The 70,182-nt window shown below is 38.7% G+C and overlaps 7 protein-coding genes, 1 long non-coding RNA gene and 1 pseudogene across 12 annotated transcripts in view; 6 read left to right on the top strand and 3 right to left on the bottom strand.

Annotated features, from left to right (window-relative positions):
- The window catches only part of LOC103405867 (plant cysteine oxidase 4-like), a 4,809-nt gene extending 523 nt beyond the window's left edge, over nucleotides 1-4,286 (bottom strand). The window contains exons 1-5 of one of the 3 annotated variants that reach the window (XM_008344883.4): nucleotides 4,145-4,286; nucleotides 3,470-3,807; nucleotides 1,993-2,138; nucleotides 1,359-1,506; nucleotides 1-180 (exon numbers count right to left, since the gene is read on the bottom strand). The exon at nucleotides 1-180 is cut by the window's left edge and continues 24 nt beyond it. In XM_008344883.4, the coding sequence (XP_008343105.1) occupies nucleotides 1-180; nucleotides 1,359-1,506; nucleotides 1,993-2,138; nucleotides 3,470-3,572 (577 nt within the window). In that variant the 5' untranslated portion in view covers nucleotides 3,573-3,807; nucleotides 4,145-4,286. Of the gene's footprint in view, nucleotides 181-1,358; nucleotides 1,507-1,992; nucleotides 2,139-3,469; nucleotides 3,808-3,927 lie in introns of all 3 variants that reach the window. The other 2 variants (XM_017323818.3, XM_008344884.4) reach the window with 2 other exon arrangements.
- Nucleotides 4,287-11,004: 6,718 nt separating this feature from the next.
- LOC103405868 (LRR receptor-like serine/threonine-protein kinase IOS1) lies at nucleotides 11,005-15,234 on the top strand. The gene is made up of 13 exons (XM_070817286.1): nucleotides 11,005-11,125; nucleotides 11,224-11,767; nucleotides 11,852-12,318; nucleotides 12,456-12,588; nucleotides 12,675-12,746; nucleotides 12,829-12,900; nucleotides 12,988-13,068; nucleotides 13,206-13,384; nucleotides 13,516-13,742; nucleotides 13,823-13,949; nucleotides 14,058-14,126; nucleotides 14,227-14,416; nucleotides 14,643-15,234. The coding sequence occupies exons 1-13, from the start codon at nucleotides 11,041-11,043 to the stop codon at nucleotides 15,049-15,051; spliced, it is 2,655 nt and encodes an 884-aa protein (XP_070673387.1). The 5' UTR covers nucleotides 11,005-11,040; the 3' UTR covers nucleotides 15,052-15,234.
- Nucleotides 15,235-29,614: 14,380 nt separating this feature from the next.
- On the top strand, nucleotides 29,615-32,315 carry LOC103417441 (multiprotein-bridging factor 1a). Its single transcript, XM_029096979.2, has 4 exons — nucleotides 29,615-29,910; nucleotides 30,535-30,618; nucleotides 31,798-31,880; nucleotides 31,984-32,315. Exons 1-4 carry the CDS (start codon nucleotides 29,772-29,774, stop codon nucleotides 32,101-32,103), a joined length of 426 nt encoding a protein of 141 aa, XP_028952812.1. The 5' UTR covers nucleotides 29,615-29,771; the 3' UTR covers nucleotides 32,104-32,315.
- Nucleotides 32,316-33,755: 1,440 nt separating this feature from the next.
- Nucleotides 33,756-36,162, top strand: LOC103426208 (multiprotein-bridging factor 1a-like). The gene is made up of 4 exons (XM_008364302.4): nucleotides 33,756-34,022; nucleotides 34,504-34,587; nucleotides 35,656-35,738; nucleotides 35,843-36,162. Exons 1-4 carry the CDS (start codon nucleotides 33,884-33,886, stop codon nucleotides 35,960-35,962), a joined length of 426 nt encoding a protein of 141 aa, XP_008362524.1. The 5' UTR covers nucleotides 33,756-33,883; the 3' UTR covers nucleotides 35,963-36,162.
- Nucleotides 36,163-36,677: 515 nt separating this feature from the next.
- On the bottom strand, nucleotides 36,678-38,603 carry LOC103426209 (phospholipase A1-IIdelta-like). The gene has a single exon (XM_008364303.4). It carries the CDS (start codon nucleotides 38,209-38,211, stop codon nucleotides 36,886-36,888), a length of 1,326 nt encoding a protein of 441 aa, XP_008362525.2. The 5' UTR covers nucleotides 38,212-38,603; the 3' UTR covers nucleotides 36,678-36,885.
- Nucleotides 38,604-42,882: 4,279 nt separating this feature from the next.
- Nucleotides 42,883-43,432, top strand: LOC139193737 (uncharacterized). Its single transcript, XR_011578191.1, has 2 exons — nucleotides 42,883-42,966; nucleotides 43,401-43,432. It is a non-coding gene; the product is annotated as an uncharacterized lncRNA (long non-coding RNA).
- A 1,560-nt stretch (nucleotides 43,433-44,992) lies between these two features.
- LOC103417438 (phospholipase A1-IIdelta-like) lies at nucleotides 44,993-46,668 on the bottom strand. Its single transcript, XM_070817333.1, has one exon. The coding sequence runs from the start codon at nucleotides 46,616-46,618 to the stop codon at nucleotides 45,305-45,307; it is 1,314 nt and encodes a 437-aa protein (XP_070673434.1). The 5' UTR covers nucleotides 46,619-46,668; the 3' UTR covers nucleotides 44,993-45,304.
- A 9,652-nt stretch (nucleotides 46,669-56,320) lies between these two features.
- Nucleotides 56,321-64,105, top strand: LOC103417489 (phospholipase A1-IIdelta-like; annotated as a pseudogene).
- A 1,478-nt stretch (nucleotides 64,106-65,583) lies between these two features.
- On the top strand, nucleotides 65,584-69,853 carry LOC108172347 (uncharacterized). 3 transcript variants are annotated; one of them, XM_017329785.3, is made up of 11 exons: nucleotides 65,584-66,304; nucleotides 66,774-66,845; nucleotides 67,597-67,638; nucleotides 67,719-67,821; nucleotides 68,047-68,111; nucleotides 68,194-68,238; nucleotides 68,323-68,430; nucleotides 68,521-68,608; nucleotides 69,204-69,250; nucleotides 69,380-69,498; nucleotides 69,712-69,853. In XM_017329785.3, exons 1-10 carry the CDS (start codon nucleotides 65,666-65,668, stop codon nucleotides 69,458-69,460), a joined length of 1,290 nt encoding a protein of 429 aa, XP_017185274.2. In that variant the 5' UTR covers nucleotides 65,584-65,665; the 3' UTR covers nucleotides 69,461-69,498; nucleotides 69,712-69,853. The 3 variants fall into 3 exon arrangements, with proteins under 3 accessions (XP_017185274.2, XP_017185273.2, XP_017185272.2); XM_017329784.3 differs by having other exon boundaries at nucleotides 69,588-69,853; XM_017329783.3 differs by having other exon boundaries at nucleotides 69,380-69,853.
- Nucleotides 69,854-70,182: the final 329 nt, after the last annotated feature.

Below are 70,182 nucleotides of genomic sequence, written 5' to 3'. Positions count from 1 at the left end.
TCCGGTAATAACTGCAGTGTCGTCCTTCTTCAGAAGAGTAAGGCGGAGCTAGGATGTCAAAGATGGCGCAGGGAGTTATAGCTCTAAAGCTATGGATATTGCCTCCAGTTGTGGGGTAAAGAACTGTTGGTGGACAGGGCGCGGTCATGTCAGTGTCTTTGACCAGCTTTGCAGGTCTCGCTGCAAAAACCCAGATTTCCAAAATATGAATAGATCGTGAACTAAACAAAGTCGTTCATCCCTCAACATTTCTTAGGTGAGATCTCTCCTCTAAAAAATTAAAACATAAAATTATATAAAATTTAAAACAGATTACATCCAACACCAAGCTTCCAAGCTAACAATTCACATCTCCCCAGTTAACAATATGACGTATCCGCCTCACTCACAATCACAAGAGAAACATTCCCAACTTTTGAAACATGGATGTTGAAATAGGTAAGAGAGACAAAGTAATTCAGCAAGCTCATTCCCATCTTTCCATAATTGCATTTGGAACAGTCAAAAACTAACTAAAAGAAATCCAAATAAAATATAATGATATATTACTGAATGCCAAAAAGAGCTCAAATAGAATCCTTAAACCTCACTCTAAAGTTCTTCCACAGCAAAAAACACGTTGGAAGAAGATTTTCATCCCCAGCATTGGCGCCCAGGTGCCCATCAAGACAAGACCCTCAAGTTATCTGGTCTATCTGGGGCTACAATGCACACCCCTTCCCAAATGGATGAGGGCAGTTAATAAAATCACAGATCATATTGGAGATTGCATGGCCCTGTTGCTGGAAAGCAGCATAGCAGCAGCAGTCAACCAATCCTTAGGATACCACCCCTTACCAAATCCTTAGCCTTGCTAAACTTGCAACCAACAGTATAACAAAAATCGCGAAACTTTGGACTCATTTCATCATAACGAAAAAATTGACCGCACATGTTCACCAACCACCCTTAATGCAAACCGTGACATGTCTCAAGTAGGTTACAGACAGCATACACCATGATAAGTTCATACTTATCTGCATGCTGAGACTAGGTCAATATCAAGCTGGGGGAATGCGTAATTTCCTCAACTTGCAAAATGAAGCATTTTGCGTCCCTCTTTTACTACCTAAGGCTAATAAGAGTGAAATATTGAAGATCTAACCATAAGAAAGAATCTTTGCCACTCCCGCACAATCAACCAGCAAAAAACAGTTAAGAGAATACCAAAAAATGTGAAAGCATAGAACAAGCTAGATACGAACACTCACAAACAGGATGCTGTTTAATTTTTGAAATCATGCAAATGAGGTATCAGGTAAAGGAAACAGTACATTAACCAACATTGTAAAGTAGACGAGAGACATTGAAAATCACACCTTCTGATGGATCGGCAGGGCCAGGAAAATCAACCCAGTCATATGAATTAACACGTAATGTACCATATAGAAGCTTGCTCAACACAGTCATTCCAGGATGATTATGAAGAGGTATGATAGAGGAAGGCGGCATGCAAAAAATTCCTATCTGCCAAAAGTAAAAGCAATTGCTCAATACCAGTAAATCAGTTTTGTAGTCTTCTGACACTTAGATTTCTAATTCTAAGTGAGCATTGATTGTGCGGACTTATGAGATTATATAATAGTTAAAACTCTAATGTTGGTTGAGGAGATTTATAAATATGGTCTTGCAGTTAATAATAGGTTTATTATTCCTATAAAAATAAAAATAAAAAGCTTATTTTTGTTAGGAAAATGTACAAATACTAAGTGCAACGTATTTGAAACAACTAGACTTAACATAATATTATAAATTTGAAATCAATGAATCATTTGAAATCCATGCATATCTATTTCATCCCACATAAAAACAAACTTTTATGTATTGGTAATAATTATTCTCACGAAATTTAACTTTGAATAAACTAAAATCTCTAAATTTGAAATCTCACAATCGAAATGGAACCCAAACAAGTTTTAATCAATAACTGATGATTTGTAGTCCTGTACTCACAGAAAAGCTACCACACTCATGTAAATGCAAGTATTTGATTGGTGGAAGTGACTGCTGAATCCCATTATGCTCAGGCATAGCACCTGACCAATTACGCACCACTTGTGCCTCCTGTTCGAGACCTACATCTGCAGGCTTAATTTTCTCTGAAATAAAAAACATAAGCAGGGTTAAATTTGAAAAACAGAACAAAAGAGGGGTTCACAATAAGATTTCACACTACTCTGTGGATAGAAAGAAAAATGAGGTGCCTTAGAAGACCCCTTTATGGAAAAGCTTGCCAAATGAGGTGCCTGAGAAATGGTAAAACTAGAACCATTAAGGCTTGTGCAAAAAGCTTTCCAGCATGTGAAGAAGCTTGAGACAATATCAAAGATGAACGTAAGGATTAAACTAGTGTACTTAGGTGTCTAAAGATATCCAATACTAGTTTAAATGTCTTAAGCTCTTATAATATTCATTTTTTTTGAGAAGACGCTCTCATAATATTCATAAGCATCTATTTCTAGTAAAACGTAACCCTTCATCACAAGGGAAACATGTTACTTATAAAGAGATTTGTAGTTCTAATGGCTCAAGATTTCCACATAGGCCTTTGGCACCAAATAATTTTTTTTAATGCCTCAGTGGGCTGGTTAAATGAGTTCAGGCAGCTGATGGCCAATAAGCCCAAGAAAATCAATCAAGTGCAAGTTAAAACAATTTCAGACTCTAATCCACAAGAAAATCAATCAAGTGCAAGCAACAAGAAACCAATAAAATACAAATCAAGTCATGGAGTAATCAAGGAATGAGTATGATGTATGCGAATGGATGATCCAATCTACTAAACTCCCAGCAAGCATTAGCAGTAGCATCTGACATAGTACTATATGGAATCCAACCAACTTATAGATCAAATCTATTACGAATTTCACAGCAGCAGGGTGTAAAATTGACAAGGGATTGTTAAAGCAAAATAAGTATCAATCTTATTATTATATATGTTCGAAAGTGCTTTCATCTTTTGCCCCGTTAGCTTCTGAGTGTGAACTTGGGATTACTTTAAACTTGAAAGAAGTTTAAATCTCAAATATTTACATTTTCTCTATGTTTAGCTAACGATTCATGTGTTTTGACGTTCATTTCTGACTTGTAGTCTTCGGTTTCCTAAATAGCTAGATTAGCAAGTTAACTAAACTAATCGATAACTGCTTTCCAGTTTATGACTTAGTGGGGAGCACTTCAATTGGCGGGTAGAACAGAAACTCCAAAACTGTCCCGGAACCTAGTATATTTGTTTCTTTAAGGTTTTCAAATCAATATTTCTTGCTGAAAATAAACAATTTGCTTTAAAACAGGATTGATCTTTGTCTCAAACATTCCAACTAGGCATGGCATATAATTAGCACAGCACAACACGAAGTAGCAGAAAAGGCAAGCAAAATTTGAAAATGTTTGGATTATTATAAAAAAAAAAAAAATTAAAGGATCATACCTAGTTTGACACGAACTCTTTCCAGGGCTTCTTCTGACAAAGGTCCGGTCGGCGTATATGAAGATTTGCATACATTATAGAGTCTCTGAATATAATATGGCATGATGCAAAGACGGTACCAACTTAACTGAACGGATTAGAGCCCCAAAATCAGTAAGCTGATAACGCCTTCGCAAAGAAATTTATTGATTGCAATGCCAATCCAAATCCCAGTTTGGAAAAACCTTATTGCCTTTAATTCAGCGTATCAAAACTTCTCATTTTGCAACCCAAGAAACAATAATGAAACTCCATGGCAGCAATTCGATTCCGTCTCAGCTAATCCTATCTATGAACACCTACCCAACAACAAAAACAACACATATGAAGCAAGTGTTAGTAAAGTTCAATGCTTTGATCAATTCTCAGAAACCCAACAAATGGGCAAAGTGCAAACATACAAAAATTCATACACGTACAAGTAAGACCCATTTCTCAACTAATTCAAAAGTAAATTAGATGAAATTAGCCAATGAAATCAGGTAGCTGTACGTAACACTAGCAGATGGGGGAGAATTTATAATTTAGGACAATCTGAAAAAATAAATAAGAACCCACGTTGGATCCAACCCGGAAAAGCCATAACTGAGATCTAAAAGGGAGGAGAGAGAGAGAGATGGATTGAAGGTACGGTACCTGAAGTGGGACAGAGAAATTGTGAAAAGAGTTAAAGGTAGACGATGACAGAGAGAGAGTAGGGGGAGGGGGGAGGGATCGCTCCTGTAGCAGTCGCATAAGCGAAGAAAAAGAGAAAGAAGTCGAAAAAAGATCTTCACCCACGTCATTTCATTACCTTTTACGGCCCTTTTAGGGGTTTCGTTTGTCTCTCTCTTCTCTCTACCATTTTAGCCTCCATTTTGCAAATATTCACAAAAGCACCGTCCTTAATTACAATTATAACCTTTAATACATAACTGAAAAAAATGTGAGAAACGAAAAATATGGGACATTAAAGTAATTTCGAACAAACAACTTTTTACTTTTTTTTTGTATATCTCACACCCGTGTCATCCTATTGTTACACTGTAAACTCACATTCTATCACAATCGTGTCATCCTATTATTACCCTGTAAACTCACACTCTCTCTTTCTCTTTCTCTCTCCATAAGAACATCTCCCATGGTTATGTGGTATTAAACTGTGATGGGTCGGTTAGTTTGGATCGTTATGCAGCTACTTTTGTTCTTAGAAATGAGGAAGGGCAACCTGTTGGTGTTGGAGCATTGAACCTTGATGACGCCATCATTTTGGTTGCGGAGGCAGTTGCTTTAAAGAAATGGCTTTTGTTGGCTAGGCACAAAGTTGTGAAGAAGCTGATGGTGGAAGGGGATTCTAAGCTTGTCATCTAGGTGGTGCAAGATGTTTGGATGTCCCCTTGACATCATAAACCTATCATAGAGGACATCAAATGGTTGGCTTATGAATTTCAGCATATCAGTTGGAAGCATATTTATAGGAAGGCTAATTTCGTGGCGGACGCATTAGCTCATGTGGGCTTCACTGTTACAAACCCACATTTTTGGGATTTTTGTCTTCTGATTTCGGCTATGGAGGCATTTAATTTTGATTGTATGGAAAGCGGTTGTATTAAAGGTTTTAAGCTTTAATAAATTTCTTCTTCATAAAAAAAAAAAAAAACTTTTCTCCTCCAACACTTATAGCTTAAAATTTTACACCGAAACTATTAAATAATTATTTTAGCTTTTTTTTTCGGAAACTTTTTCAAAAATAAATTTATGTAGATTATCCTAATTTTTTTATGAACATTTTAATATAAATATTTAAATTCCGATAAGTAATTAAAAATCATACAAATACATAGGTATTATAAAGTTTTAAGTTAAATTTGATTTAAACAATTTTCTTAATTATTTTAGCCATTAGATTTAATTTTGGGCTGTCAAATCTTTTTTTCTTTTACCATTAGATTTGATCTCAACCATAGGTTCTATCTTGTACATCCTTATACAAGGATATGACTGATGAAAACGGTGAAAGGTATAGAATAACGAAGCAGGAGGCGAAGAAAGATGTGAGAGAAGCTAAGCTAGCGGCTTATGACGATATGTATAAGTGACTAGATACCAAATAAGGAGAGTTGGATATCTATAAACTAGCTAGAGCAAAGGCAAAGAAGACAAGGGATCTAAACCAAGTGAGGTGCATCAAGGATGAGAATGGAAAAGTTCTTGCTACAGAGAACGCGGTCAAAGGTAAATGGAGAGGTTATTTTCATAATCTTTTCAATGAAGGACATGAAATGAGTACTTCTTTGAGGGGGTTGAGTAACTCAGAAAAGTGTAGCGCCGAATTAGGAAGGAAGAAGTGGTTGTAGCTTTAGAAAGATGAAGCATAGAAAGGCAGTGGGCCCAGATGATATACCGATCGAAGTGTGGAAGGTATTGGGAGAGACAGGTATAGCATGGCTCACAGACCTTTTCAATAGGATTTTGAAAATGAAGAAGATGCCAAATGAGTGGTGAAAGAGCACTTTGGTGCCTATCTACAAGAATAAGGGCGACATACAAAATTGCATGAACTATATGGGTATTAAGCTAATGAGTCATACAATGAAGCTATGGGAGAGAGTCATTGAGCATAGACTGAGGCAAGAAACATGGGTCTCGGACAACCAATTCGGGTTCATGCCAGGGCGCTTAACCATGGAGGCAATCTATCTCTTACGAAGATTGATGGAAATATATAGAGATATGAAAAAGGATTTACACATGGTCTTTTTAGATTTGGAAAAAACGTATGATAGGGTCCCAAGAGACATTCTTTGGAGGATTTTAGAGAAGAAAGGAGTACGAGTAGCATATATCCAAGCTATAAGGATATGTATGATGGACCAAAGATTGTCGTAAGAACTCATGAAGGACAAGCCGAAAGCTTCCCCATAACTGTAGGGTTACATCAAGGCTCATTTTTAAGTCCTTACCTTTTTGCATTGGTAATGGATGAGTTAACGGGACATATTCAAGATGATATTCCTTGGTGTATGCTTTTCGCAGACGATATAGTGTTGATAGATGAAATTCAAGAAGGGGTAAATGCGAAGCTTAACCTTGGGAGAAAAGTGTTGGAATCTAAAGGTCTTTGCCTAAGTCAATCAAAGACAGAATATATGGAGTGCAAGTTCAGTGCAAATGGAGGAGGATCAGAGACCAAGAAGTACCAAAGAGCGACCGCTTTCGCTACTTAGGATCTATCTTGCAAAAGAACGAAGAGTTAGATGGAGACCTCAACCATAGAATACAAGCTGGATTGATGAAGTGGAAGAGTGCATCCGGCGTGTTATGTGACCGTCGTATGCCACTAAAGCTCAAGGGAAAATTTTATAGGACGACAATAAGGTCGGCGATGTTGTATGGCACGAAATGTTAGGCGGTGAAGCATCAACACGTACATAAAATGGGTGTAGCGGAGATGATGATGTTTCGTTGGATGTGTGGGCACACGAGAAATGATAAGATTAGGAATGAGGATATCTGAGGTAAAGGAGAAGTAGCCGAAATTGAAGGAGATGGTCCTAGCACCACAAGAGGAGATGATCCTAGCACCTCAAATTGGTTGGGTGATGATTTTCCATTCACGAGGGACTAGGGAATTTGTTTTTAATCGGAGCCCATTTTCCAATCACTTTGGGTTGTAATTTCTTATTTATTGAATAGAGTACTTTATGTTGTTTCCAATTTATTGAATTTAGTACTTTATTTAAACTAAGAGTATATTTATTTAATTTGGTAATTTATTTAAACTAAGAGAATCTTTATTCAAAGGACATAAACACACCAAATAAAATTACAAACACACCAAATAAAAAAAAAACTCACTAAATGAACTTAAAAAACACACCAAATAAAATTAAATAAACACACCAAATAAAAACAAACACACTAAATGAGCTTAAGTTTCTTGAGCTTGTTTCAGTTCCCACTGGTGCTCTATCAAGTCAATTTTCCGGGCATTGTGCATATATGGGTCATGAAGTGAAGTATATCATTGAATGAGCCTTTCATTGTAACATCCATCCCTTTGTAATGGCTCGTGTTGCAAGGATTCTTCGGTGGCTCATGAGCACAATATATTTGTGTTATAGAATTGTTCATCGTCTCTGGCTCATATTCATTAATGACATCATAATTGTACTCATCTTCCACAATCATATTATGAAGAATGATGTATGTCATCATGATGGATCGAAGAGACTCTAAATCAAACATTCTGGCAGCACCCCTGACAATCGCCCAACGAGCTTGGAGGATACCAAAATAACGCTCCACATCATTCCTACACCCCTCTTGACAGCTTGCAAAGTGTTTTTCCTTTGCACTTCGCGGACATGGCACTGTTTTGACAAACGATGACCACCTTGGGTAAATGCCGTCTGCTAGGTAGTATGGCCCGTGATACTTATGTCTGTTGACCTAGTACGTGACTCTTGGTGCTTTTCCTTGCAGGACATCGTTGAACACTGGGGATTTGACAAGGACATTGAGGTCATTTTGTGCTCCCGGAACACCAAAAAAGCGTGCCAAATCCATGTATCAAATGATGCCACCGCCTCCAAAATGATACTTTTTGCTCATTTTTTGTCCCCATAAGCTCCTTACCATGTATTTGGACAGTTTTTCCAGGTCCAGTGCATACAGTCGATGCTTCCAATCATCCCAGGAAAACCTCGCATCTAGCCCAAGCCTTTGCAAGTCCATCTCAGTAGGTCTCCGGAGGTACTGTGTGGTGTAGATAGATTCGATTGTGGAGCAAAACCTCATCAGGGACTCAAGAATGGTTGATTTCCGCATCCTCGCTATCTCATCCACTTGGTCTGCAAATGCTCCATATGCAAGTACCCATAAGGCAGCAATAATTTTTTGCTCAGGAAGGAGACCCATAACACCAAAAGCATCATTCTTTTGCACAAAGTAAGAATCATGATTGCAAACAGTAATCATGATTTTGTTGAACAAATGTCGTTCCATTCTGAAACGACGTCTAAAGTACGTATCAAGGAATGCACTGTTACGGACAAAATAATCGTCCAAGAGATCCGTACCTCATCGTTGCCCACTTCTATCAATGTTTGCGGGACGGCTGTGCCTAGAGATCTAAGCCACAACTTGGATGACTCGACGGGAATGTGAGGCTCTTCGGCTTCTTGCTTCGTCATCTCTCATTCTACGCTCCTCATCCTCTTCCATCTCATTTTCGCCCACCTGAAGATTGAACATTTCTTCCCCTTGCTTAAACAATTCTTTCTCTTGCTCATCGATTTCCCACAACATCCTTGAAGAAGACTTTGTAAGAAGGAAGCATAAACTATGAATAATGATAAAGATTTTGATTTCTTAGGATGGATGGTGGGTTATATGGAGGAAAAAGAAGGGATTAGGTTGCAGATAATGCCACGTGGCATGCCGTCATTCGTTAAAAATCTGATCAAAATCTATCCTCAATGATTGTAAACAGATTGTGACACGTGGCGCAACGTGATTAGTTAAAAATCTTATTGGAAATCTATCCTCAACGATTATGAAAAGGTAACGACACGTGGCACGACGACATTGGATAAAAATCTTATCGAAATCTATTACCAAAAATTGTCTTTTTCGGATAATGACACGTGGCGTAACGACAACGATTAAAAATCTTATCTGAAATTGCAAACAAAATTATTTTGTATTATTTTATAAAATAAAAAAATACTAATATTTTATTGCGCCATAGCTATTCAGTTGGGGGTGGAAATGCAAAAGACATTTACTGTTCATTAAAGGCAGTTATTGTTTACTGGGGGGATTCAATAGTAACTTTCCGTATGGGGCCTTCCTCACGCTGGAGTTGCTCTTAATGCATGTTCTTTTGTTCTAGTTGGTTACATTACTAATTTTGTGAGTGAAATTATTAGGTAGCTGTCTCAAAGTGCGGGCGACACGGCATCAATTGACTTGAAAACATACATTTTATAAGTCAGCAATTTGAATTGGAGTAATGTAAGAGAGACCAAATTTATAGACTAAATTAGTAAACCAAATGAGGTGTCACCAATAAAAAATGTACACGTTTATCAATGATTAAGTGATAATCCAATCACCAACTTCTATGTCATTTAATTTACAAAATTTGGTCTCCCTATCATTACTCTTTGATTTGAGAATTTTTGCATTAGCTTATACAGTTGTGTATATAATTTGTAATAGCAGACATGAAATTGGCCACCTACCACCTCATTGGTTGAAATTACAAACCTCATAAAATTAGGGGGGAAAATTTCATATTGGGAAAAACAAGGTGCGAAAATGATTTGGACAATTGGCCATCTCAAAAGGTTAATCAGTCTTGCTTGAATCATAGGCATTAGGCACCATCTTATAAGGAACTGACCAAGTCCACAAAATATTATTCTGAATTATATTAATCGATATAATTTTAAATGATCTACCACAAATATTCTTCTTCTTTGTTCTTTTCTATCCTAATTAATAATATGCTCGTTATTGTTTATATCTTTTTCTGAAGTTGTACTTTTCTAGCAATTGGTTAGCCATTGACTTAGACTTACTCTCTAACGTGTTGAGCTTTAAGTCAAACTGAAGGTAAATGTGGTTTGGAGTACTCTAAATACGTATGTGAGGTTAAGGTGCGTGCGTTTATTTATATAAAGAATAAGAGTTGGACACCAAGTAGGGGGGAAAATTATATGGTATTGGGGTATACCATCGCGCGACATTCTGTCTCAATAAAATAAGAATATGTGATAAAAAAACTTACATATGTCTTTATTTCATTGGCACGAAAAACCACTGTAACAGTATACCTATGTTATATATAGGTTATTCTCATCACAAAGATGTGCCGGTAAATACTCTACCACATGATACACAAATTTTATGAGTTGTTTTGCTATGACTGGATGACGAAAAAAAAAAAAAAACAGGAACAAAAACTTATATGAATTGTTAATGACTTCAAAAAAGTCTAGGAAAATTTGCTCTTTGAACAGTGCAAGGTAACTTTTTAGAGTGAGAATTACTACTTAGGACTTACGCAAACTTGGAAATTTTGGATTCCCTTTTAAGTGTGATATACAGCAAGTGAACGTTTAAGTGTCCTCGTTCATTTGCATGGTTATGTAATGTCGAAGTCAAGGTAAACCCAGATAGGTGACTTGCATGCAAGCGTGCATAAATGAAGTGCCGATCACGGCAGGAGCTTTGAATTTTCTAGTTCTGTGTACGCACCAATTACGGTTAGACAAAGAAAATAGACCAAGTCTCTAATTCTTATTATATTTCTCATTTCACTTCTTTGGCTGTATATATATGCACACTGCAAGTCGATTTCCATGAAAATTCTTCACGCGCAAAAGATTCTTTTTTCGAACACAAACAAATTTGACTACTTATCCAATAATCTCTCTTTTTTTTCTTTTTTTTTTCCTTTTTTTACAATTATTGTACTATTTTGGCACTATATAATGCAAGACTATATTCATGGAGAACATGCTTGAAGCTCAACTTAGAGAGAAATGGGAATGCTGAAAAACCTTCGATTTGTATTCCTTTGTTGTTTTTCTCTTATACTTCTAGTTCATGCACAAGATGATCAATCAGGTAAAACATTTGATCATCTAGAACTTGAAAATTATTAATTTTGTTCAATACTGTCCACCAGTCTTGTTGTTGCTAACTTACCGTCTCCGATCACTCAGGTTTCATCAGCTTGGACTGTGGACGTCCATCAAATTCTAACAACTCCGAGTCACCAACCGGCGTCGACTACATTTCAGATGCAGCCTTCATAAGCACTGGTGTCAGCAAAAGCGTCGCACCTGCATACAAAGCTACTTATCCGCTGCAGGCAGCTTATGTCAGGAGCTTTCCTCAGGGGGTCAAGAACTGTTACAAAGTAAACATCACAAAGAACACCAAGTATTTAATCCGAGCGGTTTTCCTGTATGGTAATTATGACGGCCTAAATAAGCTGCCGAAGTTTGATCTTGCCATCGGAGCTAGTTACTGGGATTCAGTGGCATTTACTGATGATGCATCTTTAAGTACGTTCAATGAAGTTGTTCACATTCCCACGTTAGACTACATAAATGTGTGCTTACTCAACGAGGGAACCGGAACACCATTCATTTCATCACTGGAATTAAGGCCTTTGAAAAACACTACTTATGTGACTCCAACGGGTTCCTTGGCACTCTTCTTTCGATATGATGTCGGTTCAACAGTTGATGATCAAACATACAGGTAAGGTCATTTCAGTAGTACTGGTTTTAATTATATTCTATTTGCTCCGATACTGATAATAAGTAGTACTTTTACTTAATTAAGGTATCCCGATGATGCTTTGGATCGGTTTTGGGAACCCTTCAACTTCAATAAGTGGACGCAGTTAGATACCCCGTTTACCGTTGATGGTCAAAACAATGATTACCAAGTACCATCTATCGTAATGAGATCTGCCAGCACGCCTCTATATGATACGATGGGCTTCGATTGGAATGCCCCGGATCCAAGTACACAATACTATATCTTCAGTCACTTTGCTGAACTCCAGCTGCTTGAAGCCGACCAATTTAGATCATTCGATATCACGCTGAATGGAGATTATTTGTATGGACCTGTTGTCCCGGCTTACTTGTCCACAACCACTGTGCTTAGCAACCCATCCTTAACCGGAGGCAATTACAGTTTCTTACTTGTTCAAACGGAGGATTCAAATCTCCCACCAATTCTCAATGCCATTGAGGTCTACAGATTGATAGATTTATCACAACCTGAAACCGACACAGATGATGGTACATCAATCATTTCAACACCTTCTTCTCAATTTCGTTCACTAAAATTCATGTATTTGCTTTATTAAATTGACTGCTTTCTTGTATTTGCTTTATTAATTTGACTGCTACATGAACATGCTTGTCAAAAATGCTAGTGTCTGCCATCACAAACGTAAAGTCAACATATGGAGTGGACAAAGATTGGCAAGGAGACCCATGTACTCCTGAAGGCTACATGTGGGAAGGTCTAAATTGTACCTTCAACGGTTCCCCCAGAATTATATCCTTGTAAGTTTAAGCAGGTCTTTCCTGTTTTAGAAACCATTGTTTTTTTATCATAACTTCGTTAACAAAATTATCGAACTTTTATCTAGGGACCTGTCCTCGAGTGGATTGACCGGGGAGATAACTTCATATATATCTGACCTCGCCGTGTTACAATCTTTGTAAGTATCACATCATCACAAGCTCAATGGTTGATATCTTTATCATAATGGGTACTAAAAGTGTGAATCTTTCTTAACTCAGGGATTTATCACACAACAGCTTAAAGGGATCAATACCTGAATTTCTGTCTAGAATGCGAAATCTGAAAGTCCTGTATGTACCTTAGATTTGAATTGTTACTCCAAATTCCGTGGTTAAGTAGAAAATCAGGTGATCAATAACTTTGCTCTTCCTTTGCAGCAACCTAGAAGGAAACAAGCTCAACGGTTCAGTTCCAGCCGACCTCATTGAAAGATCGAAAAGTGGTTCTCTATCATTGAGGTTTGTTTCTGGCCAAAACCATTTTTCTAGTATATTGCCTTAATATTTCGTTTTCCTCTTCTTTTCATTACAATTTTCAATGCTTCGATAAACGCTGGTGATACTGACTGTATATTCATCAATCTTGTCAATGCTAGTGTTGGAGAAAATGCAGACCTATGTGTAGAAAATTCATGCAAAAAGGAGGAGACAAAGAAAAAGAAGAAGAAGAACATAATTGTTCCAATCGTAGCAGCAATTGGTGGATTTTTTATTCTTGTGGTGGTACTTGTAGTGGCTATATTCATGTGGCTAAAAAGAGGAAGGAAGCAAGAAGGTAAATCAAGTATAAGTTTAAGTTAAGACTAAGAGATTGAAAAATCGATAATCCAGAATACATGTTCTGAAGTAAATAGAGCGAACACATGTTCTGATGCTTATGAAACTTTTGATGATCTATTTAAACAGTTGTAACAGCAGTTTCACATCAACCCAACAATCAAGTTGATTCATTCGAGTCCAAAAAACGACAGTTTACATACTCGGACGTCCTGAAGATTACAAACAACTTTCAGACAATTATTGGCAGAGGTGGATTCGGAAACGTTTACCATGGTTTTGTCGATGATACTCAAGTAGCTGTGAAGATGCTTTCTCCAACATCAGGTCAAGGATACCAACAGTTTCAAGCAGAGGCATGTACCAAGAACCGATACAGAAACTTTAATGAACTAATTTCTAGGAACAAAATATGACTTTAAAGCTTAAATTTCAGGTCAAACTTCTAATCAGAGTTCATCACAGAAACTTGACTAGTCTTGTGGGATACTGCAACGAAGGAACCAACATGGCGCTCATCTATGAATTTATGGCCTACGGAAGTTTGGACTCGCATCTTCTAGGTATGGTAGAAACTTGACAATGCAAACACATTAAAGTTTGAAATTTTACCTAGTTTTATTGAAACATTTAACCAATATAAATTGGTTATTTTCAATACTATTGTACAGGTGAGAATAGTAATGCAAATGTTTTGACTTGGGAAGGTAGACTCCAAATAGCAACAGATGCAGCACAAGGTTAGCCAGTAAACTTGGGCAAAATCCAAAATTCCAAACTTATTCAACGCTTTCCTATTTTGTTTCCAGTAACAAATTAAAGAGCGAATTTGAAATGTAGGATTGGAGTACCTTCACAATGGTTGCAAGCCACCCATAGTCCACAGAGATGTGAAGACAACAAATATTTTGCTAGCCGAAAATTTCCAAGCAAAATTAGCTGATTTTGGTCTGTCCAGAATTTTCCCAACCGATGGAGGCACTCATATGTCTACTGCTGTAGCTGGAACCCCGGGATACCTTGATCCCGAGTAAGTCTCTATTTCATTTTGTCAATATCGATTTTCATACTCTAGTTTTTTATGATTGCAGTCCTCCCTTTGTTTTTATGCTTTGATTATTCTCCTTATTTCTTTTCACTCGATTACCAAAGCACAAAAATAAGAGAAGCAAATAGATATGATAAAATGGGAGTGTGCACCTTGTATGCACGCTTTCTAAATGATACACTTGAGTAACATTGGTCTGGATTTGCAGGTACCACAAAACAGGTTGGCTCAATGAGAAGAGCGATGTTTATAGCTTTGGAGTTGTTCTGTTGGAGATCATCACTGGCCGCCCTGCGATATCAAGAACACATGAGAAGATTCCTGTAAGTCAATGGGTTAGCTCCATGCTTGCTAGAGGGGATATCAAAACTATTCTAGATGCGAGATTACTTGGAGATTACGATATCAACTCTGCCTGGAAGGCTGTTGAACTAGCAATGAATTGTGTGTCGCATACATCCAACAAAAGGCCAAACATGAGTGAGGTAGTGAGAGGGCTTAAGGATTGTTTGGAAGCTGAGTTGGCTCGAACGAACTTCAACCGTGTGACTGAATCAACGGATTCAGTTATTTGCTCTATGAATGTGAATACGGAATTTAGTCCTTTGGTAAGGTAGTTCTTTGTTCAGAAGATGAATTTCCCAATGCTTTGTATTTCAATCTTTTTTTAGTTTTGTATTGAAGCTTACATCTACTAAATTGTTAAAAAAATGGATTACCAGAGTTTGTATGTGTAACATGATATAACATCATGAATTGGCTATCATTTCCTTTTTCAATTAAGAGATGACTTTTATAAACCCTAGAATTGTGCAATTTGGATGAACCAAGTTCTCGCCACTTGGTCAAGATCGAATAGTTTTGGAGCAAACTCCGTAATCACGGATAATCTGTGTAGTTACTTTTATCAAACTCGTGAACATACATCACCTTTTGTTAATGCAAAGGACGCCTCTCAGCTACCTGAGAGGATGGCTCAACAAATTAAATAAACACCTACCAACAGGTATGCATTAACTCAGGTTGGTATTGATCTGAAAGTTACTCTATACCCAAAACATAAACCAAATCGAATACACGTATCCAAAAACGAGTCTGGAGCTGCCGAGCTTTGCTAGAATTTTTGTTTGGATCTGGGTTCTACTTGGGTTCAAGTGCTTCAACCATTTGGTGAAAGTCAAATGGGGGTTTAAACAGGGGCCGTCCGTGGGATATATTCTCCAAATATCAAGCAATTACGACATCCCTGCAATGGCTCAGGTGGAGGTAGAAGATCTGGTGGTACAGTTGGAGGAATCTTTGGAACTATCCAACATGGAGGAAGGTGTGAAACTAATAGGTGAGGCTCTGACAAAAAAAATCCTAAACAAATAGGGGATAAGAAACATTCTAAGAGGGCGCCTGGAGGGAGTATGGAGATATCAACATCAATTGGGTCCAGGATAACATGTTCATCATAATTGTGAAGGATGAATGTATGGCTGACCGTATTGTGGATCGAGTCCCCGGGCTGTCATGAATCAGAATTTTTCTGTCAAGAGGTGGCCCTATGATCTATCACTGGAAGAAGTCAAATTACACTCGGTCTCATTCTGGATTCAAATGAGAGGTATCCCCTTGAACTTAAATTCCGAGGGAAGCAACGAAGGCGGGGGAATTTTTGGAGGTGGAGAACTTGGCTTACGCCAGGGGTTTCCTTAGGGCCAGAACCCTGGTGAATACCATGAAGCCTCTGATGACTGGTTGTTGGCTACAAAGGGCAGGTGATATTGAGTCTTGGATTGAGTTTCGTTATGAAAGGCTTCAGGATTTATGCTATAAATGTGGGCGAATTGGGCATGTCAACAATGAGTGCTCTTTCCCACAGAATCTAGGAGGAGCTACTGGGTATGGCGATTGGACCAAGACAAAGAAACCCAGAGACATTCGGGATGAGAACCTCCCACCTATGGTGGCTTCTTATGGTAAGTGTCGGCATGCCAGAGCAACCCGTGAGCGTCGAAAGGGAGATCCTATGCAGAGCACGGACCATGAGCGTGGGACAAGAAGTGGTGGGTCTCAACAGTCTGACACGGGTCTTGGGGGAAAAGAGGGGACACTTTGCACGAGGCTCTCGGAACCTAGAACCCTATTTGTTGGCAACAACAACAAAAGGGAACATAACAGATATTTCCGCGTAAGCATTGGTGGACCTATACCCTCGAATCTGAAACATGTTAGGGGAGAGAGCGTTAACCTAGTTGATGACCATGTGGAGTTGTTTGGGCCTCCTCACCAAGCCTATGGAAGTGGGGTTATTATTCGGGAAATTGGTGACATTATCAATTAGAGTAGATCATCTCTTTCTTTGTGGCCTAATAAGGAGGTTGGTGCTCAGCTTAGGATGAAAGCCCATGAATTAACAATTACCAATGTCAATACTCCTATCAGGTGGTCCATTCCAGAGCAACCACTAAAGAATATGTTTGTACCATACTTAGGGCCTCCGTATTTAGATCTCGTATAAATACTCGGAGGACTCAAATGTAATTATGTAATAAATAAAGGGGCAAATATGTAATAAGTGAGGAACCCTTATTCTATAAAAGGACTCCTCACCCTCCTCATTTGGGAGAGGCCAAGTTTTAGGCCAAGGCTAGAGAGCACACAGAAAATAGGTTAGAGAGCACACTGCCTCTAGCCTTCTTGTATATTCACCATTCAGAGAAACAATATCAACATCAGTGTGGACGTAGCCCAAACATTGGGTGAACCATGATACATCTTGTGTTCTTTACTTTCTTGCAGATTCATGGTCGGATTTACGTTGTTCCAAGACCCCTCAGGTTTTGTGCATCAACATTTGGCGCCGTCTGTGGGAATCAACACGAAAAGTTATGTCGGTTCTCTTTCATTTTTTCATCTCACCACCGTGAGACCTCACCACACTGTCCACCGTGAATCTGCAGAAATCCAAGCTGTTTAAAGTGCTTAATTACACTCACCGGAACCTCACCGCAACAGTTCCCGGCAGATGGATCAGTGCGGGCATATGATCATTGCCATGTGATTATTAATTTCGACCCAAGACCTGCGAAAGGAAAAAAGATCTTCCCCTTTGAAGTTTTCTGGCTGGAGGAGGAGGGATGTAGAGAAATTATAGAAAAATGTTGGAGTATCCAATGTGGGGGTGGATCATTATGGAAATGGCAGAGGAAAATTGATGCATGCAGAGACAACTTAGTGAATTGGAGTAGGAAAAGATTCAAGGAAGGCATGATAGAGAGTGATGACATGATTAATAAGTTGGGTTGCATGCAGGAAAACTGGGAGGAAAAACATGAACAGATTTCAGCGCTAATTAGGCTGATTGATCGGCTGGAGGAGAATGATGAAAAATATTAGCAACATAAAGTGAGGTTAACAAGGCTGCAGAATAGGGATTCGAATACTAATTTTTTTCATCAGACGGTTATTCAACGTCGCCGTTTTAATCAGATTGGCAAACTACGTGACAGTCGGGGGGAGTGGACGGAAAGCCCGAATAACATTCGGTATGTAGTTCATGACCATTTCTCTTTGCTTTTTACCTCATGTGGGCATTGAGATTGGGGTTCATTAAGAAGAGATGAGAGAAAGAAAGCCCATTAACATTGAGCGTAATCCCCTCTAAGAAGCCCGATCAGTTGCCTCTTTCAAAAGTCTAGCAAGCACTTCACTAACAAGAATGAATAAATAAGGCAATAGAAGGTCATCTTGTCTCTAGCCCCGGGACGGTTTGAACTTCCTCCCTGGTTGGCCATTGATTAGGACTGAAAAATCAACTGTAGTAACACATCCCATCACCATATTTATCCACCATTGACTGAATCCCATTTGAACCATTACCACCTCCAAGAAATCTCACTCAATGAGATCGTAGGCTTTATTCATGTCGATCTTCATGGCAAATTCAAAATTATTTTTCACCTTTCTAAGCTTCAAGAAGTGGAAAACCTCGTGAGCAATGACAATGTTATCTTGGATTTGTATGCCACCCACAAAAGCATTATGTGTCGGGGAATTAATATTTTGTAGCCAAGGTTTTAAGCGATTCGTCAGAATTTTCGAGAAAACATTGTAGGAGAAGTTGCATAAGCTGATAGGACGAAACTACCTAATTGACTCCAGGCTTGGAGTCTTCGGAATGAGGACAATATGGGTGAAGTTAAGATTTCGAGGACTCACATCGCCACTCATAAATTCCTGGACAAAACCCTTGATATCATCCGCAATGATATCTTAGTAAGAGTGGAAAAATACTCCAAGAAAACCGTCTGGTCTAGGGGCCTTAGAACCCCTCATGCTATATTTGGGTATCCTTACAATTTGGGGAAGATATAAAAAAAATGCACTTGCTTTCATTAAAGAAAGGGTCTTGGCTAAAATACAGGGGTGGAAACAGTTATTTCTATCTCAAGCATGTCGGGAAGTGTTGATTAAAGTGGTAGTCCAAGCTATTCCAGCCTATCTAATGAACTTGTTCCGGTTCTCGGATACACTTTGTCGGGAAATTGATTTGGTTGTTGCTCGTTTCTGGTGGGGCCAAAAAGAGGAGGAACGAAAAATTCATTGTGTGAACTAAGAGACTTTAGGGGTGGCAAAGTGTAGGGGTGGAATGGGGTTTCAGAATCTCAATGAATTTAACTTGGCTCTTCTAGTGAAGCAGTGCTGGCTACTAATAAACAAACCCAACTCTTCTTGGGCTCATGTTATCAAAGGGCGGTATTTCCCTAACTGCTCGTTCATGGAGACGAAGCATGGAAGTAGGGCCTCTTGGGCTTGGTCGAGCCTTTTGGCTGGAAGAGAAGTGATTGCAGCAGGTTCACATTGGCAAATCATGGATAGGGGTCAGACTATGTTGTGGAGGGATCGTTGGATTCCGTCATTAATTTAGGGATAACCAACCCCTCTCCATGGCGTAACCACTGATTCTAATAAATTGGTTTCCTCCATAATCTACCAAATGTCACGCCCCAATCCCGACATACGTCCAGAATCGATATGTGACGCTACCAAATACCCTAATATCTAACATACCATGCCTCCCGAATATATACAAAGTATCAATAAAAAACCAGATGCACAATAATTTTTCGTAAGCTTTATGGCTGCATCTAACCACTTCGTTAGACTGCCTACGTACCCTCATTAGGGATCAAGCCATTCATAGTTCAACACTCACAAAAACAAATATTCATCACACTCAATTCAAGCACAAAAGTATAGCATTCCTCCATCATTTATTATAACCCGATAACATGAAATTCCTGGACTCATGCTACATAACAAACCCCCATGAAATTCATGATTTCTCTTTCATCCAACATATAATTCATTATGTCTCATCACATCGCCATTCACAACATACGTCATGTTTAAGAACCGACGAAGCACATAACCATTCTCTAGCAACATTAAATAATTAATCTGATCAAAATAATATCAATCATTCCTATATTTTCTAAATTCATACTTGATGAAATCATAATCGAATCGTAGAGAATCCTGAAAGAGTTACCCAGACGTCCAACATCTTTTCTAACTCAATTCACAAGATTCTCAAAACCATTGTCACAAATATATATAACTAAGGCTAGAGTGACACCCTTAGGCCAAGCCTACTTCTCTGAAATAGGGATTTCAGACCTCTCAACGGAACCAAGATACCAAAGGGGATTCCGGACCATCACCCAATAGAATCCAATCCAGGATACGATTCCAGACCATCACTCAATAGAATCCAATCCAGGATACGATTCCGGACCATCACTCAACAGAATCGCGGAGCACAATGCATAACAAGCACTAAATGAAACCCAAGTTAGAAATGATTCTGGAACATCACTCAACGGAATCGCGGAGTAGAAGGGATTCCGGACCATCACTCAACGGAATCCAAACAAGCATATGATTTCGGAACATCACTCAACGGAATCACAGAATAGAAGGGATTCCGGAACATCTCTCAACGGAATCTAAACAACCATATGATTCCAGAACATCACTCAACGGAATCACAGAATAGAAGGGATTCCGGAACATCTCTCAACGGAATCCAAACAAGCATATGATTCATACCAAATGTACTAGGTATATCTAAACCTCATCATCTCCATAATTACAACATAGTCACCTACCATATTCACTGCTCGTGGCCACCAACTAATACGTTCCACCAGCATATAAGTTCCACATAATACTTCTAATAGGATTCTAAGATCACATGGTCATAACATTTATCATACTTATCATTCACATTACTAGAAATAATTAAACATCCATATATCACCATTATCATCAGTACACAAGCCAAATCATGTTTAATAAACATAAGTCTATGGCTAAATATATGAAAATCACATTTCAATAGAAACCATATTTATAAGACCAATTCATATTCATAAATAATTTTAACATAAACAATTAAAGTAATAACCATATCACAAATATTCAAGTCACTCTCCAACCAATGTAGGCCCACTAGACTTCACTTACGTCTCTCGTAGTACTAAATTTAGTATTAAGAACGTTTGGAGACATGTTGACTAAAAGTCAACTCTCGGTCAAATGTAGGGTCCACACATTGGATTTCAGATCCGTAACTTTCTAAAGTCCACATTATTCTCAAATAACAACATACTAAAATCTCAACACGATCCGATGGTCGGATCTCCGCCAATTTCAAAATTCAAGTGGCGGTCGATATTTAATTTTACAAACTTAGAAATCCAATTAGTGAAGATCCGTAAATTAGATTCCCGATCCGTAAGTTTCTATGATCCTCAAATATTATGTTCTATCACGCATTAAGGTTTGGTGACGATCCAACGGTCGGATCGTCGATTCATATTTTGATCCAATAAGGTATCGTAATGAAACTAAGTCCAACAATCCAATTACGTCATACAGATATCAATTATGAAATCAAGGCATCTAAATGAACTTAAAAGTACATCGTCGGCCCACTGGCCAGGCCGCCGCCGCACGCACCGCCGCGGTTGGCGGTCGGCCACCCCGACTTGCCGGAAAAATTCAACTATTTTTAAAAATTACCAAATTTTACAGGCAAGTAGATCTCAGTGAGGAGAGAAGTTTTTATACCTGTGGCCAAGTCCAATTCGTCCGGGAAGCATCCCAATTTTATCCAAACCAGCCGGAAACCCTAGAAATGGGTGTTCTTCAATTCATCACCAAAACGAACTTCGACGTTTCATCCAAGCCTTGGGACTTGCTCCAGGGGTTGAGAGGAGTCTTTTGGTGGTGGTCATCGACAGTAACACTCGTCGGAATCACCGAAAACAGATTAAACCTATCAAAAAACTTTTGGGTTTTGTAGCTTCGAAATGGAAAAATGGAAAATAAATGGGGAAATCTAACAATACAGATATGTAGTTCTTGTCAAGGGCTTTCCATGGACACCAAGATCACCCAAAACAGAGTTCGTATGAAGGAGATATGGCCGGGTCTAATTTGAGGGTTCACGAGTCGAAAACGACCTAACTCGGGTCTTTCTCCTTTCCCCTCATTTCTCCCCCTTCTGATTGGGCTGCTCCCCTCCTTTTCTCTCCCGCACTCCCTCATCTTCTTCTCTCTCCCGCTGCCACCTGGCAGCATCCAGCCCCTCATTTCATTTTTTTTTTCTAACCAAAACATCTCTAATTTCTTCGTTAGAGATCTGTTTCACGAACGGTTTGCACCTACGCGTTCGTGAGGTCGAGCTCTATCCAAAGATATAAATTGCGACCTCGAACGGTCTACGAATTTTAAATAATTAAATTCCAAACTTCAACTTCGTAACTAGTTTAATTAAAATCAAATTCAAATAAATTAATATAAATTCTCAAAAATAATATAAAATCTCAATCATACAAATACGTAGATTATAACAGTGAAATCCGGAAATGGGATTTCACACCAAATGTCCCGTTGTTGGCAGATTAATGCAATTAATGATGACATTTTGGTGGGTGACCAAGCAATCTTTGACACTATTATTGATGATAGGAAGAGGCAAGATATGCTCATTTGGCATGCGGATCGACAAGGAAGGTATAAAGTAAAATCGGGGTGCTACTAGGTACATAATCAAGCACGCCACAACCAGTCTCATCGGCCATCTTCGTTAATGTCTATCAACACCTCTGTGTGGAAAGCCATTTGGAGGTTGGACGTCCCACCGAAAATAAAAAATTTCCTTTAAAGAGTTCTCAATAATGCAACTGCCACCAAACTCGAATTATTTCGAAAACGTTGTAGCTCTTCTCCGCTATGTCCTTTTTGTAATCTCTAGGAGGAATCGATTGAACATGTATTGTTATTATGCCCATGGGTGGATGGTGTTTGGTTTGGTGGTTTGTTGGGTTACTGAGTTCAGAGAAATTCCTTAACCACGGTCTATGTTTGGTTTGAGCACTTGCTGAATGGGGTCGTTGGAAGCACTGATATGAATGAATGCAATCCTTGGTCCACGTTACGTTCACGTGCTGGAATATTTGGAAGTCTCGGTGCAATGCTATCTTTAATCATAAGCTTCCATCTCCTTACCAAACCTTACATGCTACCTCTTGTGCTATTGCTTCTTTCTTGAGGGCATAAGTTCTGAGACTTGGGGGAAACTTGGGGTTATTACTGATAATGCTCCTGATAATATGTGGTCCATCCACCTAGTGACATGGTAAAGATAAATGTGGACGCAAGTTGGAAAGCTAATGGTAATCTGGGGTTTATTGGAGTGGTGGTGCAAGATTCTAATTCTAGATGTTTGGCTGTTTGGAGAAGGGCGATCATGGTGATAAGTTGTGCAGCGGCGGAAGCTTTCGACATGTTGGAGGGGTGCCTCCTAGCCCAACAACACGGGTTCACAAATGTGGTTGTGGAATCTGATTCGAATGAGGTAATCTCGTGGTTGAACATGTATATCGAGAATGATTGTTGGGAGGCTTTCCCTTATCTGTGCAAGATTCGACAGTTGGGGGAGTCCTTCCATGCATATATTTGGTCTTGGGTCCCAAGATCAAAAAATGAAGCGGTGGATTATGTAATGTCACACTTTGGCGCGGAAATGTGCGACTTGGTTTGGGTCGATCAGCCCTTATCTTCATTCGTGAGAATTTTGAATAAGGACGGTCTCTCTTGTCCTCTTAGTTAGTTTTATTTTTATTTTTTATTTTTATTATTTTTTATTTTTTATGGTTATAAGGCGTTGGCGTTGTCTATTTCAATGCCTTTCCTACTTCCCTTATTTCCATTTACGTTTCCTTATTGCTTGCCTTGAGTGGCTTTCTTTGTTCTCCTAGCTTCGGCTATGGCAATAACATTTCCAGTTCTCAAAAACTCGTGAAGATACGTTGACCAATAACTATGAAGAGAAAATGGTAAGGCAATCTACAATCCAAAATCTACATTGAGCATTTACCAACTTGTTCCAAAATTCTGTTTAGAATGTATAGAAAATGACCATGTAGATGTCCTAAGCGAAATGATGTAGAAAACAAGTCCAAGCATGAAAAATAGCTCAGCTTCATTCCGTAAACAAAAGGTTGCAACCATGAGATATTTTTGCAAACATAAGCATGCAGATCCAACTCATGTGGACTAGCTCAAGCCCCAAAGTAAATATTGAAAACTTCTACTTTAACTAATTTAAATTCGCAGAGCTCCGGCTAGCTAAGGGATAAGAAGAATAAATTGATATCGGACTCCACATTTCTGAAAGTTAGTGCTAAGACATTTCATTAGACCATAATACTAAGTGAGTATTAAATGATAACTTAAGGCTCTTTTTGTTTCGATGCCTCTTTAAATTGACTTTAATCTTAATTCCTCGTTTGAAACTAAAATTCATCCCTTAACTCTTAGAACTCAACTTTTGTTCTACATTACTTAGACTTTGTAATATGCATTACCTTTGCTTCGGTGGCAACATAATATAGGTGCTTCATCTTTGAGAATAAGGATAATATAGGTATTTAATTGAGATTCACGACTGATTAGTCTAATTTATTGTTGAAGGGGAAGATTTTGGTGGTAATAAGGCCATGCCCTCGCCTAAAAAAGATTGGGTATTAGGCAGTGGCTGCTCTGGAGTTTGGGCATAGGTGTTTCAGTTTAATAGTGGCTTTTAGGCATAGATGTTGAAGGTCTTATTGATAATTATCAAGGATTTAAAGGCACTAGACTTTAATCAGGTAGCGGATTGAAAAGAAAAAAATAATATTTGTATTGGGATAATATCCATGATCCCCAAGCACGTCAGGCTACCCCTAAGCGGATATCTACACGGACCCCTCCTAATGCGCATTGTGGTTTCGTTGGCGTGGTCATCAGGGATGCAAATGGGTTAATCGTTGCTGCTCAATGATCAAAGATTTCGGTCTCGTGAGTCGAGGTGGCTGAAGAGATTTTTCAGTGTGACCGGCACACGAGGTGGTATACCACATGTCACTATATAAATGATGGGATACGTGTGTTAAAAAGTTAATAACTTAAAAAATAAAATTTTCCACCATTTACATAAAAACACGTGGTGTACCACCCATATTCCCGTCACAATGAAAAATTTCTCAGATGGCTGAGGCTCTGGCGGCTCGCAAGGGCTGCATTCTTGCTACTTAGGTTGGGCTTTGCAAAATTATTATGGAGTCGGATTCCATGGTGACTCTTCTTCGTCTTTAAAATTTTCCTTTTTCTGGTAGATGGGACGCTTTCCCAGTCCTTCAAAAAGTTCTAAAATGTGGATAAGCTTTCTAGCTCTGTTGCTGGTTGTGGGTTCCCAAGTCAGCAAACAAGGTTGAAGATTAGTTAGCATCCTTAAAAAAATCAAGGATGAGCGTTTCTAAGAGTGTCGATAGACCTCCATCTTCGATGGTCCACATTTTGAACAAGGATGGCTTACCATGTCTACCTTAAGTCGGTACTGGTGGGGTGTTGGGAAGCATCGTTGCTGGTTGGTTAGTAGTGTCTTGCTCATTGTATCTTGCCAACATTTTTTTTGTTGCTGTTATGTTATGTTATGTTGGTCCCTTATTGGGCTTTCCTTTGTATTTGTTGGCTTGTGCACTAGTAATGATATTTCCAGTTAAAAAGAAATGAAAATTATCTATTTTCTATCTAAATAAGAGTTGCAACCTAGGCAGGTCTAGGCGGTGATAGGATTAAAAGCACACCACAAAGTAGCACACAAATGTCCTATTGATTTTCCTTATTAATAATAAGATTTGTCAATTGTAGCATATGAAAATAAGGGTCTTTCCCGCAGAAGATTGTTTTATCTAACTACTTAAAATGTCACAAAAACTGGTTGCTGTCCCTATTGACCAGCCATCAAAAAATAATTATTAGACCGACTTACACTTATCTAAATTCTACGAAATTTTATATGCAAACACTAGACACATAGAGCTACACTTCTACAAATATTTGGGATTTTTAGATTAGATTTGATATTTAAATTAAATCAAACAAAAACAGGACAGAAATATATTTTAAGTAGTTCACATATTAAGAAAAACGAGTTAGGGGAATTGCTATCCACCACCAAATAATCATGCAAACATGTTATGTTTAATTCAAATTCCTTTTATTTCTGGATGAAGATGCTCAAGTTGGCTCAATGTTAGAACTCAACCTATTACTCTTTCTTAGGTAGTATGTTAAGAGAATGACGTTTTCAACTTAACTTAGTCCCTAGCATGCAATCTAGAATGGCGTGTTCATAGATTTAACAAGTAGGAATCATTAAGAACGAAAAGAGTTTGAGTCATCACAAGGCATCGTAAGTACTGGCGTTGTCTTACTTATCCTAGAAATTGGTTCACATGTTAATCGCAATTAACAAGTACTACTCTAGAACATATGTAGGTCTTCATTCAACAAGGGCAGGCACACACATATTCATAGTGTTAGAATCCTAGATATGCTTACTACGTATGCATCCATATAAAACAAATAAAGAATTCATCAATGAGACAAGTAGTGAACCAATTTTCATCCATTCATAAAAGTAATTCAATGAAATGTCATAACAAACTTGCAATCATATTCGGGGCTTCAAAACAGCCCCTAACTACTAAAAAAATTAATTACACACAATCCTTAAGTTAAAACAAAAGATAGACATGAGTTTGAGAAGATAGAACCAAAAGAAATCGACTGAGGCCTCCTCCTCCTTTCTTTCCCTCCTTCCCCAATGTTGTTTTTAAACCAATTCTTGCTGCATCATTTTCTTCTCCTTAACTCACCCACTAATAGCCATTTAGTGATGACAATAAGTGAGAGGAAATGTGGTAAAACAATTGTAACTCTTTAGGTAGCCTTTATGCCAATTACTCCCTCTTAATTCTCATCCTTATTTCCATTCCCTTTTATATTTGAATAAGTTTCAGCTGACTTGTTCTAGGCTGCATTAGTTTTGGCTGCTAGATTTATTGGGTTTATTGCTTCCATTGCAATTACAAACTGCTCAGCCTCTTGGGAACCTTTCAGTGTTAAAACGGCCATAACTTTTGCTAGAAAAATGATATTAACAATCCGAGAAATGCTCCAGAAAATAGACATCCATAGTTTCCAAGCATATAAGGCTCATTCTCTAATTCATTCTGAGCTATTCGCAACTTGCTTCCAAAGTCAGCTGATCTGCACAGGCAGTTTTGACGAATTTGTTACTAAAAATCCTACTTGTGCTATTTTTCTTTTCTTTGCTTGACAAATCCTACAAAACACAAAAACAAAATAAATATCTAAAAAATATAAGGAACTAACTAAGAAAAGACAAGTGAATTTGATGTAAAATATATATAAATATGAGCTTATTAGGCGGGCACCTAGTCAGGTTTAGGCGCCATTTAATTTTCAAACGTGTAGAGATTAATTAAAACGGTGGCCAGCTACTTAGCACATAGGCAGTGTCTAGCTACTTCGCACCTAGGTGGTAGCCTAGGCGGCATTATACTAAGATCTTTAGAACAAGGCTTTTTAGCCAAAATGGTTCATAAGATTTGCATAACTCCTCATTTTGGTCCCTAAGATTTCAAATCAATAGAAGTGGTCTCTGAGATTGTCCAACATCCATCATTTTGGTCATTTCGTTAAAAACTCCGTTAAGTGTCCCGGAGCTCTTGGCTGGAAGTTTGGGCAATTTTCAAAACTTCGTAACTCAATCGTTTCTTAACCAAATTCGACCCATAATATATCAAAATGAAGATAAGAAAGTGTAGAATAATATTATACCTATTTGGAAGCCCAATGGTTACCGGAGATTGTCGGAAAATAGCCTCAAAGTTGACTGGTCTGAGGGAAAACTGAAAAACTCTCCGGAAACTGGGTAAATTTTAAACGTTCATAACTTCTTCAATACTCAACGAAATCAAGTGATTCAAAAATGAAAATCATACTTATCGATGATATGAAGAGAATGGTATCTTTTTCAATGGCTAACTCGTCGTGATTTGGTCAGAAAATGGCTCGAAAGTGTCTATCTTGGTCTTGAGTTAGCCACTTTCGAGCCGTTTTTTGGCCAAACCACGGAGAGTTAGCCTTCAAGAAATGTACCATTCTCTTCGTCTCGTCGAGAAGTATGATTTTCGTTTTTGAATCACTTGATTTCGTTGAGTATTGAAGAAGTTGTGAATGTTTAAAGTTTACCCAGTTTCCGGCGAGTTTTCCAGTTTTCCTTCTGACCAGTCAACTTTGAGGCTATTTTCCGACCATCTCCGGCAACTATTGGGCTTCCAAATAGGTATAATCATATTCTACATTTTCCTATCTTCATTTTGATATATTATGAGTCGAATTTGGTTAAGAAACGACTGAGTTACGAAGTTTTGAAAATTGCCCAAACTTCCGGCCAAGAGCTCCGGGACACTTAGGAGTTTTTAACGGAAGGACCAAAATGATGGATGATGGACAATCTCAGGGACCACTTCTATTGATTTGAAATCTCAGGAACCAAAGTGAGAAGTTATGCAAATCTCAGGGACCATTTTGGCTAAAAAGCCTTAGAATAATGATAATTATTACTATGTGGAGACAAGTTTCTTAAGATGAAATTTAGAAATTTTTTAACTTATTACATGTGGAACCCAGTCGTGTCATTTTATTACTACCCTGTAAACTCACCCTCTCTCTCCTTCTCTCTTTCTCTCTCCATAACTGCCAAACACTTTTTTTTCCTGATGCCTGCATAACTCTTACCAAAAAAATTAAAAAAACAATATTGGAGACAAATAAAAATAAAAATTATATTTCTCACACATGGAGTGTGTGACCTTTGCTAATATTTAAAGAAAACAAAAGAGTATATTCAATTAGAATTTTAAATAATCTTAAAAGAGTTTACAAAATATTTTAAATGAATACTATTTAATTAATATTTTAAAAGGTAAAGTTCTAAAGAAATCAAGTGTATTCATTTTGTATTTAAAGTGGTTGATAAAACTCTTATTCAATTAGAATTTGATTTTAAATTATTTCAAAAAATGAAGAATTTTAATGGATTTGGAGGGATTTTAATTTTATAGTTTTTTTTTATAGGAAATCAGTCCTCTCCTTTTAAGATTTCTAATGATTTCACCTAAAATTTACATGGCATGTATGAAACTTCATGGATTTATTCAATACACTCTCGTAGTATAGAATTTGTCATCTATGATAGTCGAACCTAATTATTCCTGTAATAAAAATATCTATAGACGATAATACTATGCGGCAAAATAGAGAATTGCTTTTCACTGTTGATACTAGATGGAGCCTACGCACTCTGTGTGTAATATAAAAAGTTTTGAAAAGAAAAAAATATATAATATGAAAGAGAGAAGTTAGAGAAAAATGTGAGAGAGAAGGCAAAAGAGAAAAAACGTGGGGGTTTTTATTTTTTCTAAATTAGGAACATGCTTTGATAACAGGCAAGTGAAGAAATAAAAGAAATAGTAAAATTCTTGTTACGTGAAATTATCTTAATTCTTATATTATTTCTTTAATATTTTAATTAATTATGAGAATTTTTTTTATTATTTCACTATTTTTGAGTTGTTTTTTTTTTTTTTTGGAGAAAAAAATTTAAAAAAAGGTCGTACCCAGTGCATAAGGTTCCCGCTTTACGCAGGGTCGGGAGAAAAAAGTTTCTACAGTCGAATTTTATCTTACGAAATGCTAAAAACCGACACCGACAATTTTGACGCCAGGCGGTAAATACTAAATAGAAACCAGGCGTGCAGCCTTAGCCATTTTAGACGCCTCAGAATAGCAAGTTAGCAACCAAAACCAACATCCTCCCTAGAAAACCCAGAAATCCCCAACACCCCTCCCTTAGCCGATCGCCATGTCAGGAGGACCCATCACGCAGGACTGGGAGCCCGTCGTCATCCGGAAGAAGGCACCCAACGCCGCCGCCAAGAAGGATGAGAAAGCCGTCAACGCCGCTCGCCGCTCCGGAGCTGAGATCGAAACCCTCAAGAAAGGTTTTGTATCGTCCTTCCTTCTTCCTCACTTTCCCCTTCTCTGTCTCTTTCATTCTTTGGTCTTCAATTTGTTTTGTTCTGTTATTGGTTAAGCGGAAAACAAAATGGAACCCACGAAATGATTTCAAAAATCTCATAGGGGTTAAAATTAGAGAAAATCAAATTTTAGAATTTGAAAGTAGAATGCTTTACTCGTAATTTTTGGGTTGGATTTTTGCACTCGTTAAAGTTGTAATTTGCTGTTTTTGATTGGAAAAGCATAGAAAACAAGGTAGCAAATTTTTGCCATTTGGGTAAGCTGCTGATTCGTTGTTCTGGCTCGATTGTCTGGTTTGATTTATATTACCTTGTAGCTAATGGGGTTTTTCTCATGTGTTTGTGCGAATGATTTGCACCATTTGCATTGGTTTTAGTAATCATTTTCGGGCTCGATAATCTTAATGTTCTTCCATTTGTAATGGCATTTTCGTTGTCGATTTGTTTAGTGTTGGACTTTTAGTTTCTTTCCAGCTTGGTGTGCCATAAGATTGGGTATAAAAGTTAGTTTATTGTGTGGGTTTTCATGCTGCATATTATAACTTTCGAAGTTGCAACTCTAAATGGTTGCGTTGTTAATCTTTGCAGCAACTGCTGGGACCAATAAAGCTGCCTCCAGCAGCACTACTTTGAACACGAGGAAGCTTGATGATGAAACAGAGAACCTTGCTCGTGAGTTTTTCTCTTTCTTGTACTATGTATATACAAAATTCTTGTTTTTCGTTTCTAGGATTGATATATCTTTCTTGAATGAGCTAAATAATCTCTTCTTGACATCATTATAATTGTTTCTTAGTTTGCAACTGTTGTGAAACTGTTTGGGTTGGCTTAAGGAAGTAAATAGATCCTCTTACATATTAGCTTCTTGTTTGCTTCTGAGAGATGAACCTTGGTGCAATTGTATGGTTTGTTCCGTTGCAAACTGAGGTCACGGGTTTGAAATGGGAAACAACCTCTTTACAAGTTGGTTTGAGGCTGTGTAAGTTTGTACTCCGAAGATCCTGCAATTGTGGGTGCACTAGGCTGCGCCATCTTGCCTAGTGTTTCTTTTGCCAAGTTGGTTGCATGGTTCAGTTCTTCATACATATAATGTGTTTATGTACTGCTCCTTGAATCATCTTTATTTCAATGTGAACTCGAACTTTGGAGTTGAACGCCCTGGGGACCTTCTTTTGGGGACCTTCTTTATCTCCTCTTTCTTCCCAATAATATTGCTATCTTGACATGAGCACTGCATTGAGGAATGGGGGTGGGAGAAGAGTTCATGGCATGGCATGGTGCCAGGATGCTTTTCAGTGGTTCATTGGACCTAACGGGCTATAGACTAACGTAGAGACTAAACGAATAAAGTTAAAGTCCCTTGCTTCACTGAACCTTTTTGCTTATTGTTGTATATGTTGCTGTGGTAATTTATTTATTTATTTTTTTGTTTCTCTCATATGCACTAGTGGTATTCCAAGATTCTCTTCGTTGTATGTTTGCTTTCTCTGAAGTTTCCGTTACTTTTGCCCTCACCATAGCATGTGTGGTTTAGACATATGGTATGAGTTGTTTTGGTGGCAATAGAAAAGTTTGTAGACCTTTACATCTCTATTTTAATTATAAATGTGTACTTATAGTTCTATTAACATACATGTGTGCTTGCCCTTGCATACTCTTCCCTCCACAATTCCATCCAGAACTTGGGCTCCTCAATCTGGTTTAATATATATTCTTTGAACATTTGGTCTGATTCTTTTCCAGCTGAAATATATTGAAGCAATCCAGAAAAGTTATTTGTTGTTTGCCTCGATGTTTTTTACTCTCGTCTACTTTGGTTTCGTGCTTTAATGTCATCTGATTTTGAAATAGATGAACGTGTGCCAAGTGAGCTGAAGAAGGCTATCATGCAAGCTCGAACTGATAAGAAGCTTACCCAGGCTCAACTTGCTCAAGTATCCATCTCTCTCTCCCAATCTCTCCCTCTCTCTCTCTCCCCCCCCTCTCACACACATATGTGTACACAATTACTGATGACAATCTCGGGGTTATTTGCAGATCATCAATGAGAAGCCTCAAGTGATCCAAGAGTATGAATCTGGGAAGGCGATTCCAAATCAGCAGGTGATTACCAAGTTGGAGAGAGCTCTTGGAGCGAAACTGCGTGGAAAGAAGTAAGGGAGCCTGGAAAGAAAAAGAAGCCGAGCTGCGATATGAATTTAAGTTTGAACAGATCTGCCGCGCTGCGATCTGTAGTTAAAGTTTGAATTAATGCGCTGCGCCTCATTAAGTAGTTATCTTTCAAAGGTCGTGTGTTTGATGTAGAAAGTACCGTTGTATTTCCTAATAATATTTCTTCAAATGACGAGTTTGCAAACAATTTCAGCCAAGTATCTACATGCTCCTACCGTTACCATAGCACTGGGTATTGCTGCCCCTCATCCGCCTCATCACATTTGGTACTCGCTCGGCAATGTGCCGTCCAAATGTCAACTCAATGCTTGTAGGGGGCAAGGAAGTCATGCCTTGCTATTTCAGTAGCTCTGTTTCGAAATTTTCAATGGTTAAATGCAATATCTTTGTTGGTGGTGTCTTGCCCAAAATCCGATTCAGCCCGGACAGTTGAGCTGTGTTGGTTCGAGCCAAATCTCTCGCCTAGCTCATCGAGTTCGAGTTCGAGTTCGCCATCGTCCCTTCCAACCAATCGATCACGATACACAATAGCCTCTCCTCGCCAAAACCCTACACAATGTGGAAGGCACATGGTCAAGACTCTGATACACAATGTTTTTATTTATTTTTCCTTCTAAAAAGAGGGACAATTGGTGGCAAGTCATTGTTATCCATTCCTTCCAGGGTTGGAGAGGCTACGAAGAATTTCACATTGCCCGTGATCATAGTTAAATAGACCCACTAGCTATAAGAGTATCTAACCCGGAATCTCTTTCAATTTTTTTTGTTTATTGGGAGCCGCAATTTTTTTTTTTTTAACAAACGATATTGTCTACGTTAAGTGAAGGGGTGAGTTTAGTCTCGCAATTGACTAGCAATAATGTGGTTTAAATTCGTCTTTAGCGAGAATCGAATCTAAGACCTCTCATTTACAAATGAAAAAGAATATCATTATACTGTAATACTAAATGACAACTGCAACTCTTAATACAATAGATATTTACACCAATGGTTTTTAGTTTTTGTGGAACCTTATCTGTAGTGGAATTTTTTCGTGCAGACAAAGAAAAGAGATATTGATGAATATTTCAGCTTCGATTACAAAATGCTACAAACCGACATCGACAATTTTGACCCACAGGGCAAAAGAGGCTCAGAGATAAACAAATATCAATGATATCGAAAATATCGATAGTCCAAAAACACGAAAATTTCAATGGAAATATCGGGATATTATAGGTATCGATAAAAATTGAATAAAAACCATGGAAATTGTAAGAAAAACTTGGAAATTTTTATTGAAACTTTGATGTTTATTTAGTCAATTATCTATTAGTTTATCATAAAAAATTGGAAGGAAATGCATTGCATGATAGATATAATTGATTTAAGTTGATTATATAACGAGCTGACAAACATTGTGAGTGTAGAAAATATGTAGTAATTAATGAAAGAAGTTTAAACATACTATAATCATTTATATATAATGAATTAGTACAATATTTTAGACTTTATACATTGCATGGTAAGATACATGAGTGACTTAGTAAGGTCTAAAATATCAATGATATTGGAAATATTGGTAGCCCAAACAAATATTAGTAGTCAAAAAGTACGAAAATTTCGATAAAAAGATATTATTGATATTTTAGACAATGGAGATAAATACAACCCCAACCCTGGCGTGCAGCCTAAAGCCATTTTGCACGCCTCCAGAGCAACCAAACCAGCATCATCCCTAGAAAACCCGGAAATCCCCAACACCCCCCTCCCTCACCCGATCGCCATGTCAGGAGGACCCATCTCGCAGGACTGGGAGCCCGTCGTCATCAGGAAGAAGGCACCCAACGCCGCCGCCAAGAAAGATGAGAAAGCAGTCAACGCCGCTCGCCGCTCCGGAGCTGAGATCGAAACCCTCAAGAAAGGTTTTGTGTCGTCCTTCCTTGTTCCTTGCTTTCCCCTTCTCCGTCTCTTTTATTCTTTGGTATTGATTTCTTTTTGTTGTTGATTAAGCGAAAATAAATTGGAACCCTCGAAATGATTTCAAAATCTATCAACATAAATGATTTCAAAATCTCAAAGGGGTTTAAAATTAAGGAAAATCAAATTTTAAAAATTGAAACTTGAATGCGTTACCTTTAATTTTTGGGTTGGATTTTTGCACTCGTTGAAGTTTTAATTTGCTATTCTTTTATGTATCTTATCCGTTATATATAGCCGTATAGAGCATGGTTCCTGTTTGTAAAAGCATAGAAAACAAGGTAGCAAATTTTTGGCATATGGGGCAGCTGCTGATTCACTGTTCCGGCTCGGTGAATCATAAAGTTACTTTATTGTGTTGGTTGGATATTGCATTTTATAATTTCGAAGTTGCAATTCTAATAGCTACTTTGTTAATCTTTGCAGCTACTGCTGGGACAAATAAAGCTGCCTCCAGCAGCACTACTTTGAACACGAGGAAGCTTGACGAGGAAACAGAGAACCTTGCTCGTGAGTTTCTATCGTTATAATTGTTTCTTAGTTTGCAACTGTTGTGAAACTGTTTGGGTTGGCTTAAGGAAGTAAATAGATCCTTTTACACATTAGTCGGTTTTTTCTTCTAAGAGGGTGAACCTTGGCGCAATTGTATGGTTTGTTCCATTGCAAATTGAGGTCATGGGTTTGAAATGGGAAACAACCTCTTTACAAGTGTGTTGTGGCTGTATGCCGTTTGTACTCCAAAGATCCTGCAATTGTGGGAGCACTAGGATGCGCCATCTGGCCTATTGTTTCTTTTGCCAAGCTAGTTGCATGGTTCATTCCATCATATGTATAATGTGTTTATGTACTGCTCCTTGAATCCTCTTTATTTTGATGTGAAATCGGACTTTGGAGTTGAACCCCCCAGGGTCCCTCTTCTCTATCCTTTTTTCCTCCAATAATATTGCTATCTTGATATGAGTGTTGCATCGAGGAATGGGGATGGGAGGATGAGAGTTCATGGCAGGGTGCCCGGATGCTTTTCAGTGGTTCATTGGAGCTAACGGGCTATAGCCAAACTTAGAGTCTAAAACAATAAAGTCCTTTGCTTCACAGATCCCTTTTGCTTATTGCTGTATATGTTGCTCTGATTTTTCAACATCGGTTGTCCTTTCTAGTAGCCAACATTTAGTTCATGTGTTTATTGTTGTATGTCTTGCTGAGATTTTTTTCTTTTCTTTTTCTCATATGTACTAGTGGTTTTCCAAGATTCTCTTCGTTGTATGTTTGCTTTCTCTGAAGTTTTCCTTACTCTTGCCCTCGCCCACCTTAACATGTGTGGTTTGGACATATGCTATGTAGTTATATTAACGTACATGTGTGCTTGTCCTTGCATACTCTTCCCTCCACAATTCCAGCCAGCACTTGGGCCCCTCAATCTGATTTAATATATATTCTTTGAATCTTATGTTCCGGTTCTTTTCCAGCTGAAATATATTGAAGCAACCTTGCAAAATTATTTATTTGTTGTTTGCCTGGATGTTTTTGCTCTTTCTATTATTTGGTCTCGTGCTTTAATATCATCTGATTTTGAAATAGATGACCGGGTGCCAAGTGAGCTGAAAAAAGCGATCATGCAAGCTCGAACTGATAAGAAGCTTACCCAGGCTCAACTTGCTCAGGTATCTATATATACACACTCTCTCTCTCTCTCTCACTCACACACACACACACACACACACACACGTACACAATGTACTGGTGACGATCTCGGGGTTATTTGCAGATCATCAATGAGAAGCCTCAAGTGATCCAAGAGTATGAATCTGGGAAGGCGATCCCAAATCAGCAGGTGATTACCAAGTTGGAGAGAGCTCTTGGAGCGAAGCTGCGCGGAAAAAAGTAAGGAAGCCTGGAAAGAAAAGGAAAGCCGAGCGAGCGATATGAATTTAAGTTTGAACTGATCTGTTGCACTGCAATCTGTAGTTGAAGTTTGGGCTAATGCGCTGCACCTCATTTTGTAATCTTTCAAAGGTCGTGTTTCTGGTGTAGAAAGTACCTTGTGTTTTCTAAAAATAATTCCTCAAATGACGAGTCTGCAAACAATGTGCGGTCCAAATGTGTTCAACTCAATGCTAACTCACACTCAAGATCGTTATCTATATTTAGAACTCGTTTGATAGAGAGAACTACTATATTAAAGGCATTTTGGGTAACTTTCAAATCTCTATTTTTTGGGGATTAGTAAGGATATATTTTCTTTGAGTAACTTTTAATTTGGACAAAATATGAAAATTTTCTTTCATTTCTTCCTTCAAAATGCCTTCAATGTCGTGAATAATTGTATCCAAATTAGTCATTCCTATTCGACTAGGCCTTAATATCTTAATCAATCAATTCGTATGTATAAAGAGTAAAGACTGATAACCGCCAGATACAAGCAGTCACAATTAATAATAACCACTGGCTTTACCTCTCTCTTCTATGGATTAATTAAATCCATTAAATCCAAACTCAAAAGTGCATACAACACTGATAAATATAATTTTTTTTAATTTCTTGCGTCTCTTTCTTGTTTTATTTATTCAATCTGATAACTGAATTTTTAAATAGATGTGAAAAACTTAAAATAGTGTAAAAATTAGCTCACTGTATGAAACACCATGAAAATGACCAACATTAAACAAAAGAGACCTGCACAAACAACTTAAACAAGACAAATAACATTACAGTACTGGATATGGAACCATTGACTTGACCCTATGAAGGCGGAACCCACCACTTCTTCTTTGTCCCGCCGCCATCAACCACCACCACCACCACTACCTGTCAAAACTCAGGGGCCGGTAGATCCTCATCAGACGGCGGAGACAACACCCACTCTCCGCTGCTCTTATCAAGCACCATGCCTCTGTTCTTCTCCACCCACCACACCGCCGGCACATGACACTCCTCCTTGAGAAAATCACAAGACTTGTTCACCAACGCCACGCTCCTCTTCACCCTCAGATCAAACTCCCCTTCCTCCCCGTTCCACCCCGCCACCACATGCAGAATCCCCTCCAAGTTATGCCAGTCGCTCGGATTCTTCGACTCCTTCAAGAACGGTGACTTCCTCGTATCAATCAAAAGCTCCGTCCCGACCTTCCGGTACCCCATTACATGGACCGGATAGTGCGGAATGACATCAATGGTGTTCTTAATATGCAGTATCTTCAGATTCGGGTGCGTCTCAATCCGTCTTTTCAGTGCCTTGTTTCCGATATGTGGACAACCAAATACAAAAACCGCAATTGGGATATCGGATACCCCATTTTCGGCCAAATCGAAAGCGCTCAAAACCGACAAACTCGCACCGAGACTGTGTCCTGTCATGGTTATGCTCAGCTTCTCGTCCTTGTACTTGTTCCTCAGCTCGTTTATTTTTGTCACAAGTTGGACTCTGGCGCTTGTTTTCGTAAACGGGGACTTCGGGTCGTTGGAAATGTACATTGTAAGCCAACCCCTCATGACTTTCGGCACTTTTTCGTCATCTTCATCGTCATCCTTGTCATCGTGATTTTGATGACCATTCGCTAGGCTGGCATGAGAAGAACCTAAAATGATCTCCGCGGACTCTAGCTCAGCTCCCATCACATTAATCCACTCGTAGTTTCTAATCGTGCCGCGCCATGCGACGTAGATTTCACGTCGACCGATGACTTTGCTGACTTCATCGGTGGTGACGGCGATGTAGCCGATCCAGTTAGACTCCCGATCCCACGACTCGCGGGACTTGGATTTGAGAAGCAAGGCTTCGGGGACGCTGACTTGGGCGGTGGCGTAGAGGAAGCAAGAGACTTGGTAGTTGGCGGCGTCTTGGAGCATGACCTTGTCGAAGAAGGAGTGTTTGCCATAGCGGCTGGATCCGCAGTACTTGGAGTTTTGGTCGTTGTTGAAGGCGTCGTAGGTGGCCTGGCAGAAGTTGCCGCAGCGGAGGATGAGGGTTCGGAGATTGAGGTCTAGAGGGTCCAAGAGGCAATCCCAGTTGTTTGAGCCTAGAAGCTCTGACCATGCAGCAGCTGCTGGATGATCAGCTGTTTGGTAAGTGGCCATGGACGTCGTAGGGAGAGTATGGCTTGTGGTTTTTGTATGTTTAGCATTATTGTTGCCCATCTTTCATGTGTGGAAATCTAGCCGATCGAGTGGTATTATATCATATATCAAGAATCCATGAGAGCAGCAAATGTACGTACCTAGACAATACTACTTAGAAATTATTATTTTTACTGAGTCTAAGGTACCAACTGGTAATTAAAAACTAAAGTAAGTACAAGTTGTAATATAAGTCAAAAGTCACCTCCCTCAGGAGGGCTGCAATTCACCTTCGTCGACCCTTCCTACTAGTCAAGCCCATTGGAAAGGAAGTTTTGATGAACCAAATGTTGGATTTGGGATAACCTACCCGTGGCTTTTGCAAGTGGGAAGAAGACCCTTGTTAGTCAAGAAAATGACTTTAACGTCACAATTAAATATGGTTGGATGCTGCATGCCAATTCTTGAACGGCCTTAAGTGAGGTTTTTATAAGTTGAAATTTTGAAATCTAAGTAATGGACAGACAAAAATAAGGTGGTAGCAAATTTTTTCCATTCGGGTAGCTGTTGGTTCACTGTTCCAGCTCAATTATCTTGTTTGATTTATATTAGCTTGTAGCTAATGGGGTTTATCTAATGATTAATGTTAGGGAAACTAAATTTGTAGACAAAATTTTGAAAATTAAAGGACACAAAAGTTAATGATTGATTTATTACTAAAACGTTAATAAACGTGCTCATTTATATTGGTGACGCATCATTTAATTTGCAAATTTTATCTTTAAATTTAGTCTCTCTAACGTTACCCTTTTCTAATTTGTTTGTGCGAATGATTCTCACCATGTGCATTGGTTCTCGTAGTCATTGTCGGGCTCGATAATCTTAATGTTCTTCCTTTTCTAATGGCATTTCGGTTGTCGATGTGTATGTGTTTGGGCCCAAAATAATATTATTGGGCCAAGCGAAGGTTTATGTTCGGTCCAAAGTTTTTCCAAGAGTACTATGGGCTACCTAGTCAGGTTGGTCGAGTCCTATTGCAAGAAGGATTGATCTAGATAAGAGTGAATGGGCCAAGTTCTAGTATGATAAGGAGTATTATTGGAATGAGGATGCCGGGATTTGAGAAGTGAATGTGGCCGGATAAAGAGCTTGGTTTAGGGTCCTAGTGGAGGTAAGATTGGCCGAGACTTGGTTAGATTAGGATAAAGAATCCTAATCCGAGTATAGTCCTGGTTCGGCCATGATGAGATTGGCTGCTATAAATAAGAAAGGGGTGCATCATTCTAAGCCTCTCCAACTTAGCAGACAAACTGCCTTGTGCAAACTCTTGCTCTATGTGAAACCTCTCAACAATCTTGAGATTTTTATTTTCTTTTTCGCCAACACATCTTCAGTTTGGATAAACAGCAATGTGAAGGCAATCGGCGAACACCTTCAGTTTGGATAAACGACATTGTTGCCGTAGAATCAATCTATCGCGAAGCACCTTCAATTTGGATAAACAGCACTACGTCAAGGCCGACTGATTATCTATCCAAGTCTCGGTCGAGAAGGATTTTGAATCCTTATTGGCAGAGGTCATCTCATTAGCCTTTTAGGCGAGGTGAGGTGTTACACATTACTGGGCTCGGAGCATAGAACACCGAGTTGTTTTATGATTGGATACTCACAAGTGGGATTTAGAGTTCGGCATTCTGACGGCTGAAATACGTTAATGATTAAGATGCACATTTTCTTTGAGTGCTTGTGCCCATATAGTTTGGTGTCGATTCGGCGTGCTTATACTTTTACGAATATAATCACTATGATCAAATCTGACGCCGACGATTTGTGAACTTCATAAAACTAGCAACCTTGCCTTTAGGCTCTAGAACCTGAAGGCCGAGATGTGTTCCTTCCTCGGCCACAGTCATAAGATTAAAAGGTCAGCAGCACGCCCAACGCCACGCAACGCATTCTACTTCCCGGCCGAGCTCGGTTGACGAGTTGGCACGCCCCGCACACAATTGAAGGACGTAGTTAGCTCATTAGTTACTCGGTTTGCGCACTACGTAGGCTTGGTAGTTTTTAGGAACAACAATATGGTATTAGACTTTTAGTTTCTTTCCAACTTGGTGTGCCATAGGATCGGGTATAAAAGTTTATTTTATGGGGTGGTTGCTTACTCCATTTTATAATTTTCGAAGTTGTAATTCTAATAGTTACTGTGTGTGAGGATATGAAGGTAAAAGAGTTTCACATTAATGAGAGGAGAAACTTTGCAAGGGTTTATAAGAGGTTGTGCTACTCCCTATATTGCCAATTAGTTTTATAGTAGAACCTCAACTTTCTTCAGGGTGCCAGAGTAGGTTGTCCCACATTGTCCAACGCTCACACACGCTTCATGTCACCTGAGTTGTGTTGTCCACGCAGACTTGAAAATTCGTCCTATGTGAGAGGGTGTGTTGATAATGAATTAATGAGAGGAGGGACCTTACATGAGTTGTGTTGTCCACGTTTCTACCATGCCGTTTGACCATGGTGATTAAATAAAGGCCCAAAGTGCAGATTTTTCGAATTGACGTTTCTTGACGTTTTGAGTACTTTGAAGGTCAAGATGGCATATTTTGAGGAAGATTCCTTCTGAGGATTTGTTAGGGATGTCTCAAGATTTAAAAAGAGATATTTTGGGACCAAATCGGAGTTGATTTGGTTGGTCAAAAGATGGATTTTATCTGCAGTCTGAATTTTAGTTTAAATAGGAAACCTTTTATTTCCTAGTTATCTTATTCTATTATGTTTCCTAGTTTTTAGAAGACCTTTTCTAGTTAGGGTTTTATTTTGTAGTATATAAATAAGGCTATTTAGCCATTAGGGTAAGAGAAAAGAAGAACGCATTACTTTGGAGAATTCTGATTAGAGAGCTTTTGACGATTCAAATTTATTTTCAAGGTGTTTTCTATCTATGTTCTTAATGATATTTTGTTTTATGATTGTTAGTAACTAATTTCGTTTGTTAGGGTTAGGTCATAAGCCTTAGCAAGAATATGTAGTTTCTTTTCAATTTATTTATGATATTATGCATGCAGTTTTGAATTATTAATCACCGTGTTTAAAACTATCTACTTGTCTTGATGATTGGCCACCATTAGGATATTTAGAAAAGTAATTTGATGCAATTTTGGAGGGGGATTGTCCCTGAAATTGACGAAGGCTTCTTGTGGCTAATATGTGTAAGTTTTTAGGATCGACGACACGTCATAAGGGTTACATGGTTTTTTAAAAAGTTTTCACAAAACTTAATGAGTTTTGCATGTTCACATTCGATCTAGACGCTACAGATGGGTTGTATGTTAAATATATGTTTTATGTTGGAGGTTTCAAGTATGACATGCTTTAGGAAAACCTAACCTTCAAAATATGCATTGAATGGGTAAGTCATAAGTAATTGGAAGAACTACGTATGATTTTTAAGGTGATGGTGGAACCCTAGTGCTCAAATTTATTTTCAAAACTATTTTCTTTTGTTTTCTTTACTTTCTCAATTTATTTAATTGTTTTTAATTAAATTCGTTTTTAATATTTTAGGTCATAAAATCACCTTTTTTCAAACTTTGTTTTCAAATAATTAATTAAGATTTGGTTTTAACATAAATTATTCATTCAATCCCTATGGAGAAAGACCTTGCTAGAGCCAACTATACTACGATAACCTTGCACCTTTGCAAGTATTTTTAAATATTTTTATCCCTACTTTTGTAGGTGGTAAAAATTCTTTCAGCGCATTTGTATGGTTTGCTCCATTGAACTCTGAGGTCACGGGTTTGAAATGGGAAACAACCCCTTTACAAGTGGGTTTGAGGCTGTATACCGTTTATATTCCGAAGACCCTGCAGTTGCAGGAACACTAGAGTGTGGCATCTGGCCTATTGTTTCTTTTGCCAAGTTGGTTGCATGGTTCGTTTCTTCATACATATAATGTGTGTATGTACTGCTCCTTGAATCCTCTTCATTTCAATTTGAAATCGAACTTTGGAGTTGAACCCCCCCAGGGTCCATCGTCTTTCTCTCCTCTTTCTTCCCCAATACTGTTGCTATCTTGACATGACCGTTACATCGAGGAATGCGGATGGGAGGAGGAGAGTTCATGGTTTGACTTGGTGCCAGGATGCTTTTCAGTAGTTCATTGGACCTAACTGGCTATAGACAAACATAGAGGCTAAAACAATAAAGTCCTTTGCTTCACAGATCATTTTTGGTTGTTGTTATATATGTAGCTATGATATTTTTTGGCATCGGTTGTCCTCTCTAGTAGCCAACACTTAGCAGGATAAGACTTTGTTGTTGTTCTCTCATATGCACTAGTGGTATTCTAAGATTCTCTTCGTTGTATGTTTGCTTTCTCTGAAGTTTTCCTTACTCTTGACCTCGCTCAACATAACGTGTGGTTTAGACATATGCTATGGCTTGTTTTGGTGCCAATGGAAAAGTTTGTAGTCCTTTTACATCTCTCTATTTTAGTTATAGAGTTATAATTACAATTATATTAATGTATGTGTGCTTGTCCTTGCGTACTCTCCCCTCCACAATTAGAGCCAGCATGGGCTCCTCAATCTGGTTTAATATATATTCTTTGAATCTATGTTCTGGTTCTTTTCCAGCTGAAATATATTGAAGCAATCCAGCAAAGTTATTTATTTGTTGTTTGCCTGGATGGTTTTTCTCTTGTCTACTATTTGGTTTCGTGCTTTAGTGTCATCTGATTTTGAAATAGATGAACGTGTGCCAAGTGAGCTGAAGAAAGCTATCATGCAAGCTCGAACTGGTAAGAAGCGTACCCAGGCTCAACTTGCTCAAGTATCTATCTATCTCTTGTTGGAATTTTGACAAGGAAGAGAAGAAGAAAAATATAAACTTCGAAACTCAGAAGTCGGCTCCATTGGAGTCCAAATTTGTTTTCCTTCATTTCATGATTGTTGGTGTTTCTTGGAACTCATATAGGCCGGCTCTGTGTTTAGAGTCTAGGTTTGTTTCTAACTCCACAGTTTCTGGTGACAAGCTCTTGACTTGCACACTGTGGTGACAAGCTATGCTTGCACACACATTTTTGCGCTCTCTCTCATATATCCCAACTAAGGCATCTACCCGTGGCCTCTTCCACCAACCATTTATCTTGGTGTTTTATATTACTGTTAGTACAACAACTCCAATATTAATATTTCATTATCTCTGTCTCTCTCACACACGCACGTGTACACAATTACTGATGATGATCACGGGGTTATTTGCAGATCATCAATGAGAAGCCTCAAGTGATCCAAGAGCATGAATCTGGGAAGGCGATTCCAAATCAGCAGGTGATTACCAAGTTGGAGAGAGCACTTGGAGCGAAGCTGTGTCGAAAGAAGTAAGGAAGCCTGGAAAGAAAATGAAGCTGAGCGTGCGATATGAGCTTAAGTTTGAACTGATCTGTTGCACTGCAATCTGTAGTTAAAGTTTGAACCAATAAGCTGCACCTCATTATGTAGTGTTATATTTCAAAGGTCGTGTGTTTGGTGTAGGACGTACCTTTTGTGTTTTCTAAGAATATTTCCTCAAATGACGAGTTTGCAAACAATTTCACCTATCTACATGTTGATACTGTTATCATAGCGGGTGTTGCTGTCCCTAATCCGCCTCATCGCATTTGGTACTCGCTCGGCAATGTGCAGAACTCAATGCTTATTGGGGCAATGGAATGTAATAACACCAATATTGTCCCCAACTTGATAATTACCACCCGCACAATCTGTCAAATATGAAATTTTATGGTGTGAGATTTTATCACAAAATGTCTCGATGTTAGTTAGAGTGGAGTTAAGATATTTAAACTAACTATTAATTATCTTTTAGTATAATTGATGTGGGGTTCAACACGTCCCTTCATGTGGGACCCAATTAGTGGGTTACATATGGAAGATCCATACATCGGCAACCATGTGGAGATAAGAGGACTCAACCTGCACGCGGGGCCAAGGGACCCACCATAATCGTGTGGGGCCAAGGGAGCCCACCCATCACGTGGCTATACAGTACGGGCCCACTCTGTGACTTTGATACCGTGTAGAATTATCAGAGAGATTGGCCAAAGGCTTACTTTCAACAACACCGATTTTGTCTCCAACTTGGTAATTATCACATGCACAATCCGTTAGGTGTGAAGTTTTATATCAAAAGATCTCTGTGTTAGTTAGAGTGAAGTTAAGATATTTAAACTCTTACTTATCTTTTAGTAAGGCCGATGTGAGATTCAACATGAAAGTCATGCCATGTTATTTCAGTAGCTAAATGCAATATCTTTGTTGGTGATGTCCCAAAATCTGATAAAAACGATCTAGCCTAGCTCATCGAGATCCATAAGTTTGCCATTGTAAACCTTCCCAACCAAGCGATCACGATACACCACAGCCTCTCGCCAAAACTCACGTTCGATAATGTTGCAGTACTACACAATCTACACTTGGGACTTCTTTTGACAGTGATGATTAGTTTGGATAGGATTCTTCAATATATTAAAAACATTTTAAAGGCAAAAATAGATGCCAACTCCCTAATTTATCCAAGTTGAAGGTTCCTCATAAAGAAGAGATCCATTGTTAATCCTACTATTTTTGCAGGAACTACTAAAGATTTTTTTTTCATAAGTAACCTTCAACTTAGACAAAATATAAAAAAATTTGTTCATTTTTTCCTTCAAAATACCTTAAATGTCATAAATAATCCTATCTAGGTTAGTCCTTCCTATCAAACGAAGTCATAATGTCTTAATCAATCAATTCGTATATATAAATAAAGACTGATCACCCCCAAAAGCAAGCAGTCAATTAATAATAATAAGCATTGGTTTGATCTCTCTCTAATGTATGGATTAGGTAAATCCATTAATTTAATCTCAAATTTCATAACACACACTTTTTATTCTCTCACATACTCTCTTAAATCTTGTCGTTTTTTCGTTTAATTTATCCAATCACCTATCTAAAAATATATGAAACACCCCGTGAAAATGACACACATTAAACAAAAGAGACCTACTCAGTTACAGACAACTTAAAACAGGACAAACAACATTATAGTACTGCATATCAGCCATTGACTTGAACCTATGAAGGCGGAACCCACCACTTCCGCTTTGTCCCACCGCCACCATTACCTGTCAAAACTCAGGGACCGGTAGATCCTCATCAGACGGCGAAGGCAACACCCACTCCCCGCCGCTCTCATCAAGCACCATCCCTCTGTTCTTCTCCACCCACCACACCGCCGGCACATGACACTCCTCCTTGAGAAAATCACTAGACTTGTTCACCAACGCCACGCTCCTCTTCACCCTTAGCTCAAAATCCCCTTCCTCCCCGTTCCACCCGGCCACCACATGCAGCATCCCTTCCAAGTTATGCCAGTCGAACGGATTCTTCGACTCCTTCAAGAATGGCGACTTCCTCGTATCAATCAAAAGCTCCGTCCCGACCTTCCGGTACCCCATTACATGAACCGGATAGTGCGGAATAACATCGATGGTGTTCTTAATATGCAGTATCTTCAGATTCGGGTGCCTCTCAATCCGCCTTTTCAGTGCCTTGTTTCCGATATGTGGACAACCAAATACAAAAACCGCAATTGGGATATCGGATACCCCATTTTCGGCCAAATCGAAAGCGCTCAAAACCGATAAACTCGCACCGAGACTGTGTCCTGTCATGGTTATGCTCAGCTTCTCGTCCTTGTACTTGTTCCTCAGCTCGTTGATTTTTGTCACAAGTTGAACTCTGGCGCTTGTTTTTGTAAACGGGGATTTCGGGTCGTTGGAAATGTACATTGTAAGCCAACCCCTCATGGCTTTCGGCACTTCTTCTTCATCTTCATCGTCATCCTTGTCATGGTGATTTTGATGGCCATTGGCATGAGAAGAACCTAAGATATTCTCCACGGACTCCAGCTCAGCTCCCATCCCATTAATCCACTCGTAGTTTCTAATCGTGCCGCGCCATGCGACGTAGATTTCACGCCGACCGATGGCTTTGCTGACTTCATCGGTGGTGACAGCGATGTAGCCGATCCAGTTAGACTCGCGATCCCACGACTCACGGGACTGGGAGTGGAGAAGCAAGGCTTCGGGGACGCTGACTTGGGCGGTGGCGTAGAGGAAGCAAGAGACTTGGTAGTTGGCGGCGTCTTGGAGCATGACCTTGTCGAAGAAGGAGTGTTTGCCATAGCGGCTGGATCCGCAGTACTTGGAGTTTTGGTCGTTGTTGAAGGCGTCGTAGGTGGCCTGGCAGAAGTTGCCGCAGCGGAGGATGTGGGTTCGGAGATTGAGGTCTAGAGGGTCCAAGAGGCCATCCCAGTTGTTTGAGCCTAGAAGCTCTGACCATGCAGCTGCTGGATGATCAGCTGTTTGGTTGGTGGCCATGGGCGTCGGAGGGAGAGGATGGCTTGTTATTTTTGTATGTTTAGCATTATTGTTTCCCATCTTTTGTGTGGGAATCTAGCCGAGTAGATATATATCATATATATATAGGGAATCTATGGAAGCAGTACGTAGTCGATGTAATTATTTAAGCCTGCTTTTGCTGACCATCGCTCTGAACTGAACCTTCTCTTTCTCTTCCTAGAACTTACCTCTTAATTATCCAACACACCCCCACCTTTGAAAACCTTCATTGCACTTTCGTATATGCCAATCCCTCCTTACCCAATCCCTTCTCTTTTTCCATGTCATTAAGCTTTATAAAAGTAGAGTAAATTACACAAAATTATCTCAATTATGGATCGTATCACAATCTCATATCTTATGTTTTAAAAATTACAATGTATACCTCATCTTATGAATTTGTTGCAATGTCAGATTTCCGTCGATTTTTCTGTTAAATGTTGACGTAGAACCCACTCCCTAGCCAAACTAAATTAAAAAATTAATTAAATGTTAAAAAAAAACATTTTAAATATTTTTATAAAAAATTGTGGACCCACCCTACCAACTCATCACCCTCACAGGCCTCACGCTTCCCGTCTCCCCCAATATGACCTCTTTTCCCTTCTGTCTGCCCCGACTCGTTTCCTGGTCGAGCTTCCCAGGTGACTTTACGGCGAACTCCGGCGACAAGCATCGTCGCCACCACCATCGTTCCACTGTTCTCGATGACAAGAACTAGACCCACCTAGATTTCACGCTGTTTGCCGCCGTTCATTGCGGATCGAATCATGGAATTTCTGAGATTTTGACGCTGAGAAGGAGTTCGCACATCCATCCTCACCTTCCTTCCCCCTTCCGTCCATCCCCCATCCTCCACAGGCACCGTCGACGAGAAAACGACCATCGCTAGCCGACCCTACCAAATCTCGAAATCCTGCTCTTCATCGAGGTATCGATATCTCCGACAACGTCACGAAGAGAAGTAATTTTGAATCTAAGATGAACTCTAATCTGATTGAGTTGTAAATTTAAATTTATATTCTTTGATTCTTTATTTGAAGATTTTCTAGATTTTAGTGGTTTTCACGTGGTGGCTCAAGTGGAGTTTGTTGTAAAATGTTAGTTTGTTTTGTTTTACTGAATTTTTTGGGTGGTGGGTTGAGGAAGATTATAACTGTTGATCTGAGTTTAAGTTTGCAGGTCTCGTAAGGTGGATATTAAGAATGTGAAGTATGAGATATTATGCGGAAGATTGTGGAATGTAATAAGATAAGTTTTAATTAAAAAAACAGATGTGAAATGTATTAAGTATATGAAATTTATTGAGTGTTAATATAAAGTGTTTTTCTTAATTGCGTCCAAGGTACCAATTGTAAATAAAATAAGCAAAAGTTGTATTCATCGACCCTTTCTCCTAGTCAAGCCAATTGGTATCTTTTGGGACTGCCTTCCCGTGGCTCTTGCAAGTGATAAGAAGACCCCTTCGTTAGTCATGAAAATAATTTTATGTCACCAAATGTCGGATTTGGATCCTCTCCTGAGCTAATGGAGAGGATCCTCCTGAGCAATAATCATCGATCATGTTTGTAACTGTTGGATAAAAATTCAACGGTCCATAATTAGTGGTCAGGAGGATCCTCTCCATTAGCTCAGGAGAGGATCCAAGTCCCCAAATGTCGTCAGTTGCGGCATAACCATTTAGTACTAGTTTGCTATTATTGGGTTTTTAAAAATTAAAAAAAAAAAATTTGCTATGCAGTGAAAATAAACATATATAAGATAAATCATTTGAGTGTTTAGTATAAATTTTTTATAAAAGTACTTTCAACAAAAAAAAAACTCGGCTTCTGAGTGTTTAATAATCTTTTATAAACATGTGACTATATTTTGAAGTGAAGTACAATATTCATTGAATAGAGAGATGAACGTACAAAAATAGAGGATAGGGTTTTAACAATGAGCCTCGATAAAAACCTTCTTAGGGATTTTAACCTGATCAAAAGAAAAAAAAGTGACCCACACCAACAATTTAACCACTAACACTATCCTCCAATAAAAGGTCTGAAATAACATCAGGAGGTTTCTCAAACCATGAGACCGGATGATCAAGAGTTAAACTGAATCTTGCTAGGCAGTGAGCCATCTTATTCGTCTCGCAGTGGCCAAATGAAACTTTCCATTATGTGATATCCCACTGTTTTGGATTGCATAAATCACCATGAGTGCATCGCCTTCCACCTCCACATGCTCTATCGACCATTGATGTGCAAACACAACTGTTGGACGTGCAGCAACAGCTTCTGCATGCAACGGAGAATAAATTCCACCCAATCGGACCACTGTAACTGCTAAAAACACCTCATACGCGTTCCTAATCACCACCCCAATGCCTCCACGTGATTGAACCTCATCCCATGCTGCATCAAAATTACATTTATCCAACCAAAATTCGATTTCTGCCATTTCTGAACTCGTTTCGTGTTTCCTTAGGGTTTCCCCTTATTCCATTTTTTGTATTCCAGCAACCAAGTGTGAGCTTTAAGTTGAATCTCCAAAGGAGATACCTCTGCACCTGTCCACAAAAAATAATTGCGCGCCCTTCCATATACTACACAATAATATGAGCAGCAAATCAAAACTCTCATTGGATAGCGATTGAGCCATATATGTCATCCAACCACCTAGTCTATCCTCACATTGGTGGGACGTATGAAGCCCCGAAGGACTCGCAAACTAGATAGCAGCAGATATAGAGCAGTGAAGCAAGGCATGTTTGATTGTCTTTGCCTCCTTATCACAGAACACGCAGACATCCTCCGTAAGGATTTGTCGTCGTTTCAGATTTACCTTGGATGACAGCGCATCCATACAACCACGCCAAACACAAATCTTAACTTTCCCTGGAACCGTAGCTCACCACAAAGCTTTCCAAAGGAATTTTGTCTCCGCAGTCATCGAAGATCCCATCGGTTTGTCACCATCAATCCCATTACATAATCGTGCAACAAAATAGGCGGTTTTGGTTGTACACAAGCATTTAGGTTCCTTTGTCCAAATTAACATATTAGGTGGATAAAATAAACTCAATGGAATACTCATAACCAGACCTGCATCTTCCTTCATAAACCAACTTTGGATTAAATTCGTATTCCATTGAAGACCATTGAGGTCCACCATTAACGATCTGACTGTAAGAATGGGATGCACCCCCATCGGTCTAGGACTAAGAACTTTGTATAATTTCTTCCTAGGCAACCAACTATCACCCCATATTTTAATATGCAAACCATCTCCGACCCTCCACCTAGCGCATTTCTGAATGATTATTCTAGATGCCATCACACATCTCCAGCAGTACGATGCGTTGGGTTTTACCGGAGCCTGTAGAAAATTAGTAGAGAAATAACGAGCCTTAAAAACCTTGGCAAAAACAAGAGACTATGGCTGTTGTATTATTCTCTGTTGCGTGAGTCTACATTTGGAATAAGGAATGTAGGGATATTTTGAGTATGTAATTGATATCCTAATATATTTAGGATATTTACTTCCTAGTTGGTAGGGGATTGTATAAGTATATATATATTACTCTATGTGAGAAGAATAAAAATAATAATCAGATTAATATTCATGAAAACCCTAGAATTCTATCTTGGTATCAGAGCAGGTTTGGCCTGCCTTCGACAGTCAACAAATTCCCAGCAAACTCTCTCATAGTCTGAACCCTAGACTGTGTTAGAAACAGAAAAAAATCAAACTGCAGCCTTTGTAAACATCAAAGCTGCGAAAAATCTAACCCAATCTATCCCCAAAACATTGTTGCGATGGCTGGACAACAGAAGGCAGAATTGATTCCCGTGGCCGCTGTGTCCAACCCAGGCGAGTCTACCAACATCAACGCCATTCCATTCAGGGTTCGGTTGAGCACCTCGGGGCAAGCGAGAGTTGTAGCTGCTGGACTAGGAGCAGCACCGAATGGAGGAGATCACGTTGGACTTAAAGCCCAACCAGAAAAAACTGACTGTGGCAGAGGCATTGTGGCTGTTTCAGCAGGCCAGCCAAGGCCTAATCTGTCCCACCAAGTCACGGTAGAAGCCCAATCAGTGAGGCAGGCTTTGGAGGCAGCGTCCAATGTGGATGAAACCGGCCCGTCACTATCTCTTATCGATCAAATTTCAATGAATGATAACTCGGAAAACTCAGGTAAAATCGGTACTGTTTTGATATCATCCACCAAAAGAGATACTGGTTGGATAATTGATTCTGGAGCTACAGATCATATGACTTATGATGCATCATTATTTTATCACGTGACTCCACCATCTAAAGAGGATGTTATCACAGCCAATGGTGATGTTGCTCCTGTAACGGGAGCAGGTTCTATTTCTCTTACTCCATCTTTGTCCATTCACAATGCACTACTTGTTCCGTCATTATCTAATCATCTACTTTCTGTTGGTCAAGTTACTGAGCAATTAGATTGTGTTGTGTCAATGTTTCCCACTTTTTGCCTACTTCAGGATATCCAGACTCGGGCGATAATTGGACGTGGTACTAAGAGGAGAGGGTTATATTATGTGGATGATGTGTCGGCAAGCCGAGTAAATCAAGTGGGCAGTAGCCACCCAAACAAGTATAAGACAATCTGGTTATGGCATCGTCGATTAGGGCATGCGTCTTTTGGTTATTTAAAAAAATTGCTTCCGTCTTTATTTCATGGCGTTTCAGACTCTGATTTCCAGTGTAAGGATTGCATTCTTGCAAAAAGTCATCGTACTTCTTATCATTTGAGTTTCAATAAAAGAACAGTTCCCTTTGAGCTGGTTCATTCTGATGTGTGGGGGCCTTCTCCAGTAACTACTAATCATGGGATTCGTTGGTTTGTTATATTTGTGGATGACTGCACTAGAATGACATGGCTTTATACTATGAAACATAAAAGCGATGTTGGTCAAATTTTTCACCAATTTTACTGCATGGTTAAAAATCAATACTCTCTGCCCCTCAAGGTTCTCAGGTCCGATAATGGTGGGGAATATCTCAATACCGAACTTTCTCAATATTTTCAGGAGCACGGAATTCTTCATGAGACTACTTGCCCACAAACCCCGCAACAAAATGGGATTGCAGAACGCAAAAATAGACACATTTTGGAAACCACTCGAGCACTCCTTATTGGTGCTCACGCTCCTCATTCCTATTGGGCGGATGCTGTAAGATACTCTGTTTATCTCATGAATCGAATGCCCTCCCGAGTGCATAATTTTCGCACTCCTATGGAAGTTTTTGCAGATCATGTGACGTTACCATCTTCACTTCATTTGCAACCGCGTATATTTGGTTGTGTGGCCTATGTGCACCTCCATAAAAATCAGCGTAGTAAGTTGGATCCATGTGCGGTTCGATGTATTTTTCTGGGATTTAATGGTCAGCAGAAGGGGTATCGGTGTTATCATCCACCTACCAAGCATATGTACATCACCATGGATGTTACATTTTCTGAGCATGAGATGTTTTTTCTTCCTGACTACACCTACTATAATCTCCAGGGGGAGATGAGCGCAGAAGATTATAGTTGGATTGATCTTCCAAATGATTGTGGGCGTGAATTCTGCAGTAGTGGAATCTGCCAACCACCTGCAAGTAATAGCCGAGAGCAGCCCATAAACATTGAGGAGCCCAATGTGATCAGCCAAGACCCAACAATGGTTTTTGATAATTGTCGTGAGCAGCCCAGCAGCATTTGTGAGCCCAGCAGCATTAGTGAGCCTAATCTGGGCTTACCAAGTTCTGCAGGTGGGCTTGAAGGTTCAGGAGCCGAGGGCTTCTCTAAGCCGAGCATGCATTATGAGCCCAGAGCGAGTATTGGACCATGCTGCAGTGAGCAACATTCCCCTACTCAAAATTTAGACAGCTCAAGCACTTCAAATAACCCTTTCTCCAGTTGTACCCGTTCATGTGCCCGAGGATATCCATGAGGTACGTTTATCCCAATCTGATGAAGCTCATAATTTGACTAACATTGAAAGTACTTATGTGTTGCCTCCTAGACAAAATCGTGGGAAACCACCTGATAGGTATTCTCCGGGTGAAAAAGTTAGATATGCTATTGCAAAGTATGTTTCTACTCATCGATTATCTCCTAAGTACCAAGCCTTGGTGAATAAAATGGATGGAATCAAAATTCCAACAAAAGTGGAAGAAGCTTTGCGGGATCCTCGATGGACAGAAGCAATGGAGGTCGAAATGGAGGCCTTACAGAAAAATGGAACTTGGAGCGTGGAGTCACTACCACAAGGAAAAAGACCAGTCGGATGCAAATGGGTGTTCACCATCAAACACAAGGCCGATGGAACCATTGACAGATACAAGGCAAGGTTGGTAGCTAAGGGGTACACACAGACTTTTGGAGTAGATTATCAGGAAACATTTGCCCCAGTAGCAAAGATGAATACTATACGGGTTCTGTTGTCTTTAGCTGCTAACTTTGATTGGCCGTTGAAACAATTTGATGTGAAGAATGCTTTTCTACATGGAGACTTGGAGGAAGAAGTATACATGGAGCTCCCACCTGGGTATGAAGTGCAGAATAAAGCAGGCAAAGTATGCAGACTACGAAAGGCTCTTTATGGACTCAAACAATCGCCGAGGGCTTGGTTTGGAAGATTTACTGATGCAATGAAGAAATATGGGTACCAACAAGGGAGTGCGGATCACACTTTGTTTATCAAACGCAATGGAGGAAGGGTTACCTTGTTGATAATATATGTGGATGATATGGTAGTCACAGGTGATGATACAGAAGAAATGGAGAGATTACAGGAGTATCTTTCTTCGGAGTTTGAGATGAAAGATTTAGGAGGTTTAAAGTACTTCTTGGGAATTGAAGTTGCTCGTTCCCATGACGGTATTTACTTATCTCAGCGTAAATATGTTCTGGATCTTTTGTTTGAGACTGGGATGTTGGCATGCAAACCAGCAGAAACACCTATAATTCAAAATCATCATTTGGCTATCTACCTGGACTAGGTGCCAGCAAATAGGGAAAGATACCAAAGGTTAGTAGGAAGGTTGATTTACTTGTCTCTTACAAGACCAGATATTGCATATGTTGTTAGTGTAGTAAGTCAATTTATGCATTCTCCTAGTGAGGATCACATGGCTGCTGTTATGCGGATTTTAAGTTATTTGAAAGGTGCACCTGGAAAAGGGTTGATCTTCAGGAAACATGGGCATATGGAGATAAAAGGGTACACTGATGCTGATTGGGCCGGGAACATTACTGACAGACGCTCTACGTCAGGGTACTTCACATTTGTTGCAGGAAACCTTGTGACTTGGAGAAGCAAGAAACAGAATGTTGTGGCCAGATCCACGGCAGAGGCTGAATATCGTGGAATGGCGCATGGGATTTGTGAGTTATTATGGCTGAGGATTCTTCTTACAGAGATTGGGTTCAAGCCACATGGAGCGATGCTTTTATATTGTGATAATCAGGCTGCGCGAGAAATAGCTAATAATCCAGTGCAGCATGATCGTACAAAACATGTTGAGGTGGATAGACATTTTATTAAAGAAAAGTTGGATGTTAAGTTAATTGATATTCCATATGTAAGATCTGAAGACCAGCTGGCGGACGTGTTAACACATGCAGTGTCAGCAAGAGTGTTTCAGGACTCACTTGACAAGTTGGGCCTAGGTGATATCTACGCACCAACTTGAGGGGGAGTGTTGCGTGAGTCTACATTTGGAATAAGGAATGTAGGGATATTTTGAGTATGTAATTGATATCCTAATATATTTAGGATATTTACTTCCTAGTTGGTAGGGGATTGTATAAGTATATATATATTCCTCTATGTGAGAAGAATAAAAATAATAATCAGATTAATATTCATGAAAACCCTAGAATTCTATCTTTCTCCACCCTTGCTTTGCAAGCAATGCAAGGTTAAAAGCATATAAATCCTTGAAGCCAAGTCCGCCTTCACTTTTTGTTTTGCACATCTTTTGCCACTTAACCCAATGATTTCTATGTTTACCTGGTTCTCTCCCCCACCAAAATTGCACTACCATTTGGTTGAACTCATCACAAAATGACATAGGCAATAAAAACGTCTGCATCATATACAAAGGAATTGCCTAGGCGACAGTCTTGATCAAAATTTCTTTTTACCGACACTACTCAATAGAGAACCACGCCAACCATTCAATTTCTTCCATAAATGGTCCTTTATGTATGCAAACATAGCTTTCTTAGACCTTCCAACGAACATCGGCAAACCGAGATAACGTTCATGATACTCCACTCTTTCCATACCGACACAGTCGACAATGACTTGTGCATCCGTGTTCGTTAAATTTCTACTAAAAGCCACACTACTTTTTGACATATTGATTGCTTGCCCAAATGCCATTTCATAAGTTTTCAACAATTCCTTCACTTGTAAGCATTCCTGGATAAAACTCCTGGTAAAGATAAACCTATCATCCACAAAAAGAAGATGATGAATACTTAACGCCCCATTAAATACCTGGTCTCCTTGAATTCGGCCCTAAGCTTCCCACGAATCAAACAACGCGGAAAGGCCCTCCGCACATAGAACAAAGATATAATGTTGGATGTAATATTGGATGTGATATAAAGTTAATATGTGAAGTAACATGTGACTATATCAAATGACTAAAAAAGATATAATGTTGGATGTGATATAATAATTTTTATTTATCACAAATAGTTCCAGAAATTGACTCATTCTATCAAGATGGTCCCTAAAATTGAAAATCGATTAATGTAGTCCCTGGAAATTGGTGTCACAAATCAATGTAGTCCTTCTATTACAATTATGTCAAAAATTATGTTAGGTGCTGACGTGGTAGATATCTAAGTCCTACAAATCTAATTAAATATTATTATTAAAATATATAGATAAAAATTTTCATTTTTAGAAAGAAAAATAAAGATGATAATGATCTTCCCCTCCCTACCCAACCACCCTAGGCGTCATCACAATCCCAACCCTACCCAACAACCTAGACGCCCATCCGTTTGAAATCAGAATAAGTGCGGTCAAGGATGGTTGATCAAATGCGAGAAAACGATAGAGGAAAGCCCACCGTCTTCTTCTTCTTGTGAATATGGGAGTAGGTCTGGGTGAAGGAGTCAATGACTTGGGTTGCCGACAAGGCCATTATTGGTGAGTGACAAAGCACCAAAGCTTAAGAAAATTGGATGTCCCCGAAGCGATTTGGGTTACGGACTAATTACGTTGCGGGAAAAGTGAGGATGAGGGTGGGGCCTGGGATGTTGCATTTGTGGCATTGTATGAGAGCAACTCCACTGTTGCAAAGGCCTCCCAAGCTATTCACTATTTAATCCACCTAGTGAACAGTAACTGCCCTTAATGAACAGTAACTGCATTTTGCATCTCCACCTCTACACTGAATAGCCCTAGCAATAGGCAATAAAATATTAGTATTTTTTTATTTATAATTAATATTATATTATTAATTTATCTCTGAATCCTCCTCATTCTTCATTCTTCTCTGCAGATTTCCTTGTTCCTTTTTCTCTACGGATTTGGTTCTGCTTCTTCTTCAATTATGCATCTTCTTCTTCACTTCCTTCTTCCTTCTTTGTTTGTTTAGCGGAAAACTTCTTCTTCAATTATGCATATTCTGCATCTTCTCCGACAACCATCTCCTAGGAAGTCAGGACGCCGGCTTCGGGAAAGCACAACGTCGACTCTAGGAAAGCCCACGATGTCGACTTGGCCTTTAAAGAAGATAGATCTGGAGGCTCCGATGGGTTTGGGTCTTGAGAAAATCCTCTCCGCAGCTTCCAAGGACAACGAGGGTCAAGTAGCTGTAAGGTTGAGGCCCAGAAATGCAGAGGAGATGATGTTTGACGTCAGCCTTGCGTCACGTGACCTTCGGGTTCTTGGGTTGGCAACTCATGTCGGGCCTCTCCCTCGGGCCTGCTTAGGCTCACTCGCCAGCACGTGCTGGGCTTCATCACTAGGGCTTTTGGCCCTGTTCCTACACCTGTCCCTAGGGCTAAAGCACACAGTGGAAATGCTCTGAGGGGAAGAATTGGTTGCTTGGGATGCATGCACGACTGGCTGGGCTAGGGTGAGGCTTGTTACTCGGTGAAGGGGTGAAGGGGAAGAAGATGATTTGTTTCATTTTTTTAAGTTTTTAATTATATAAAATAAAATAAAAATATTTTATATTATTTAAATATTTTAAGGGCCATATTTAATTATTGTGGGACCCGGTTATGTGACACGTCAACACATAGCATAAATTTTAACAAAATTATGACGGAATGACCACATTGATTGATTTTCAATTTCAGGGACCATCTTGATGGGTTAATTTCAGGGACTATTTGTAATAAAAACCCTACTTTATATTAGAGAGGAAGACAAAGAGGCTGAGGTAGGATTGAGAGATGGAGGAAGAGCGAAAAGGGAGAGAGAGCAAGAGTGATAGGGGAGGAAGAGGAAGATAGAAGGAAGCATGGGAAGAAGGAGAAGGGGCAGAGTAAAACAATGCGAGGTAAAAGAAGAGAGAGCGAGGGATAGGGAGTGGAAGATGAAAAAGAACGGAGAAAACGAGGAGGGTTTAGACAAAAAAAAAGGAAGAGAGGAGATTTTTGTAAAAAAAATAAAATAAAATCGTGTTTTTTTAATCAATTATTTAAATGTATTTTTTGAACAACCAATATTATCTACACTAAGGGAGAGGGGGTGGGTTAAGCCTCACAATGGGCTAGTAAAAATGTGGTTCAAATTCGCCTTTGGTAAAAATGGAACCTTACATCTCTTACTTACAAGTGAAGAGCAATATCACTAGACTGTAATACTAAATGAAAATTATTTAAATGTTTTAAAAATAAAAATTTTACATCAAGTCATTCAAGCAATTCATTTACGGGATGAAGATGTACTAAAGCATTACTATCTACTAAGAAAATAATTGCCTTTGGCCCAATTGACAAGACAATTATTGGGTGTGGAATGGAATTGCTCTCTCTTTTTTGTATTTGTATGTGAGCAAGGATTTGAGATTTGTTCTTGGCTCGTGTATGTATGAGAGTGATCTAGGTGTATTTGAGATTTGAGTTGTGATAGCTTAAGCACTTTTGTAATCTTCTTTGACAATAGTGAAATTTCCTACCATCTTCGAACTAAAGTAGGTTCTAAGAAAGTCGATTTAGTATAAATCTTTATATTATTTGAATATAATGTGTATTGATCTCATATCCGCCACTTTCACACATGTGGAATCAAGAGCATGTATTTGGACGCTTCCGCACAACACCAACTCCACCCCTCCTACGTATATCATTATTATTTCCTATTCTTTTCGGGATGTGATATCCACACACCCATTTTTACTTCTCTCACACCCTTTTAATTTTCGGCTGTTGGATCAGATGAATTGAAGAATATCAAATAATAGAAATTAATAAAAGGTGTGGAAGAACTAAAAATGGGTGTGTGGATAGCACACCCCTTCTTTTCGGACGCTTCCGACAACACCAACTCCACCCCTCCTATGCATATCATTATTATTATTATTATTATTTTCTTTTCATATGAGGTGGTTTTGCAGGGCAATGCAATGCTGACGTTTGAGGGTTACGTATCTTAAACCCTTATTTTGTTTTCTACATTGATAAAAAATGACTATATCGACGGCCAAAGATATAATTAAATAAAAAGGTTTATATCATTCCTCGTATCTTTATTCTTAAAATACAATACTAACTCTACTTGGTCTCTTGTGGATGCGTGGGTGCAATTTGCCCCTCGTGCAGCAGATAATGTTGCTCATCGAACTTCTAGATTTATCTTGTAGATCTGTGTTTTATGTTGATTGTTTATTCGATTATGATAGAATCGTATGATTGCAACTGAAAGCACGTGAGTTAAGACGCGAATGATAGCAGAAATTTTTTCCCTTTTAATGATGCGCATGAGTTAAAACACGAATGGAAATTTTATTTGAAGTAGAATTTTCTTTCTTCTTAATTCTCTCCCTTCCCTCTTTTCCCCTCACACTTTCTTTTTTGTTTTTCTTTATCTCTATTACAATATAAATAAAATGTTGACGTGACTCAATGATAACCGTTCAAAAGAAAAGAAAGAAAAAGAGAATGAGATTAAAAAAGGAGCGAATCTTACCCGTTTCTCTTTTTTTAAATTTTTTTACGTGTTCTAATAAACATGTCGGATAGCTTTCTCAATAATTGGAGTGCCATTGGAGTTTTTTTTTCCTCTGTTCTAACAACCATCTCAGATAACTTTTTCAATAATTGGAGTGCCATTGGAGTTTTTTTTTTTTTTTTTTGAGTTTTAACGAAAAGTAGACGGTACTGTTTATTTTAACGAAAAATCATATTTTTACATTAAAAAGTCAAACTTGATACTATTCATTTTACCCTTTATTTTGTCCTTATCGTTAAAACTCAAAATTTTCAAACATTTTTTATTAGTTTTTTTTTTTCCTCTGTTCTAACAACCATATCAGATAACGTTTTCAATAATTGGAGTGCCATTGGAGTCAAGAAAAACGAATCCTGCCACAACAAGATCATCTTTTTAGCTTTTAGTTTTCAAAAAACGAAAACATAAATATAAATATAAAACTGAAAATATTATCAAAAAAATTTCAACCTTCAAATTCTTTTTAAATAAAAAAGTAGTCAATTAGTATTACAATTTAATGGTATTCCTCTTCACTTGTAAATGATAGTTCTTACGTTCAATCCTCGCCAAAGGCGAATTTGAACCACATTGTTGCTAGTCTATTGTGAGGCTAAGCTCACCCCTCTATTTTAGTGTAAATAATACCGTTTGTTAAATATAAAAAATAAAAAAGTCATTATTGGGTGAGGGAGGGCAGTTGAAGCAAACCCATCCAGAAAAGGTGGCGGAGATTGGTGATAGGAAGGCGCAAAGAGGAGTGAGGTCATCTTCAACCAAAGGCTGGCTAGATGGCTCGTTTTAGCTCTTTGGTCCTCCAAGATATTAATATTTTAATGAACAGTACATGACCATTTTTGCCTTCATCTCCAACCGAGGGTCAAAGGGCCAGAGAGCTCGTTTTAGCCCTGTCACAAAAAATCATCTTCGAGGGCCAAAAGGTTATAGTATGGAATGTAAAGAATTGAAATAAAATAAGGTACGACAGTATAGTATGATGAAAAATATGTAAGAAATGGTGTAGGAAAAAATTAGAAATTAAAAAAAATAATAATAAACGTCCAAAAAACAAAGGGAGCTGTAAAAAAAACAAAAAAAGGGCTGGGACCAAAAAGTGACAATTTCCCTTGGCCTGAAAGCCCTAAACTGGGCTGAAAGAACAAAAAAAAAAAAGAAAGCAGAAACTGGGCTGGGCAGCAAGTGGAAAAGAAAAAAAAAAAAAAGGGCTAGTTAGCGGGCTGGCTGAAGATGGTCAGCCGGTTGGCCCTCTTACCCGTTCAAATTTTGTGGGGTCCATGAGCTCTCTGGTCTAATCCTTGGTTGGAGATGATTTTAGGGTTATTTTTGACCCTCTGGCCCTCTGGACTCTTCGGTTAGAGATGACCTGAAAGGTTGAAGGAAGACAGAAATAAATTGGCAGCTAGGCAGCTAGGCAGATGTGGTTTGATTATGGCAATACGCATACTTGTAGTGCTTCATCGGTTGTTTGGTTTGGGTGCGTGTGTGCAATTAGGGTTCAGGGGGATAGGAAACAATGAACGAACATTGCTCGTGTCGTGAGTTTGCCTCGTCTCGAAGTTGTCTGATGTGTTGTATATGACATTTCTTTTTCATTTGTGAGCTAAATAAATAATCTGTTTGTTTCGTTAAGAGTTAGAAGTAAATAACATGGTGGATTAAAATACTCTCAGCGAAGCCTATAGATAGATTTGTTTACATTTTAATTGAGCAGTTGTTTTTTTAACTGTAAGGTCATCTCTAACCAAAAAGGTTAAATATAGTACCGTTCAGAATTATGGCGTTGCAAAAAATTATTTTTAAAATGAACTGTGTCAGGTTATATTCATATACCATCTCCAATTAAAGGGGCTCATAGCCCCTCAATAATTTTTTTAGTTTTAAATTTATACTTTAAATTTAAGGAAAACTAATGAAAGAGCTTGAAAACTTTGAATTTTAATGATAAGGACAAAATAAAGGTTAAAGTGAATAGTACTAGGTTTGACTTTTTAGTGTAAAAATGTGGTTTTTTGTTAAAGTGAACAGTACAGTGAGCTTTTTGTTAAAACTCCCTTAAATTTATTGGTTAATTTAATTAAGCTACATTTGGATGTTTTCAAATCTAACCGTTGAATTTAAATAAATTACTGTAACTAAAGAGTTGGCCTAAGTTGTATCTTTTGCCAAGTTGGTTGGTTGCATTGCATGCTTCATTTCTACATACATGTCCTGATCATGTGTTTTTTTTTTTCATTTCAAATAATTAACTATATTGTTCTCTGCTAATATATTTCGAGATAGTTCTAAAAGAAAAATTAATTTTGGTCCTCGTGGTTTCAATTTTAGTTGTTGCAAGTCTAGTAGACGCTTGTGTCACCCATTTAATAAATACTTAATACATTTTTAAAAAGTGTACCATCCGCTTGACTTTGTATAAGGAGTGTCATATAATTAGTGTAATGAAATTCTTGTATCTGCCATCCACACACATATTTTTACCTTCCACTTATTTTTTGTTAATTTCTGACTTTTGATATTCTTCTATTCATTCGATTCGATGACCTAAAATTGAGAGAAATATGTGAGAGGTAAAAAAGGGTATGGAAGCACCACCCTTCTTGCATGTATCCAATACGCGTCATCTATGAATGATGTACAGATGACCTGGCGTATCCGATACTTCAATAATTTCTCTTGTCATTGAGCATTTTCCCACTACCATAAAATAGAGGGCAACTAATATAGAATGAGTCCACCGTCATATAGCGTCTTGATCCAATAATATGTTGTCATATGGAGAAAAATTTATATATTATTAAACAAAGAACGTCAAGCGACAGTAAATCCATTTCATATAAATTATTCTCCCAAAAAATAAACATTAAAACACATATCACAGGCCACGTATACTTACCCTTTCCCATCAACACATTGTCTTTTTTTTAATCTTTCATTTTATGCGCACAATTGTCAAATTATAATTAGTTTTACCAACCCATATTTCCCTCGTTTTTGGCAACCCTAACGGAATATACCAGAATTGGTAGTTTGCTAATGTGTTCGATCACATTCAAACAACCAAAACCAGACACTTCTTATCCCCTTCACAATCCTCCAAATGGTAGATATCCTGTGGGAAAATTCTATTTAAACCCAATTATTCTGTTTTCAAAACCAACTTAACATTTTTGTCCTGTGAAATCTCTTATACCCTCCCTCCCCATATCCGACGACCATGGCCACCAACAAAACAGCTGATTATGCTGCATAGTCAGAGCTTCTAGGCTCAGAAAACTGGGACGGCCTCTTGGACCCTCTAGACCTCAATCTCCGAACCCTCATCCTCCGCTCCGGCAACTTCTGCCAGGCCACCTACGACGCCTTCAACAACGACCAAAATTCCAAGTACTGCGGCTCCAGCCGCTACGGAGAGCACTCCTTCTTCGATAAGGTCATGCTCCAAGACGCTGCCAACTACCAAGCCTCTTGCTTCCTCTAAGCCAGCGCGCAAGTCAGCGTCCCCGAAGCCTTGCTTCTCCACCCTCTGTCACCCGACTCGTGGGACCACGAGTGTAACTGGATTGGCTACATCGCCGTCACTTCCGACCAAGTCAGCCAAGCCATTGGACGGCGTGAAATCTACGTCGTATGGCGTGGCACGACCTGAAACTACGAATGGGTTGATGTGTTAGGAGATAAGCTCGAGTCCGCGGGGTCCCTCCCTACTGGCTACTGCGGCCTGATAGCAGTGACGCAGGCAAAGAAAACGAGGAAGTGCCCAAAGTAATGAGGGGTTGGCTTTCTATGTACATTTCCGACAACCCCAAATCGCCATTCACGAAATTAAGCGCCAGAGACCAACTTCGGTCGAATAAAATCAACGAGCTCCAGGAAAAATACAAGAATGAAAACCTTAGCATAACCCTCACCGGCCACAGCCTCGGTGCAAGTCTCTAGCAACTTTGAGCGCATTCGATCTGGTGGAAAATGGGGTTTCTGATATCCCAGTTGCTGCTTTCATATTCCAGAGTCCACAAGTCGGAAACAAAGCATTCAAATCAAGGATCGAGAGGTACCCAAATCTGAAGATTCTGCACACAACGAACACCATCGATCTCGTACCTCCTTACCCAAGTGGGCTACCGGGGTACGTGGACGTTGGGATGCAGCTGGTGATAGATTCGAGGAAGTCTCCGTTCTTGAAGGAATCGAAGAATGTGCGGCACTGGCATAACTTGGAGGGGGTGCTGCATGTGGTGGCGGGCTGGAATGGGGAGGAGCGGGAGAGAGTTTGCGCAGAAGGTGAAGAGGAGCGTGGCGTTGGTGAACAAGTCAAGTGATTTTCTCAAGGACCAGTGTCATGTGCCGGAGAGTTGGTGGGTGGAGAATAACAAAGGATGGTGCTTGATGAGAACAGCGGAGAGTGGGTGTTGGCTCCGCCGTCAGATGAGGACTTACCAGTGAGTTACTGGTTTGTTTTCTTATTGCTTTTTACATTACGAATAAAAATTAAATAAAGGGACCCAAAAATTACGTATAATAATAAAAATAAAAATAAAAATAATACGAATAAAAAACAATAATAATTACATAGTGTAGAGTTCTTTCTCATTTATTCTAAGAAAATAATTACGTATAAAAAATAAAAGTAGAAAAGAAACAAGAAAAATAAGTTTATGTTGCAATCCTAATTTAGTTAGAAATGTGATTATATAAATCTTATTGGATTCCGTAGTATTTTTTGGACAGTGTCATATTTCATTTGTATTACTTAGTTACCTATTACTGTAAATAAATACACAATAAGGTGAGATTAGATAGACCTCATAATTCACCATTTTTTTTCTTCTCTTTGCCGCTGCACCCTCTCTTTTCCTCTCTATAATTCTTTGTTAAATAGGCCTCCAACAGTTTAAGTATATCCGAATGTGAAAAGCCGGATATTGAACTGATTCTTGTCGGAACAACTCTCCCTACTCCCGACGACATCCTTAACTGGCTACTGGGCAAGTCTAGTTACTTCTGATTGTGTAACGATTGACAGTGGCCAATAGGTGAATCTCAAATATGTTTTTCTTAGCGTTCAATTTACTTGCTCCGAGCTGCTGAATGCTTTAACTGTGCTGAAACTTTCAGCCCTACTTCGTGTACATGTTTGATGAATCGAGGATCAAACAGTTTGATGACACGTAAGGAACCGAAAGGCGAAGTACTAACATTTAAACAACATGACAGATGCCTTTTTATTTGTTCAGGCTCAGTTTGGTAAAGGTTCAAGAGAAATTAGCTGTGAGATGGAATTTGGCATGGAGATTTTGGTGCTTGAGATCAAATTGATTTGATGGGAAAAGAGGTGGAGGGGTGGAGGATGACTTACGTTGGTTGGGGTTGGGGCAAGGGGAGTGGAGAGTAGGGGTAAAACTTAAAGTGGAGAGTAGAGGTAAAACTTAGGTTGTGTCAACCTGAATGCGTTCATGCCTAATCAGATTTCAAACTTGACCAAGTGGGTTATAATGAAATAAAAAGCCCACCCATGTCAATCCAAACTCAACCCGATTTTTATTTTGAATTCTTTCAAGCACATATTATTATTACTCATCCTACTTCGTATTATATAAGGACAATACAAGTTTAAGGATGAATGTAATTGAAGTTTGTTGTTGGTCTTTATTTGAACAATAAATGATATAATGTTGCTTTTACGTTTCTTTTGGTTGAAACTTTGGTATTCTCTTGTAATTTTTCAACTTTGCATGGTTGAAATATTAAAAGTCGTCCCACGGTTGAAACTTTGGTTTAAATTTTTGTGTAGATAGTGATAAGCAAAATTGCATTTTTATACATTAATGGTACAAAATTTCAATAAGGTTGGACAAACTCGAACCTAACTCATATAAGTCCCCAAACCCAATTTACACACAAACTTGGATAAACCTGCCTGAACCCGAACTCAAATTGTTAATGTTGGGTTAAGGTTGGGTTAACCATGACCTGCTTGATTTGCACCCTTAGACGAGAGAGAGAGAGAGAGAGAGAGAGAGAGAGAGAGAGAGTCCAAATGTCTAATGGCTTAATATAATTGAACAAAATTTTAAGGATATTTTTGTCCAGTTATAAATTTCATTTTAGTGGGCCAAACAAATTGCTTTCAAATCTAGGTTAGAATGGCTTATCAAAATCAGTTTTTTTTTACTACCAAATTTTGAGAGTTTTACCAACTATCTTAAGAGTCGTTTGATAATAATTTATTTTCAGTTTTTTTATTTTTTTGAAAATTAAATGTTATTTGATAATTATTAACTACTTTGAGTTAAAAAAGAAACTTAAAACTGAAAATCAAAAAGTGAAAACTAAGTGTCAAATTTTGAAAACTCAAAAATATAGTTTTCAATTTTTTGAAAATTAAAAATAGTTACCAGATAAAATTTCAATATTTAATTTAAAAAAAAAAGATGAAAAAAAAAACCGAAATAGTTGTCAAATGACTCCTTAGAGAGCTCAAAACATAAGCTAGAATCTAGAGCTAAAAGCTCTACCAAATGGGTACCTAGATTCACATCTCTCAAGTTTTATCGTGTATTGAAAAATAGTGTAAAATCTTATGAGATTTCAAAACCGTTTATATTAAACTTACATTTGTACATATATATTTAGAAAGTAATGATAATATCATTTGTTAAAAAAACAAAAAATTCAAATTTTGAGAATAAAAACTTCACAACTAACTTATTATTCACTAAATATATCGTTATATAAAAATAAATAAATTAAAAAAGCAAAGTGCAATTTACCATTTTTTTTTATTTTTGGGCAGTACTTCCTAGAGCAAACTGAATGCACATAATATTTCTGAGGAAAACGCTGCGTTGCCTTAAACCTCGTAAACCCCTTTCTCATGGCCGCCCTGAAGCTCTTCCTCTCATCCGCTCGCCGTCACTGCCTCTTCCAACCTCACTCCCGTCTCCACCCGCCTCCATTTCTAAGCTATCACAGATCCCTAAGCTCCGAATCCGACCCAAACCCGGATCAGAACCCTCCGCAACCTCCTAGACGCCAACCAGTGCCGGTCGAACCCGTTTCATACACTCTCAAACCCAAGGAGCAATCCCTACCTGAACCAGATGCGACTCCCCAAGCAGCACAAACATCACCGCCGCCGCCACAAAGCTCCAGTGACTCGCTCAACCCATCGAGTCAGGACACTCGCGTCACCTGGACCCGTGAAGAGGCGCGTTTCATCAGGGACGTGCCATCTATATCTCCGGTATCGTACCCGGTGAAAGTTGCTCCGTTACCGGAAGATCGGGTCGCGGAGGAGAGCGGAGGTGGCGAAGACGGAGCTGGAAGGGATGTGGATGGCGTGAAGGAGTTGGACAGAGAGAAGCGGAGGATCGAGGCCGATGGTCGGATGAGAAGGAGGCTTTTTAGGGTTCCTGAGGAGGAGGTGGCAGTTCCTTTTCCCGCGTTGATTAAGGTTGAGAAGAAGGAGAGCAAGCCCATTCTCGATGTCATGGACGCAATTCGCCAAGTCAAGGTCAGTGTAACGTTTATACGCTTGTTTGGTTGCTGAGAAAATCTGGGAAAGTTAGAGGAATGGAAATTTTCCTTTTCTTGTTAGATAATTTTGGATGAGATACCAAATGGCTTCTACTTAATAGAACTAAATTTGACTTTTTTCTCTGTTTCGATTTTGTTTCTGGAGAGCGGAGTTATTAATTAACAAAATGAAGTTCTCCTTTCTTAATTTGTTTTACGAACTTTGATTGTGATCGAGTATTAAGACTAAAGTTAGGCAGGAACATCTCGAGATCATGACTGTTTTTCCCGTGCATATTGCGCAAACGGATGTTCTTGCTCTCTCAATACGGTTGGATTACATGAGTTGGGGGATATTGTTCCCTTTAAACTTTTATGTTGTTAATGTTTACTTAGAAGTGTTTTGCTTTATTTCGATGTACTTCTCATTTCTAATCTCTTCTTCTCGTGTTCTAGTTGTTTTACAGGCTAATGCCAAGTGCAATTTTGATGAAACTGTTGAAGCTCATGTACAATTGGGTATTGATGCGAAGCGAAATGTAATATGTCAACTCATCTGAGTAAAATCGTCTCTTATCTCAAGCATATGTTTTGTGTGTCAAAATAGATATTGATTTTTTCTTTAGCTATGCGAATATATAAGATCAAGTCCTGAGTTTAGATTTGCAATTCATTTCACGATCCAACAGCGTCTAAATTTAAATGATTGCCCACATGTGGTTACAGCTAGTCGTGTACTTTTTGAATAAGGTGAACTCACATGTATGTGAGTGCGTGTGAGATGGCTATATGCAGAATTGTTGAAACACTTCAAATTTGAAGGAATGACGTAAAACAAACATTAGTAAATGTTCATAAAGGTTGGACCCAAGATGGTTCAGTGGCATTTCAAGATTTCAATCAACTCCATGTTTTAGACTCCAGATGTTATAGTTCCTTGAAAAAAGTTATTATGCGACTAAGCTGTAACCGTTGTTCATAAGTTCCTTGTATTTGTTGTTTGAATGATCAATGCAGATCTTCTATGCACCCAAATATGGTTAGCCTTGACTGAGAAATATTGGCTCATTTTCTGACTACTTTTTGAGCATATTGTTGTGCTCATTTTAGTGTATCAATTGTATATTTTCAGTAAGAGTTGTATGGATTGCTTCTCGAAAGAGTGATAAAGAATATATTGTTTCTGCTTTTTACTTTATGCTTCATATTTCTTATTGCACCATTATATTTAATGTTCCAAACTCCTGTTTGAAAGATTCAATTTACATGGACTACCTGATTGAAGTGCAGGCAGTTCGTGGTAACATGACTTTGCCGCATGGTAGTGGGAAGGTAGTTATCTTTACTTTGCTAAGTCATGTCTCATCAATTTAAAATCTAGTTGGTTACTGTATGACACTGTCATTCTTCAGGTTGTCAGGGTTGCTTTCTTTGCTGAAGGCTCAGATGCAGAAGAAGCTAGAGCTGCAGGAGCAGATATTGTTGGCGGTGTTGAACTGGTGGAGGAAATTGCAAGTAATGAGCTAACCCTTTGTTGCTACTAAATAATATGCTGAAAAGAGAAACTCCTGTCCACTAGATATACTATGCAATGATAGTGCCATTTCAATTATTTGAGTTTTGGTTTTGCAATTTATTTAATTTTTTTTTTATTATTGTAAATGTGTTTATGTGCATCTTACATTGCTTGAGTTCAAAGAAGTAATCAAACAATTTATGATCTGACCTTGTATCATGCAGGCAGTCATAAGCTCAATGTTGACAAGTGTTTTGCAACAAATGAAATGATTATGCGTCTGGCAAAGGTTTTTGAGTTGTAATTTTTTACTTGCAGGATTATCATTTGTTTGCTTCATTAATTGAAAGTGAATGTTTAATATTTAACAGATTGCAAGAATTCTTAGAGAGCGTGGTTTGATGCCTGACCGTAAAGTGAGTTATATTGTTGTAAATTTTTATTCAGTTTGCAAATTTGTGGGCAAATCCCTAATATTTGGTATACCATGTATCGTATAGCTAGGTACTGTCACCAATGACATTACTGGAGCACTACAGAAAGTAAGACAAGGTCATATTGAGTATAGAATGGACAGAACATCAATTGTACATGTGGGACTTGGAAAGGTACCGTAATCTTATTACAAACACAATGTTCTATTTTTCAGATGTTTGTTTGCTGGAGACATGGATTTCACTTTTATTCGTTCTTTTCAGGTGAGCTTTACAGAGGATTATCTCCGTGAGAACATCGGAGCATTTATGAGTTCTCTTTTGCTGGCAAAGCCTACGGGTTTGAAAAAGTGTAAGTGGCACAAATAACTCGTGTTTCCTATATTGTTGTTTGTGGACTAGACTAAGTAAAGGTGAAGTTTGATCTGAATGTTCAACCATAATTTTACACCCTTGGGTTTCTTTCTCTTTCATTGCTGCAAATAATACACCTCCTAGGGCTGTACATGTTGATTGCCGTGCCATTTATGTGAAATATTTGGCTCTTCTCAACAAGCAGTTCAGCTCGATTTTCTTGTTCAATAAATTAAGCAAACTTGATAGTCAGTCCAGATCCCAAAAAAAAAATTTAATCATGCTTTATAGAATGGATTTTCGTAGTTACGATCTTGGACAAATCTAATTATAGCATGTTCTGCAAAATCTGTTGGAAGAAATGAGCTCATTTTCTTTCAGTGTATCTAATATTTTCCATGCTGCCCACCATTAAGAAGAAAATTGAAGAGTTCTTTAAGATACTGCAAAGAAAAGTTGCGGAAGGAGGTCCGACTGTTCACCAGATGGTGCACTTTTAATCAATTGATGAGAATTAGCGTTTATTAAACCATTTACAAGTTATATATCTATTTTCACGTTTATTAAACCATTTACAATTTTCATTTTCACAGCTTCCAAATATGCGGGGTATATTAACTCCTTCCATATATGTAGCACGGTGAGCTCTTAACCCTTGTTTTTGTATTTAGTTATTTGTACTTTAACATTCGATGCACGGATGCTGCATACTTTAGTTAAATGCAGCCTTTGTATAATTGAACCTAATCCAGTCCGTTATTATGTGCAGATGGGTCTAGGATTTCCGGTTTCAATACAGTCGTTATCCAAAGCTGCAGATCACTACAACAAAGTGCACCTTAAGGCTTAAGTGGCACGCTCTGTTAACATTTTCGACCTAGATCAAAGGTTCACTTTATTTTCCCTGTTAATTTTTACTGTTTTTAGGCAGTGAGGGCTCTCGGAGCGGATGTTGATTGACTAAAATTGAATGGTAGATTGACCGGGTTCCGTGAGTTAATACCTTGTCTTGCTTATATCTGCTGGTCGTCTGGTGCTTTTGCAAAATGGCATTTAGCTCTACTGCTTCATCATCATCAGGATCTTCATGTTTCTCTGCAGTATTTCTGTTTTCCGATTTGGCTGAGGATGTTCAACATACTCTTCTATGTGTAAATGCAATAATGTTATTTGACTATATGGAAAACGTAGAGAGTGAGATGGGTCCTTATCGGTCACTACGAACTTGCTTTTTGACGAGAAATATTTTTGCTCACCGTCCGTAAGTGGATGTGATGCTCATCACTCTGTTGAGTATTGTTAGATGAGTTTATATTGCGAGAGTTGTGTAGTAGGATTGAATTAAAATCATGTAACGGTAATTAGTAGGGTGGTAAGAATCACCATCACTTAAAGTTGGTGAGCGAAATGCGCTTTTTACAAGATAGAATAATTTTGGTATTAAATGTGTTCTTTTAGACAAGTCGGAATGGTTGGGTAGATAATTTAGTTGTTTTTTTTCTCTTTTTGACAGAGTGGTCGATTTCTTTCTACATGACATTATTTCTCTGTACAAACGCTATAACTAGAACA

The sequence above is a fragment of the Malus domestica genome, chromosome 17 (assembly GCF_042453785.1).
Source record: "Malus domestica chromosome 17, GDT2T_hap1".
NCBI lineage: Eukaryota > Viridiplantae > Streptophyta > Magnoliopsida > Rosales > Rosaceae > Malus > Malus domestica.
This window is presented reverse-complemented; position numbering and strand designations above follow the sequence as displayed.

Coding starts and splice junctions, on each gene's coding strand:
- LOC103405868 (XM_070817286.1), top strand. CDS start 11,041: ATGGGAATGCTGAAAAACCTTCGATTTGTATTCCTTTGTTGTTTTTCT. Junction 12,901..12,987: donor ATGCGAAATCTGAAAGTCCT/GTATGTACCTTA, acceptor CTTCCTTTGCAG/CAACCTAGAAGGAAACAAGC. Junction 14,417..14,642: donor CCGGGATACCTTGATCCCGA/GTAAGTCTCTAT, acceptor CTGGATTTGCAG/GTACCACAAAACAGGTTGGC.
- LOC103417441 (XM_029096979.2), top strand. CDS start 29,772: ATGTCAGGAGGACCCATCACGCAGGACTGGGAGCCCGTCGTCATCCGG. Junction 30,619..31,797: donor TGAAACAGAGAACCTTGCTC/GTGAGTTTTTCT, acceptor ATTTTGAAATAG/ATGAACGTGTGCCAAGTGAG. Junction 31,881..31,983: donor CCCAGGCTCAACTTGCTCAA/GTATCCATCTCT, acceptor GGTTATTTGCAG/ATCATCAATGAGAAGCCTCA.
- LOC103426208 (XM_008364302.4), top strand. CDS start 33,884: ATGTCAGGAGGACCCATCTCGCAGGACTGGGAGCCCGTCGTCATCAGG. Junction 34,023..34,503: donor GATCGAAACCCTCAAGAAAG/GTTTTGTGTCGT, acceptor TAATCTTTGCAG/CTACTGCTGGGACAAATAAA. Junction 35,739..35,842: donor CCCAGGCTCAACTTGCTCAG/GTATCTATATAT, acceptor GGTTATTTGCAG/ATCATCAATGAGAAGCCTCA.
- LOC103426209 (XM_008364303.4), bottom strand. CDS start 38,211: ATGGGCAACAATAATGCTAAACATACAAAAACCACAAGCCATACTCTC.
- LOC103417438 (XM_070817333.1), bottom strand. CDS start 46,618: ATGGGAAACAATAATGCTAAACATACAAAAATAACAAGCCATCCTCTC.
- LOC108172347 (XM_017329785.3), top strand. CDS start 65,666: ATGGCCGCCCTGAAGCTCTTCCTCTCATCCGCTCGCCGTCACTGCCTC. Junction 67,639..67,718: donor TGCCGCATGGTAGTGGGAAG/GTAGTTATCTTT, acceptor GTCATTCTTCAG/GTTGTCAGGGTTGCTTTCTT. Junction 68,609..69,203: donor GCCTACGGGTTTGAAAAAGT/GTAAGTGGCACA, acceptor TCATTTTCACAG/CTTCCAAATATGCGGGGTAT.